General features: G+C 34.9%; 1 long non-coding RNA gene across 1 annotated transcript; it reads left to right on the forward strand.

Moving 5' to 3' along the window:
- The first annotated feature begins 47,333 nt into the window (after nucleotides 1–47,333).
- On the forward strand, nucleotides 47,334–48,103 carry LOC145069329 (uncharacterized). The gene is made up of 2 exons (XR_013689454.1): nucleotides 47,334–47,751; nucleotides 47,939–48,103. It is a non-coding gene; the product is annotated as an uncharacterized LOC145069329 (long non-coding RNA).
- The last annotated feature ends 12,845 nt before the right edge of the window (nucleotides 48,104–60,948 follow it).

The following is a 60,948-nucleotide window of genomic DNA, read 5'->3' on the forward strand; positions in this document are numbered from 1 at the left end:
AGACATTTGAGGCATCACACTTGGGGTGCTAGGCTCATAAGGTTCTCAAGGAATCCAAAGTACTACAAGGTATGTTTTCTGACTATCTTTTATGATTAAAAGTTCCCATGTATGCTAGATAGGTTAAGAACCTAGCTTGTAAAATCAATTTTGCATGTATCATAGATAAAACATAGATCCAAGGTTTCTAGGGTTGCATGTACACCATAGGACTGTTAGAATGCTCAAAACTCAAAAAATTATAGAAAACAAAAGTTTCAATTTGCAAAGTTGCGGAGGTTGAAAACTTGTTTTGCTATAATTAAGGGAGAGGAACTCATACTTCATTTCAAATCTAAAAGCTTAGATTGAGATTTTAATAAAATTTAGTCAAGGATATATATATATATATATATATATATATATATATATATATATATATATATATATATATATATATATATAGAATACCATATTGGAATGCTTCAACATTGGAAATTCTATGTATGGAAATATTATAACAAAAGAATGGTCAAGTATCATATCTTTATGTAAGACATTATGGATCGTATCCCATATGCTTCGGGTATAGGATTGATTGCATATGTTATAATATTCATGTGTTCTGAATTTTCCCAATGCCAAGGGTATTAAGAGGGAAATAGGACCAGAACCAAATATGACTAAAGTAGTTAAACAACTATCAAGGATAATCTAAGGTTCACTAAGGATTGATCGCTTGAAGCTGGAAGTATAGTAATGAATGGACCATATTGACATTATTATGAATAGACAGGATTCTATCAATAATTAGTTGTCATATGGAAAATATGGAAATGTTTCCATATTGGGAGTTGGATATTAGGAATCTATATGGAAGTTAGAAACTTTTATGCTAGAAGGATGTTCAAAGGAATGTACTTTGAATTGAGACTTCGCTTCCATGGAATTGTTTTGTAACAATCTCTAAAGGAATACATTGTAATATCGTTAGCAAATTCTCTGTGACCTGAGTACCATGACATTACAAAAGGTTATATTACATGGTAGTTTAAAATCTAACACATTCTAGCAGTGACAAGACTTTGGTATTCTTACATTTGCAATAAGGATTTGTAATTGTTGATCGAGGTCGTTATCTCGGTCAAAAATAAACCTCACACATACTAGATAGCAAGGGTAAGTAAGGGTCGAATCCACGAGGAGGTTGTGGTCAAACTTTGTGACAACCCGAAATTTCCATTCTGAACAAACCATATCAAGCCAATAGAAGTTAGAACAGTTTCAGCAAAATTCCAAACTTTGTGTATAAGTTTGAGTTTTTCACGATTTACACTTCAGGAGATATCAGGAGAGTGGATGCAATAGGGTTTAGTGCAACACTGTTATTCCAACACTCTTTTATAGGAGAAATCATTTCAGGAATAAAAATATTTTCTGCCAAAAATATCTCAGGACTATAAATAGAATTCTGAACCAAATTCATTCATTATTCGCATTTCCAACTAAAGAAAAGCCATTTTCTCTCTCACAGATCTTCGGGTTTTTATCCCAAATCGTGAGTACCTCTTTCTAGTAGTGTTAGAAAGCTTAATATGTGTTTATAACATGATTTAGAAGGCTAAATCACTAGATTTAGGAGTTTACTCCCCAAGGTGTTCTTGGGCGGTAAACTCCCGAAACAAAGCCTAGACCTTCCCTTGTGTTATGCTACTACCTTAGACTCATATGTATGTGTTTTAGGGACAAGATAACAACTAAGAAACACAAACACATGGGAGTTTACGGCCCAAGATGATCTTGGACCGTGAACTCCAATAAACTTGGATAAAAGGGTGCTTTTAAGGCACCTAAAGCATTGGACATTTACTAGGAATTGTTCCCACTTAAATCAAGGACCAAAACACATCAAAATCACCTTCCAAAGTGATTTTACGACCAAGACATGGTTCTTGGGCCGTAAACATCAAAGAAGGGCACCAAAGTGTGCCTAATGCCTTCATATGCTTTAGGTAAAAGTCTAGAACCTATCCTACATATGCAAGAGACTTGAAAGCAACAAAAACACCATTCCAAGGGAGTTTACGGCCGTAAACTCCAAAGGAAATGGCCTTGGGCCCGTAAACTCCTCTAGGGAGTGTTTCTAGGCCTTAAACCCTTCCAAGGATTTAACCATCAAGTTGGAATAATTCTAGGGATCATTTAGAACTTCAAAACACAAAATACCACCAAGGTTGGGAGTTTACGGCCTTAAAATCAAGAGCTTACAACCGTAAACTCCATGTGTGATGCTATATGGAGAGTAAGCTCATATATGGGGTCCTTTGGAACCCTAAACCCAAGTACCTTGTCCCACAATAGCTTAGATGCAATCCTTAAGGCTTAAAACACTTATATAAAGTGTTTATTATGTCTAGGATGTCTTAACATTATCAATCAGTAACTTAAGACTAATTGAGTGCATATATGTGTGATTATATGTTCATTAGGATCGTAGTGTGTGTACAAGTCCTCACTTGACACCTAACAATCCTACACCGTCCAGTTCATCCAAATCACCATCTACAGGTGACTTCATACCCCTAATCAATGTTTAAATGATTTTAAATGCTTTAATGGGGGGGGGGAATACAAGTAGAAAACAACTTGTTATTAAATCATCTATATGTATTTTATAACTGTGTTTTCATTCAGCAGATTTCACATACTACAAAATGTGATGCATGAAATGGTTTTCTAGCTTTAAAATACTTTGTTATCAAATGTATTACTTTTGAAATGTTTATCAAAATGACATCAAGTCACTTTTATATTTGTTCAAAACCCTTAGATGTCTTACAAAACCATTTTACATTCTTGAACTAAACTATGCATATACACTTATATTCTTATATATGTATTGATGTTATAGTTTACAGCTTTCATTTAGTTTCTCACACCCTTGAGTAGTAAGAGTGTATAAACCTACTTGAACAGCCAATTACCTTTCAGTGAATTATCATAGGGATAATTTGGAGATATCAAACATTATTCCTATTACGAGGAATCACACAAGAGTCAGTTCATTCATGAGTCTACACCAGTACATTACCTGATACATGAGTACATATACATATGCTTACCTGATACATGAATATGTTTACATATACTTACCTGATACATTGATGTGCACAAAAGTACCCACTAATTTTAATATTTATAACCTAACAAACTTAGACTATCTATGCACTTATAGGCAGTGTACCTAGTCAGATTACAGTATAGCTTAGGTAAGTCGGGTGTCGATCACAGGGAACGGTGGATTAATTTAATATATTTGATTATAGGTTACAGGTCACACGAAAATAATAAAGAAAATGGTTTAATAAATCTCAAACTAACAATTAACAACTCTCGATAAACTAACAGGAAAGCACATCTCTTCAGGTACTTTGGTTTAGATAAATTACACCTAAAAAACATAGACAATTGCATACACAAATTCATTTATTCATGTTCACCGATTCCTAAAATGATTAGATTCACATTCACTATAACTAATCCTTTAGCAAACAAGTCAATTCAAACAGTGATCAGTTGGTTAAACTAACATGCTTCCTAGTGTTCAGTTCGTATCAAGCAAGACTTGTAAATATAGTTAATCAAATTAATCATTTAATTAACTTCTTGTTAATGGTCATCAAACAAGGCTCACACATTAACTTACTTATTCTCAAGTTAATCCTAGTTGCTCATTCGTTATTCCTAGACTTATAATCTCGATGGTCATCAAAATCATAAGAGACAAACAATCAAGCAGATGTTCATCCTACTTAATTTACTTAACAATTAACAGAAAATAATTATCATTAATACGTAAGGATCTTCTAACAAGCTTGGCAAGATAAATTAAACATAAATAAACAATTCAATATAGCAATTAGTCTAATAATTAAAGCTTCATTCAATCATAAACACAAAGTAAAAGGTTTTTTACACCCAAATCAGAAACTAAATAAAGAAAAGTACCACAATGGAATGCTAAACATGGTCACGTTAACAACCCATATGATTACCGACATGTATCCGCTCTCCAATCCTTCCGATCTCCGCTCCCGTTAGCTTAACGGCCTTCCGGCCGCCTCCTAGACCCTCAAAACGGCAACTATGAAGTTTTTTTGTTGCACAAGTCGAAGTGGAATATCATAGATTCTGAAAATGTTGGAATGATATGAGGTATTTATAGTTGATGGAGATAGAATTATATGGAATATTAGAGTTGGATTGAAATAAGGAAACTAATGTGGCTTAGGGATTAAGCAAATAAAGATAAGGAAAGTGGTGCTTGGGGAATAAGTAACTTGGAGGGAATTTCCGTCCAGCTTTTATGCTTCATCTTCAAGGCCGATTTTGGATAAGATAAGTGTCGAATTAGCCAAAAGTCCCTCTCACATAAGTCGTAGGAAATTTCGTCTAGTTTTCAGAACATTTTGAATCTCGTCAATTGGACTTGTGAGTCATCAGATATACCCGAAACACTGAAGAGGGGTCAATCTGCCAGCAATATCCTTTTTGCATCTTTTCAGTTCCATTCTCTTTCTTTTGCATTCCATCTCCCATTTTAACTGTAATTAAATATTTTAAAGCATATTAAGTATATTTTAGTTCTAAATAATAATAATAAATGCTAAAATATTAAGATATGTTATACATAAATATATATATAAAAACACACATATCAAAATACCCCACACTTAGCATTTGCTTGCCTCCAAGCAAACTGACTTTTATTATTTCACCAATATCGCATAGAATAATCCATTTCAAACCCATCCATTATCCCAAGACCGCAATGCATGTATTTTTGTCTATAAATCCTAAGAAACTTCTCATTCCTAAATACTCACAATCCTTATGAACCTTCACCCCTTAGTTTATACGACACTCATTTTTGCAACCCTCCAAATCAATCCTCAGAAATCTTTCTTAACCTCAAGGTATTTTTGTAAAGCTACCCAAGCATACATAATCTAGAAATTACAACTTTAAAATACCACAATGGAGCTCTTGGAATTCTTCTATTCCTTTGAATATTTGATATTGATTTCTTTGAATTCACCACCTTTTGGATTTTTGGTATCTTCAACTTTTGAACTTTTGGAATTTTGATCTTTTGATCTTCACTTTAGTTGCTCCAAAATTCTTCAAACTTTTCTTGCAATTCTCTCTTTTTTTTCACATGTAACTCACTTTTTTTCACTCAAAACCTACATGCTTAAGCAGGGGCGCTTAACTTCAACCCTTATTGGTTAGAGTATTAGTCTATGTGAAATGACTAAATAAGCTTTCCTGGATAGATTTCAGGTTTAGGCTGCAAAAAATATTATGCCATATAAACTACAAGATTACCTTTCATATCTCATGGCTTTTCACTAGGAAATGGGAAGCCACAAATACACTATAATATGTGTAGGCTCAAGTAAACATTTGGCTTCTCATTGGATCATCCCATACAATATTCATAATTTTAAATTATCACTAGATTTTCTAAATTAAACTATTATTTCAAGTTTATAAATTTTTAACTATTTTCTAATTTTTCAATTTAAATTGCTTTTTCGACCCCCTACCCCACACTTATTTCATACAATGGCCTCATTGTATGCTAAAACTAATAAAAACAGTAAAAAGGGAGAAAAAGGAACAGACTCCCCTGGGGTAGTTGTGGCGAGATCGAATGAGGCTGCTAAAAGTTGCTCCATAAATGTGCTGAAAACTGGAACTGTTGCTCTGAGTATGCCGGTAAATAAAACCAAGAACGCCAACTTCTAAAATGTGGTGAAAAAGATTGCAAATAAATGCAATGTGTAATAACCATGACATGGAAAAATGTCAACACGATCATGTCGTCAAGTGATGTGTAATCTTTATTATGAATAATAACATGGCCACGTGTGGTAATTGGTGGCCACGTCGTGATATCAAGAATGGAACCCTCCTCTTGCGATGAAAATCTCCCCCACGACATAGGAAAGTGTCAACCATGTCGTGGTAGTCGGGATGATACTTCTACCTTGCGGCGAAATAAGACTCCATGGTGTGGGAACAACTCATCCATACCATAGGAATCAAAATACGGTAGAAACGCCACTCTTCTAAATAATATACTCTCACAATATCAACTCACACCCCACACTTATTAGAAACCGTGGGTCTTGACTATAAACTTCAAACGCTCACTCGGCTCTCTCTGGCAACAGTCGGACCTAGCAGCTGAACTTACTGCCAGCTTTCTAAGGGCGAAAATTCTGCAAAGATCTAAATCAATCAAAGAGCATCAACATGGAAAACAAAATTTTAAACAAACTAAAAATAAAAATAAAAATAAAAACTCACTAAAATAACTAAAAAAATAGCAAACCAAAATAACTAAAAAGGATATCACGATCACTCGTCTTCGTCGAAATCAAGCTACAATTGTTGATTAAATCCCTTGCATGCAAGAAGTGGTTTGTGAAAACAAAATCTTTCGGGACCTGTCAGACTATTTCCTTTGTTTTCTTTGCACCATTAACTAAAAGTAGAACAAGAAGTGACCAAACTAGTCAAGAACAGCAAGAGCTCGGTCTTCCACTTAACCACCACGACACGCCTTGCTATACTACGCCTCGTGGATTGAGTTGGACAAATCACCCAAAGTAGTAGACTAAACAAGTCAATAATTCCCTAATCGCTTGCAATCTCGAAACTCATGCAAAAAGTAAAACGAAACAATGTGTATGATCACGAATTCCTGCACATAGCAACAAAAACCTTCCCGACAAGTGAAATGATATCAACGAAAATAAAACTAAAAAAAATAAAATAAAAAACTAACTAAAAACAAATAACGAATAATCAAATAAACTAAATTAATTGAAAGTCGTTCCCCTGCAACGGCGCCAAAAACTTGATGTGCACAAAAGTACCCACTAATTTTAATATTTATAACCTAACAAACTTAGACTATCTATGCACTTATAGGCAGTGTACCTAGTCAGATTACAGTATAGCTTAGGTAAGTCGGGTGTCGATCACAGGGAACGGTGGATTAATTTAATATATTTGATTATAGGTTACAGGTCACACGAAAATAATAAAGAAAATGGTTTAATAAATCTCAAACTAACAATTAACAACTCTCGATAAACTAACAGGAAAGCACATCTCTTCAGGTACTTTGGTTTAGATAAATTACACCTAAAAAACATAGACAATTGCATACACAAATTCATTTATTCATGTTCACCGATTCCTAAAATGATTAGATTCACATTCACTATAACTAATCCTTTAGCAAACAAGTCAATTCAAACAGTGATCAGTTGGTTAAACTAACATGCTTCCTAGTGTTCAGTTCGTATCAAGCAAGACTTGTAAATATAGTTAATCAAATTAATCATTTAATTAACTTCTTGTTAATGGTCATCAAACAAGGCTCACACATTAACTTACTTATTCTCAAGTTAATCCTAGTTTCTCATTCGTTATTCCTAGACTTATAATCTCGATGGTCATCAAAATCATAAGAGTCAAGCAATCAAGCAGATGTTCATCCTACTTAATTTACTTAACAATTAACAGCAAATAATTATCATTAATACGTAAGGATCTTCTAACAAGCTTGGCAAGATAAATTAAACATAAACAAACAATTCAATATAGCAATTAGTCTAATAATTAAAGCTTCATTCAATCATAAACACAAAGTAAAAGGTTTTTTACACCCAAATCAGAAACTAAATACAGAAAAGTACCACAATGGAATGCTAAACATGGTCACGTTAACAACCCATATGATTACCGACATGTATCCGCTCTCCAATCCTTCCGATCTCCGCTCCCGTTAGCTTAACGGCCTTCCGGCCGCCTCCTAGACCCTCAAAACGGCAACTATGAAGTTTTTTTGTTGCACAAGTCGAAGTGGAATATCATAGATTCTGAAAATGTTGGAATGATATGAGGTATTTATAGTTGATGGAGATAGAATTATATGGAATATTAGAGTTGGATTGGAATAAGGAAACTAATGTGGCTTAGGGATTAAGCAAATAAAGATAAAGAAAGTGGTGCTTGGGGAATAAGTAACTTGGAGGGAATTTCCGTCCAGCTTTTATGCTTCATCTTCAAGGCCGATTTCGGATAAGATAAGTGTCGAATTAGCCAAAAGTCCCTCTCACATAAGTCGTAGGAATTTTCGTCTAGTTTTCAGAACATTTTGAATCTCGTCAATTGGACTAGTGAGTCATCATATATACCCGAAAAACTGAAGAGAGGTCAATCTGCCAGCAATATCCTTTTTGCATCTTTTCAGCTCCATTCTCTTTCTTTTGCATTCCATCTCCCATTTTAACTGTAATTAAATATTTCAAAGCATATTAAGTATATTTTAGTTCTAAATAATAATAAAGGCTAAAATATTAAGATATGTTATACATAAATATATATAAAAACACACATATCATACATGAACACACTTACATGAATACCATACAGGAACACTGTTACATAGGTGCATTATCCTGTATTCACTTACCTGGATACTTGTACTTAGAACTATGAGAAAGATTTATTCGTACCTTTTGTATAAATTTTCCTGCCTATCCCTGTTCGATGGGATGTATAGACAGGACTAACCATTCCGGAACCCAGCTGTTAGCAACACTGGGTGATGAACATCTACGGATGTCTAAGGTTATCACTTATCATAGATAGATTGATAACAGAACTAACCATTCCTCCATCCTGCTGTTGCAACAGAGGATAAGATGAAAATCTTCGGATGATCATTAGGTTAACGCTTCTATTAGGAGTCGGCCACGGAACTAACCATTCCTCCATCCTGCTGTTGCAACAGAGGATGAGACGAAAATCTTCGGATGATCATTAGGTTAACGCTTATATTAGGAGTCGGCTACGGAACTAACCATTCCTCCATCCTGCTGTTGCAACAGAGGATGAGATGAAAATCTTCGGATGATCATTAGGTTACCTCTTATATTAGGAGTCGGCTACGGGACCAACCCTCCCTCCACCTTGCTAGTGCTACAGAGGATGAGTGGACAATCTTCGAATGTTCATTAGGGTATACCTTTCGCTTCGGCGATGTCGTGTTAATCCTGGTCACCCAGGGATAACACTTACATGATTATATTTTTCCTATTTACTTTATTTTGTGATATATTCACATAAACGATGAGTTAGACTAAGCACTTTTAGTACTAGTCAATAGAAAGGAAAAGCTATCATTTTACTTACAGAACATTTAAGTCTTGGTAGAAGACTATCATATCATTTTCCTAGTTTACTTTATTTTGTGATACATTCACCTAAACAAAAGAGTTAGACTAAGTACTTTTAGTACTAGTCAATAGAAAGGAAAAACTATCATTTTACTTACAAAACATTTGGGTCTTGTTAGAAGACTACATTATCATAACAAAACATTCTGGTCTTGGTAGAAGACTACATTATCATAACAAAACATTTGGGTCTTGGTAGAAGACTACATTGTCATAACAAAACATTCGGGTCTTGGTAGAAGACTACATCTCAAACTAATAGAAAATAAGGGATTTTCTAGGGCTTTTCATACTTACAACAACATTTTCATTTAAAGGTTTACATGACTTTTAAAACAACTTTTAGTAAGCAAGACAATGACACTTAAATACTTATGAATTCACCAGCTTTAAAGCTGATACTCTCTTTCAAAATAACTTGTATTCTTAGGTCATCAGTAGACAGGTACGGTGGCTAGGTTTTGAGAAGACGGAGCAGACAAGTCTCATCTTTTATTTTGATTGTATATTTTTTGTGTCTTATTACAATGAAAGAACACACATGTATTAAGACTTTACTTATAATGCAATGGATGATGTTGTTTCTTTTTTACTATTATACATTGTTGTGATACTGTACATGACGTCCTCCACCCCTGAACTTTTCCGCCGTTCGTGGTTTTGGGGTGTGACACGATCATACTTTGGAAGTAGGTATTGAAGCTAGACTGTTATGAATAAATATGTAAATTGTCTAAAGGAGTTTAGATATAGCACAAGTTTGTTACAGTATTCATGAGTACTCCTGTAATAAGATTTGAGTATTGGACTAAACCCATGCTCATTTGAATCACTTCATGGATTTTATCACGAGTGATCATGAGATGATAATATCCTATATTCTTGAAACCAAGACATGTGAGTTGTAGTTTACAAGTCGATTGCACATTGGCATATGTAAACGCACCAGTAACTTGGTGTTATAAAACATATTGTTGTGTGTGATTTGATGAGTAAATAGAGAAAGCACATCAGTCAAAGTTTATTCTTTCCTTTTACCCTAAGAGGGGTAAAAGCGATATCTGTGGGCCCCTCGATGATTTAGTGATGACAACCCTAAGCGCTTGGCCAAGCCTGGACTGATTTGATTTGTTTAATTAGTCGGTCGACATAAATCAGAAATCGGGAAACAACACATGAACAGAGAGAATGATTATAATCTATGTCTCAGTTCATGCGATATCTATAATGGAGGAATATATGATCCCTTATCTTATGGATGTGTTACTAATAAGATCAGAGTTCGACAACGGTCTTTTGAGAGCTATGATTGCCAATTGGATTTTGAAGTCATACTTGTAATTATACTTATTAGACTTACCCAAGTGGGAGACTGTTGGATTAGGTGTCTAAGCCCGTAACTATAATTGGTATGTACTTGATCCGATACAGCATGGTCTATTTGGGTTGTAACACTCTGGAACAATTTGATAGGATGGATATTTGAGAGAAAGGTTATTTGTGATTTATTAATATATTATAAGTATAATATATTAATTGAGAAATCATATTATTTAATTATTATTGATCAAGAATTAATTAGGAATTTATTTAGTGATCAAAAGAGACTAATTAAATTTGCAAGGACTGATTAGGTAAATCAGTAATATTTATAGTTTGGGCTAACAATCCATGTTGATTAGAAATGAACTAAATCTTTATGAGGATCCATGAAGAGTTAGTCCAAAAGGCTAAAAAGTTATTAGATTAAAAGCCCAAGTGAATTAAGGTTTACAAGTTTAAACCTTAAGGATTCCAAACTATAAATATGATCCCTAGATTGCTAAAATCGACCCCTATGAGTCTAAGAGAACCATAACCGTTTTTATGGCTCCTTACGTCTCTCTCAAATTCCTCCTCTTGTTCTTGGTTTGTTATAAGACATTTGAGACATCACACTTGAGGTGCTAGGCTCTTGAAAGACCAATTCCTACAAGCTACAATTAAGAGATATTCTTTTAACTTACTTTTATGTTTCAATTACCAATATTGTATGCTAGTTGTAGGTTTCAAGCTTTGGAAATTTTTGTTGCATGTTTAACTAGAGAAAACTTAGATCCAAAGCTATTAGAGTTGTATGTGCAACATAGGAGTGTTATAGTACCCAAAACCCAAAAATAAGCCCCCGACTATCCATCTCAAACTCAGAAATCGGCCCAATTACCCGCTCTCTCTTACGGTTCTCTGGTCTTATGGAAACCACCTGGGCCTCTCGGATGGTATCTAAGACTGGACCCTATAGTCCTGTCTAAGTATATCATAATATAGCACACAGTACATATCACACAGAAAATGCATGAATCAAGCAAGCACATAAGACCCTCTGGTCACACATAATTACCACTCTAGGTAAAGTATAGTGAGAAGACTCACCTCGGATGATGAACAACCCCTAAAAACACTGCTGCTGGGCACCAGCCTCCATCTCTGAGCTAAACCCACAATTCACCCAATTAGGAACTAAGTCCAAACTCTCACTCATTAGGTATAAAGGTAGCCCACTAACTAGCCCATCAATAATCTAAACCTATTGGGCCCACCAAGGCCCAATAATAAATGGACTCTCCCGTGGCCCAAATTCTCAAATCTAAACGACAAGCCTACCCAAGGGCCCAAAGCACACACACACACACACACACACACACACACACACACACACACACATATATATATATATATATATGCATATTCCTCTGGTCCAAAACTCTATTGCAACCAGTCCAAACTCTAGGCCCAACACTCAAGGCCTAAAATGAGACTTAGCCCAAAAGTCCACAGTGAGGTTATGCGGGGCGTACCTCCCTTGGGACACTCCGTGTACTCACGAATTCAGACTGGTCATTGGGGACACTTGGTCAGTACGTGGGACGTACTGGAATTATGCTCAGCGTACGTCCAGGATTGTTATCTCCACACCCTTGGTCTTAATCCGTTAAGACCATAGATATACTCTTAGATCTGGTCTCCATAAAGGATCATACACAATAAAGCGCATGACTTTAAGACTTTTCATGGCAGATCAAGTCCCAAACACAAAAACGCTTACGCTTTACTCTGAAAAATGTTCATATCTTGTGCATGAGGTGGTTCCAACTGATGGGTTTTATGCATAAGAACAATCCTATGTGCTCATACAAACCCTAATGCTTGGATCTAGGTTTCTCTATTGTACATGCAATGAATCCAAGACTAATAAACTTAGATCTAACATATTATAAACTGAATTAGGGTTTAGAGAATTACCTTTTATTGTTATATAGCAATAACAATCAATTCCTTGCTTGGATTGGCTTCAAAAGCTTAGTGCCTCAAGTGCTGCACCTCTAATGGAGTCACAAACACCATATATAACTTGGATGAAGAGGAGAAGAAAGGAGGCTGCCCAAAAACGGCTAGAAACCCTAGAGAATCAGATGTCCACGTTTTTGGGGCCTAAGGGGTCCTTTATATACTTGTATGGGCTGCTAGGGTTTCAGTCAAAACCCTAATGGATAGCTTAAACTCTAAGCAGCCCATGGAACCTTCTGGATAAGTCCATGGACGAAAATATGATGGGCTCCCATCATAATTTCGTTCACCCCTTGTTCCTTTAGCATTCCTTAGCCCAATAACTCAATTATCCAATAATTACAGTCCAGCCCCCCAAATTTATTTAATCTCTTTTAGCCACAAAATTAATTCTTAATTAATTCTTGACTAATATTAATTAAACAATATGATTTCTCCTTTAATATATTATTCTCATAATATATTAATAAATCATATTTAAACCTTTCTCTCCTTAATTCATCCTACATATTGCTATGGTGAAGGCAACCCAAAAGGACCATGCTCATAATCGGGTCAAGTACATACCAAAATAGTTATGGACTTAGACACTAATCCAACAGTCTCCCACTTGGATAAGTCTAATAACTATTTTCCGTATGACTTCAGAAATTGATCAGCAATCGTAGCTTTCAAAAGCCGCTGTCAACTCTGATCTTATCAGATGGCGTGTCCTTTAGATAAGGGATTATATATTCCTTCATTCTTAAGATATCGTACAGATATAAGATATGAATTTTAATCATTCTCTCTATACTGTTTCCCGACTTCCGATCTATGACGACTGATAACAGACTACAATTGAACACATCAACTTAGTCTCCGCTTGGCCAAGCGCTTAGGTGTCATCACTAAATCATCGAGAGGTCCACAAATATCGCTTTTATCCCACTTTGGGTAAAAGGAATGGATAAACTTCAACTCAAATGTTTGCTTGCATTCACTGATCGAATCATAGACAACAATAAGTTTTATAACACCAAGTTACTGGTGCGTTTACTTATCATCAATGTGCAACCGACCAACAAATAACAACTCGCACGTCTCGGTTTTAAGAATATATAATATTATCGTCTCACTAATCACTCGTGATAAAACCATGAAGTGATCCAAGTGAGCGTGGGTTTAATCCAATACCTTAATCTTATCAAAGCACTTATGAACTCTGCGGAGACCTTGTGCTATGTCTAAACCTTTTAGACAATCTACAGACAGATCCACGATAGTCTTCCTTCATACTTACTTCCAATGTATGACTGACTGTGGATGTTTGAATAAACTAGTTATTCGGGAAGTCAAAACATGCAAACTAAAACATAACAATAATACTTAATCCTATATGGCCCCAAACTCGTGAGAGTAAATAAAACACTTCTATTTATCCACCATATTGATTACTCATTATTTATCATTTAATGTTTCGGATAATCAACTCATTACTTGAATTACAACAACAATTGTCCCATGCCCTAAGCATGCACACTTTGTTTCATATGGTCCATGCTTTGTGAAATAGATCAACTGAAAACTTTTCCAATGATGCTCATTTCACAATTCTTTAATCCTAACTGTTAGTGTAAGAACACAAGGTTGTTTCCACTACTAGAATATGCTAGATTCTAACATTTTATGCAACGATCCTTTTGCAAAATCATAGCACAAAAGTCACCAAAACTTGGCCAATGAAATTACAAAGTACTCTATCGGAAATTGTTACAAGACAATTCTATAGACGTGAAGTCTCACATTCAAAGTGCATTCCTTTGAACATACTTCTTGCATAAAAGTTTCTAATTTAGACATATATTCTCAATATCCAACTCCCAATATGGAAACATTTCCACATTTTCCATATAACAACTCATTCTTAATAGAATCTTATCTATTCATAATAATGTCAATATGGTCCATCCAATACCATACTTCCAACTACTCACAAGCGACCAATCCTCAACGACCTTTGGATCGTCCTTTGATAGTTGTTTAATTATTTTAGTCAAAACCAATTCTAGTCCTTTTTCCCTCTTAATGCACTAGACATTTGGAAAATTTTCGAATGGTAAAATATTATAGCATTTGCAATCGATCCTATACCCGAAGCGTATGGGACACGATGCATAATGTCTTACATAAAGATATGATACTTTACCAATCTTTTTCCATGATATTTTATGTGTCATGTTCTCACAATTCAAACTATGAAGAGGGATGCCATAATCATAATCGAAATTTGAGAACGCACAATGTATCCTTTGACTAAAAAATATCAAAATTTCTCAATCTAAGCTTTAGATTTTGAAACGAAGTATAATATTCTCTCCCTTAATTATAGCAAAACAATTTTTCAACCCATGCAACTTTGAAAATTGAATCTTTGTTTTTCTATAATTAATATTGCTAACTTGCAATACTCGCCATAATAATCATACAATCAGAACACTTATGCTCCCACTATCATGATGATTATTATCATATAAGCATAACACTTATGCTCCCACTAGCTTTGACATGTATTCAGAAAACAAATGAACTTCCAGAAAAACAATGCCTATTGAATTTCTGAAATTCATATTTTTAATACCAGATGCTTCGATAAGCCTTTATCTAAGCTTCTTAAACTTATACACCTTTGCCTTAGATAGCTCATATGTGTGTTTAAACAATTTAGAACTTATGTTACTAAGTTCCAAATGTTCAAACTAATTGCCAAATCTCACAATTCGAACTATGGAAAGGGATGTCGCAACCATAATCGAATTTAAGAATACAATTTTCACAATTGCTATCTTTTTAAGATCTCTCTTAGTGAAAGCATTTCCTCACAGTCATTTTCATGAAGGAGGGATTCTTATGACACTTAGATTTTATGGTGTATGAGTTCCTATCCATGTGAATTTGCCAAAACCAAAGCTTGCGACAAATCCAAACTCATATGGACTGAACTTTCTTAATCTTGATTTCTTGCCTTATGGTAACACGAGTGCCCACCATGTCTTCCAAGTAGTTTAGTAACTTGTCCTTACATATCAATGTACTTTCCATCATCTAAGGCTCTAGTATGCATTCAAATGAGAACTCATAGAACTCACATACACAATTAACTCAATTGGAATGGCACAGAAACAAAATAATGTCAGCACGATAGGTTGTAAACCTCTAGTCGTGTGCTAATGATGATCTATAAGGTTTATTCTTGATTTGTTCTTGAAACCTTTCAAGACCATTAACACTCCCACTGACTCCTTGACATATAAGATTCTCTTGTCAAGAAACATTTCTTGACAAAGCAAATACTCAAGAGTCAGTGTAGTTCTTATCAAGACAAAACACTTCACATAATTGGTCCTAGTTGGTCTTTGTCTTATCCAAGACAGCACAACTTACCAATTTCAAATGTGCAAGAATAAGAAAACTTTTCCAAATTCCACATTTGATGAGTGTTATAAACCTACTTAAGACTTTTCACTCAATGTCACAATCTTGACTCTAAGACTTGATATTGGAATGAAGTATGATTGACTTCTTGATTTAACCATTTCTACAATTCTCGATTCCTCTTCTTAGACATGCAATTGCACTAAGACTCACTTAGAGGATCAATTGAGACATGGTTCTTAATCATTAAGACTTATCATAAAACACAATAAAAGGTACTCTCCCTTCTTCTTAGAATAGAGAAACTTTTATCTTTCTGTCTACTTGATTCTTCTTTATTCGTTCTACTATTCATTGAAACGCTTTCAATCAACTCAGAATTACACTTAATCTTATAAGTATAATCATATTTACTAAACTTTAGTAAATCATGACGAATATCTTTGTCACTCTTGTGGTGGACTTGATCAACGCACAACCTAGTGTACTTGATCTCCTAGTCCTTCAATTGACACTTTGTCAAAGAATTAGTCTAAGTTTCCCAAATGTGAAAGTTTTTCATTCATCATACAATACACATTGCATGATTCCAAGTTTCTGTCCAATTGAAACTTTATTTGGTAAACTTTTGACATTTCCACAAATAACATAATTAAGAATCAAATCCATTGTTGCTAATAATAGAAACATTCAAACATCAATTTTTTCATACATGCCATCGCAAGGATAAATAAATAAGATAAAATCAAAATTCATTTTATTGCGGAAAAAATTTGTCCTTACAATGCAATTCAATTGAAAAACTATGTTATTACATATTTCTTAACAATCTATTCTAACTCCAAGTAGTAGCTCAAGAATCCATTCTTCAAGTAATGCGATCGAAATCCATTTCTTCATGATTAGATTCAGCTCACTTCTTCCCTCAAGCTTCCTTTCTTTTCTTCGATCCTACAAAACATCAAAATTTAATCTTATCACATCATGTATTAAGAATCTAGAATAGGAACTCAAAAGAGTTAGATAATGGATTTTACCTGAAGTAGAGCCATACGTCTTGACTCTCCCATCTCTTAGATCTCTCAGGTAGTTAGGGCAACTTCGTCTCCAATGCCCCTTCTCTTGGAAATAAAAGCAAATGGACTTCTTTGGCACAGCACATCAGACAATCACAGACTTAATTCTTTCTAGACTTCCAATGTTGCCAGTGTCCATTGAAGTTTGGGAGTTTGATTCACCAGACAAATTTGCTTGACCAGCACGCCAAATCATTGCTGATTCAGCAGCTATAAGCAAATAGGTGAGATTAATGAGGGTCACATCGTGATCCATCATATAGTACTCTCTAATGAACTCACTATATGATTCAGGAAGTGACTGAAGAACCCAGTCAGCAGCCAACTCGCTTAAAATCTCGACACCCAACATGCTTAACCTATCAATGTGTGACTTCATCTCTAAGACGTGTGCACACACAGGTTTCCTATCTTCGTGTCTACTTGCCAAAAGGGCTTGAGTGAGCTTGAACTTTTCAAGCCTTTGAACTTGTGGGTCAGGCAGAACAATTGGAGGAGGTGGAGGAAGTGAAGCATGACTCTCATTTCCTTGATCGTATCTCGGAATGTCATCTCTATTTGGAAAGCTTGTTCCAAAGGATTTGGGAAGACCATTGTAAGATTCAGACATCTACAAAACGGGAGAAAATTCAAGTTATGTTGATTAGAAATCTTGATGTAACACCCAAATGAAACATCAAGCTAGGATCCAACACAATACTCTACAACCTAGAAAAGGGATGTCGTAATCTAGTTGCAGAATATTTGAAGGTAGGTAAATGACGATTTACCAATTTCCACCATGAAAAACGAAAAGGAAGTTTAAGTTTTAAATGAATTGAAACTCCTAGATCTTTTGGGATTCATTGAACTTTTCAATGGCATGTTTAATCTCGATTATGCCCTACTATTTGTTACTGGGATGCCGAGGATCACAAACAAGGTGTGAATAACCATACGAATCACATGGTGAACCCAATGCTACTATCACCTAATCAATGTGCCGGTTAGCCACACACGCTCCATTGATCTATGATAAGCATCGAGCCATCCTTCGCCACCAGTGTCATCCCTAAATTAGTGTTCCGGTTAACCACACACGCTCCACTAACGTTTGACAAGGGTAAGAAGTGTAATTCCATGGGTTAGCATACAATTTCACATTTTGCCTAAAGTAACTATGATTTGGGAATTTGTATAAGCATTTAGTTACTTTTGTCACAACTGGAAATTTTGTGTCATGTAATCTATACACTCAAGCTAAAGTGAATCAAAAGCTTAAGAACATATGTAACACCTATGATTGTGACAACAAAAATTTCAATCAAACACACCATACAATCATCACAAATAGTCATCAAACAATTGGAGACCCTAGAAGTCCTTGTTTAAGTTTATTTTGGACTAGGACTCCCTTATGGGATCCAAATGGACCAATGAGCTTCCAATTAGACTATCATGGGCTTAGAACCCTAATTGGGCTCTAACTGGACCCACATTTATTTATTTCAACATTTTGGGTCATATTGGGCCTAGAATGAAATGAATTAAAAGCCTTGATACATGAATAACCTAAACTAGTCCAATAAAAATATAAAAATCCTACCACATTCCTTTAGACTTAAAACATACCCAAGATTAACTCTAATAGTGGGCTTAGGGGCAAAGGCCCAATTTTTTTCTTTCCCTCCCAAAAATCTCGGCCCAAGGCCCAAATCCAAGAGGATAAGAAGAGAGTTGACTTTAGTATGCCACCTCATTATTGTCCCTTGGATATCCATGCAATTTAGTCCATGTTTCCATGCAACATCACTTCAAAATCACTTCTATCCTCTCCTCTCTCTCACTCTCGGCCACAAGCACACACACACACACCACAAAAATCTCTCAAACTCTCTCTAGATCACTCAAGAACACTCCTTCCTCCCCTCTCCAAAAATCTCGAAAATTAGGGGCTTTCAAGAGGATCTTGCAAGATAATCATCATCTAAGGTAAGATTATGCTTGGATCTATGGTTTAGATTCTTTTTGTTATCAAAATCCTTTCCTAATCTATGCAAAAATCGTGATCTTGCATCCTAGAACCATCTCAAACTCGAGATCTACCAAGGAAAGGTGCTAAGGCCAAAAATCATCAAGTTTTCTTCCATCTTTTCTTCCAAAAACCGAAACCACACCCAAGGTGAGCTTCATACTCCCTATTTTCTGTTTTTATGAGTTTTGTGGGGGGGAGGAATACAAGTGAAAGTGTAGATCTATATGTGTTTTGTATGCCTTGTATGATTTCCATGCTTATCTGTATGCATTTGTGTGTTATAATGTTGGATCTAGCCATAAAACCCCTCAAAACCGAGATTTATCTTATGTTAAATGATTTTAGCTTCAAATATATTTCTACATACAAAGTGTTTCAAGAAAAATGGTTAAGTGGTTTAGTAACAATTTTCTTTGGGTTAAAAACACAAATTTTGGGCCTAAAATGTGAAAAATACAAAATTAAGGGTCCAAATTGGCATATCACGAATTCTGATGGATGAGGTGTGCCAAAACAGTTTCAATAAAACAATTTCTGGAAATATACTCATTTAGGGGATTAAAAACATAAATTCCAAGCTTATTGGGCTAAAAATGACATTTTTGGCCCAATGAGGCCCATTATGCGAGATTTTCTGTTTTGGAGGGCCAAAACTGTATTTTTCTGTAAAACAGTGAACCATAAGTGTTCCAAATCCTTTCCAAAGGTTTAAAATGCTTTTTAAATTTAAAAAGGACCAAAATTGCAAAAATTTTACAATTTGGGCCAAAATTGTCAAAGTTGCGAAAAAGAAGGGTTATAACCGAGAAAACTGAAATTTCAAGGACTTAAACTGTTTTCATTGAAAAATATGCAGAAAAATATTAATTTCAATAATTTTTGGTGTTAAAATGTCAAAAAAATCGATTCAAGGACCAAACCGGAAATTATTTAACTAAAGGGTTGAAAAAGTAAATTTTACAAACAATGAGGGGCTGAAACAGAAAACTTTCAAGGCTAATTCAATACATGCAATTTGATCAAACAATGGTACCGCGACTATCAACGAAATACAATACACTACATTACCAAAATCGTTGTAAAACGAATTGGTTCGGTCTCGAACCAATGAAAATCTGAAACTACTAACATGGCGACACTGCGATACATACAAATAATGTTTGGGAACTTAACTTACATACGAGTGTGCACAGACGTCTACGCACCATCTTCGGGCCCCAAAAATGTAAAATCTTGTTTGTTGGGCCTAGCTAGCCCAATGACCTGATCTTAAGGCCCGAAGACACATATTTTTCTACGAAGTGTTGGGTTTCACCGACTTGGCACAACGTAGAGGGACTTTCAATGGCTCGTATACCACTGGTCCCAAGAGTCCTTTGGTATTGCTAGTAAAGTCTGCATATTTTGCGAGGCGGGTCGGGGACCCCTCGTACACATATTATCCCCAACCGATTAATAGAGTCATCGAGGCCTTCGTGTCCTCTTACTCTTCGGATGTGGGACGACACATAGTCAGGGCGATTGGATAACGTGATTAGTACGGACGACGCCTACGGGATCGTTAGTATAGCTATAGACTAGTCGTTTGTGTAACGCGTGTTTGTAGCAAATAATCATGCTCAAAAATAATCCAACGTCGCCTGGGACTGACACTACACGCTATGCAATGTTTTCAATGTGACTTCATGGAACTCAAGGAATTAGGAAAACATCGGGTTTTCCTAGGGTTTTCAATACATACAGATTTGAAATGCATACAATTTTAAATGAACAATTTTTTTTACAAGCATAGAAACAAACAAGCATACCTATGGATCTTCACAAACATTTTCGAAAGTTTTTCATTTCAGAAAATATCGGATTTTCTGGTGGTTTTCAAACGATACGAACACTGTTTTTCTTCAAATACCGCTTATGAACTCACCAACATTTCATATGTTGACGTTTTTCAAAATACTTGTATTCTCAGGGAACCAGTGAATCAAAGGAAATCATATTCAGTGATGGCCTGCAGTTTAATTATGTACGAATCGAACAATTTATTTTTGGGAATGTAATGTTTAACCAATGTATGACATGTAAACGCTACTGGTTGTACTATATTAATGCATGGTGACGAATGTTGTTATGTTTCATATATATTCAATGTTATGGTATTCAATTGAGTCACGACAGCCCCCGGACGTTTCCGCCGTCTGGTTCGGGGGTGTGACAGGTTGGTATCAGAGCTTTGTTTATAGTGAACTAGCATGTCGAGCCACACATTGATATGCAACTATAAACCAAAAAGAGGGACTAACATAACTCTGAACAAAACAAGTAAATAAAACACACTTGCTTGCATTAGGGATAAGGACCTAACGCTGAATCAAACACAATAACACTGGTATCTCGGTTAATTCGGGACTGTTCTTAAGTGATACCAAGGAGTGAATGTAGCCTGATCAACTACATTCTCTCCAAGGTAAAACTAACACACGTCTTGATGAGATCGGGATAGCTAGGGAACCTAAAACTATACCCTTTATCACCAAAAAGAGAACGTTTGCTTAGTCTGTACAATAGTCATAGCATCCTAGGAATAATGTTAGCATATTTACGTACTCGTGCAGACAGCATGGCTGGTTTTCATCACCCTAGAGACCCCTACTTCCCTAATCAGGGAAACAACGGGTGGCTAGAGGAGGAGGAGGAGCCTGAGGAAGAGCCTGAAGAGGAACCTGAGGAGGACCCCGAAGAGGAATCTGACGGGGAACCGGAGGCAGAAGTCGAGGGCGAGCCTGCCGAACCCGAAGAAGACGAAGAACATTTCGGAGAGGAGCTCGATGACAGCGAAGGGGGTGATTCGGACGCAGAGTCTGAGGTCATCGACCCCCCTTACCCGATCAGGGTGCCTGCTTACCGTGTGGGCCCCACTGGACCTACCCCTCCTTGGGGCATTGATCTTTGGAGATGGAGCAGACATCAGGGACAGCGACCCCCGTTTGGCATGTCACGTGAGTTCTTCGACCTGAGGGACGGAGGACCGGCCGACCGAGCCCTACCGGTCATGGTGAGACGATTACGGGACACCGGCGACCTTGCTCAGGGCACTGCTGACCAAGTACGCCAGCTGTGGACTAGGGTCGAGCGTGCGGAATAGGAGACGCGTGACGTCCTCCGGGAGTTTCACATGAGGCAGGTAAGGTGGGAGTCTCGACTTCAGGACGCAGAACGCCTAGTGGCTCGTCTTCAGGGAGCATCCACGTCTTCAGCACCACCTCCTGACGCAGCTTATCGCGGTTAGGGATAGACTTATCATAGTAGGTCATTAGGAACTATGTTATGTACTCCGGCTCTATGTTTAAGTGACTACACTACTCATGGAGCCGTTATGCTGTCGGATTAGTGTCACATATGTATGCTCTTACGAGCAAATTTTCTTGTATTAAATTCGAATAATATTAATGAACTTTTGTGTGTTTTGCTATGATATTACCAGTTGATATGTGTTGAGACGTTATGATTGTATGCTCGATGGTAGTAATGCTTAGGTTCGTATCATACACCTAGTTAGTAGGATCACAACCTCACAAAAACCACGTACACTCAACATCTTTCCGTTTCATGACAGAAAGATGCCTCGCCCAGCTACTCGCGGAAATCCCGAACCAACCCCGCCCGAAGTTGACTCCACTGCTTTCCAGGCAGCCGTGTCTGCTGCGGTCACAGCAGCTATGGCACAACTTCACCGAGGGAACAACGGAGGAGGTAACGGGCAAGGATCCAGAAGTTCAAACAACGGGACGAACCAAGGACCCACTAAAACGTGCACCTACAAGGACTTTGCGAACGCCAAACCCCGAACTTTCAACGGCACTGGAGGAGTGATTACCCTAAAGCGATGGATCGAGAAGGTAGAGTCGGTATTCGAGATATGCGAGTGCCCCGAGCAGATGAAGGTGAAGTTCGCGGCCTGCACTTTTGTGGACCAAGCACTCACTTGGTGGAATGGACACGTAGAAGCTATGACGCTCCCTGTCGCCAACTCTATTCCCTGGGCAGAAATGAAAGAAATGTTAATGGCTGAGTACTGCCCCCGAGGCGAAATACAGAAGATGGAACAGGAACTATGGAATCTCACTGTGCAGAATGGGAACATCGATGCTTACATATCGAGATTTAGCGAACTATCTCTGTTGTGCCCGGGTATGATCACATCAGAAGGAAAGAAGATCGAACGATTCATCTGGGGACTGACACCTCCCATTCAGGGAAATGTGATAGCTGCAAACCCCGAAACGTTTGACAGTGTGAAGAGATTGGCAAAGAGGCTATATGATCATAACAACAAGAAGGGCGAGAAGCCAGTGGAGACTGAGAAGAAGAAGGAGGGGGATGGTAAGAAGGGATGGAACAACAAGAGAAAGGGGCGTCAGGGCCCCGAGACCTCTAAAAAGCAGCAGACAGTGGCAGTTAACGCTGTCACCGCACCGGTTCCAGCCACACCACATGCTCCAGCCTCAGCTACTTCAAATGCTTCAAGACCCTATTTCGGTAATTCTCCCAAGTGCAATAAGTGCGGGTTCCATCACCATGGAGAATGCAAGGAGTTCCATTGCACCAATTGCAACCGAAGGGGACACACTGCAAGGTTCTGCAGGACTTATCCTTCTCAGAATCAGAGTCAGGGAAACAATCAGAACAACAACAACAACAATCACCGCAATAACAACAACACCAATGCCGGCGGCAACAATGCAGGGCCTAGCCACACCTGCTTTGGGTGTGGAAGGACGGGACACTTCCGTCGAGATTTCCCTAACAACAACAACTCAGGAAACAGAGGAGCAGGAAGAATGCTGACTATGGGTCAGAGCGATGCAGTTCAGGACCCCGCAGTTGTGACCGGTACGTTCCTCCTAAACCACACTTATGCATGCATCTTATTTGATACCGGAGCGGAGCGAAGTTTCGTAAGTGAGAAGTTTAAACATTTACTAAAACAACAACCCCAGAAGCTAAATGAAACCTATACGGTGGAAATGGCCAATGGGAAAACCGAATCCACTAGGGAGATCTACATCGGATGTACCCTAACCCTTAACCAACACGTCTTACGAATAGACCTGATGCCAGTATCAATTAGGAGTTTCGATGTGATTATCGGCATGGATTGGTTAAGCCCCCACCATGCTAAGATTATGTGCCACGAGAAGGCCGTTCGCCTTCGTCTCCCAAATCACGAAACCCTAGTAATTTACGGAGACAAACCTAGCACGAATCTTCGTCTTATCTCGTGCATCAAAGCACAAAACATCTGCGAAAGAACAATTTAGCGTTCTTGGCTCACATAGTGGACAAGACCAAAGAAGAAACTAACATCCGAGATATTCCGGTAGCGTGTGAATTTCCGGACGTGTTTCCCGAAGATCTTCCAGGAGTACCCCCAGAGAGACAGGTTGAGTTCCGAATCGACCTCGTTCCAGGAGCAACTCCTCTCGCTAAGTCACCATATCGGTTGGACCCTGCTGAAATGCAGGAATTGTCCAGCCAACTCAGTGAGCTTCTGGACAAAGGATTTATCCGACCTAGCTACTCGCCATGGGGAGCTCCGGTGCTCTTCGTCAAAAAGAAGGATGGATCTTTCAGAATGTGCATCGATTACAGAGAGTTAAATAAGCTCACTGTTAAAAACCGCTACCCACTCCCGCGAATCGATGATCTATTCGACCAGCTCCAAGGAGCTAGTTATTTTTCTAAAATAGATTTACGGTCCGGATACCACCAACTCAAAGTCTGAGAAGAGGATATTCCTAAGACCGCTTTCCGAACCCGCTACAGACATTATGAATTCGTCGTAATGCCCTTCGGCCTAACAAATGCACCTGCCGCATTCATGGACCTAATGAATCGAATCTGCCGACCGTTCCTTGACAACTTCGTCATTGTGTTTATCGATGACATCCTCGTCTATTCTCGAAGCAAAGAGGAGCATGGCCAACATCTCCGACAAGTCCTAGAGACTCTACGATCGGAAAAGTTGTACGCCAAACTCTCCAAGTGCGACTTCTGGCTCCGGAGTGTGAATTTCCTAGGCCACGTAGTTAGCCAAGACGGAATTCATGTGGATCCCTCTAAGGTCAAAGCTGTGGAAGGATGGGCAACTCCGACTACGCCCACAGAAATTCGTCAGTTCTTAGGCCTAGCAGGCTACTATAGAAGATTCATCCAAAACTTCTCTAAGATCGCCAAGCCGCTTACCTTGCTTACGCAAAAGGGCATGCCATTCAAATGGACGGACCGACAAGAGATTGCGTTTCGAACCTTGAAGCAAGCTCTTTGTAGCGCTCCTGTACTATCTCTACCTGAAGGAACGGAAGATTTTGTAGTTTACTGTGACGCGTCAAATCAGGGCTTAGGTTGCGTTCTCATGCAACGTGGAAGAGTGATAGCATATGCGTCCCGCCAACTAAAGACGCACGAAGTAAATTACACGACCCATGACCTAGAACTGGGAGCCGTGGTCTTCGCTCTAAAAATTTGGAGGCACTACCTGTACGGTACAAAGTGCACCATCTTCACGGACCACAAGAGCCTCCAACACATCTTAAATCAGAAAGAGCTGAACATGAGACAACGAAGATGGGTGGAATTGCTAAACGACTATGAATGCGAGATCAAGTACCATCCAGGCAAGGCCAACGTGGTAGCTGATGCATTAAGTCGGAAGGAGTACTCTAATCGCCGTACGAAAACACACTCGATAACCATTCAATCTCATCTGGCCACTCAAATTGCATTAGCCCAGTCAGAGGCTATGAAAGTGGAAAATAGAACTAGCGAGGCATTACGCGGGATGGAGAAGAACCTAGAAGTCAAGGAGAATGGGGTATACCACTTCATGAACCGTATTTGGGTCCCAAAAATCGGAGGATTTAGAGAGACCGTTATGAAGGAAGCCCACAAGACACGATACTCCATTCATCCTGGGTCGGACAAGATGTATTTGGATATTAAGCAACACTATTGGTGGCCTAACATGAAGGCGGAAATCGCGACTTATGTTGGTAAGTGCCTTACGTGCGCCAAAGTAAAAGTGGAGTACCAGAAACCTTCCGGATTGTTACAGCAACCGGCAATCCCTGAGTGGAAATGGGAGGGGATTTCTATGGATTTCGTGACCAAGCTGCCCAAGACGTCAGACGGACTGGACACCATATGGGTAATAATCGACCGACTGACGAAATCTGCACACTTTCTGCCAATCAAAGAATCCTACAAGATGGAGAGACTAACACGGTTGTACCTACGGGAAATCGTAAGACTCCATGGAGTGCCAAAATCTATCATCTCGGATAGGGACAGTAGGTTCACATCGCGCTTTTGGCAATCACTCCACAATGCAATGGGAACTCACCTCGATATGAGCACCGCGTATCACCCACAAACGGACGGTCAAAGCGAACGAACCATTCAGACGCTTGAAGACATGCTTCGTGCATGTGTGATAGACTTTGGAAAGTCTTGGGATACCCACCTGCCGTTGATCGAGTTCTCATATAACAATAGTTACCATTCGAGCATCAAGGTGGCTCCTTTCGAAGCACTGTACGGGCGTAAATGTAGATCACCGTTATGTTGGGCTGAAGTAGGTGATACCCAGCTAGCAAGAACACATACGTCGGACAGAGCACTAACAGGACCGGAAATCATTCGCGAAACCACAGAAAAGATCGTTCAAATCAGAGCTCGATTACAAGCATCGCGTGACCGACAAAAGAGCTACGCCAATAAACGGCGAAAGCCCTTAGAATTCCAGGTCGGCGATCGAGTACTGTTAAAAGTCTCACCCTGGAAAGGGGTTATACGTTTCGGAAAACGGGGAAAGCTAAACCCACGGTACATTGGACCTTTCGAAATCGTCGCCCGAATAGGTCCGGTAGCATACAGACTACAACTACCCGCGGAGCTAAACGGTGTACACCCCGTGTTTCATGTCTCTAATCTGAAGAAGTGCCTATCAGATGAAACCCTTGTCATTCCTCTTGACGAAATCGAAATCAATGAGAATCTCTTGTTCGTCGAAGAACCAATCGAAATCATGGACAGGGAAGTGAAGCGTACTAAGCAAAGTCGCATCCCGATCGTGAAGGTACGGTGGAACGCAAAGCGTGGGCCAGAATTCACGTGGGAACGCGAGGACCAAATGAAGCAAAAGTACCCCCACCTATTCTAGCATTCTCAAATCTAGCTTTCAAACAGAATTTCGGGACGAAATTCCCTCTAACGGGGGGATGATGTCACAACTGGAAATTTTGTGTCATGTAATCTATACACTCAAGCTAAAGTGAATCAAAAGCTTAAGAACATATGTAACACCTATGATTGTGACAACAAAAATTTCAATCAAACACACCATACAATCATCACAAATAGTCATCAAACAATTGGAGACCCTAGAAGTCCTTGTTTAAGTTCATTTTGGACTAGGACTCCCTTATGGGATCCAAATGGACCAATGAGCTTCCAATTAGACTATCATGGGCTTAGAACCCTAATTGGGCTCTAACTGGACCCACATTTATTTATTTCAACATTTTGGGTCATATTGGGCCTAGAATGAAATGAATTAAAAGCCTTGATACATGAATAACCTAAACTAGTCCAATAAAAATATAAAAATCCTACCACATTCCTTTAGACTTAAAACATACCCAAGATTAACTCTAATAGTGGGCTTAGGGGCAAAGGCCCAATTTTTTTCTTTCCCTCCCAAAAATCTCGGCCCAAGGCCCAAATCCAAGAGGATAAGAAGAGAGTTGACTTTAGTATGCCACCTCATTATTGTCCCTTGGATATCCATGCAATTTAGTCCATGTTTCCATGCAACATCACTTCAAAATCACTTCTATCCTCTCCTCTCTCTCACTCTCGGCCACAAGCACACACACACACCACAAAAATCTCTCAAACTCTCTTTAGATCACTCAAGAACACTCCTTCCTCCCCTCTCCAAAAATCTCGAAAATTAGGGGCTTTCAAGAGGATCTTGCAAGATAATCATCATCTAAGGTAAGATTATGCTTGGATCTATGGTTTAGATTCTTTTTGTTATCAAAATCCTTTCCTAATCTATGCAAAAATCGTGATCTTGCATCCTAGAACCATCTCAAACTCGAGATCTACCAAGGAAAGGTGCTAAGGCCAAAAATCATCAAGTTTTCTTCCATCTTTTCTTCCAAAAACCGAAACCACACCCAAGGTGAGCTTCATACTCCCTATTTTCTGTTTTTATGAGTTTTGTGGGGGGGGGGGGGAATACAAGTGAAAGTGTAGATCTATATGTGTTTTGTATGCCTTGTATGATTTCCATGCTTATATGTATGCATTTGTGTGTTATAATGTTGGATCTAGCCATAAAACCCCTCAAAACCGAGATTTATCTTATGTTAAATGATTTTAGCTTCAAATATATTTCTACATACAAAGTGTTTCAAGAAAAATGGTTAAGTGGTTTAGTAACAATTTTCTTTGGGTTAAAAACACAAATTTTGGGCCTAAAATGTGAAAAATACAAAATTAAGGGTCCAAATTGGCATATCACGAATTCTGATGGATGATGTGTGCCAAAACAGTTTCAATAAAACAATTTCTGGAAATATACTCATTTAGGGGATTAAAAACATAAATTCCAAGCTTATTGGGCTAAAAATGACATTTTTGGCCCAATGAGGCCCATTATGCGAGATTTTCTATTTTGGAGGGCCAAAACTGTATTTTTCTGTAAAACAGTGAACCATAAGTGTTCCAAATCCTTTCCAAAGGTTTAAAATGCTTTTTAAATTTAAAAAGGACCAAAATTGCAAAAATTTTACAATTTGGGCCAAAATTGTCAAAGTTGCGAAAAAGAAGGGTTATAACCGAGAAAACTGAAATTTCAGGGACTTAAACTGTTTTCATTGAAAAATATGCAGAAAAATATTAATTTCAATAATTTTTGGTGTTAAAATGTCAAAAAAATCGATTCAAGGACCAAACCGGAAATTATTTAACTAAAGGGTTGAAAAAGTAAATTTTACAAACAATGAGGGGCTGAAACAGAAAACTTTCAAGGCTAATTCAATACATGCAATTTGATCAAACAATGGTACCGCGACTATCAACGAAATACAATACACTACATTACCAAAATCGTTGTAAAACGAATTGGTTCGGTCTCGAACCAATGAAAATCTGAAACTACTAACATGGCGACACTGCGATACATACAAATAATGTTTGGGAACTTAACTTACATACGAGTGTGCACAGACGTCTACGCACCATCTTCGGGCCCCAAAAGTGTAAAATCTTGTTTGTTGGGCCTAGCTAGCCCAATGACCTGATCTTAAGGCCCGAAGACACATATTTTTCTACGAAGTGTTGGGTTTCACCGACTTGGCACAACGTAGAGGGACTTTCAATGGCTCGTATACCACTGGTCCCAAGAGTCCTTTGGTATTGCTAGTAAAGTCTGCATATTTTGCGAGGCGGGTCGGGGACCCCTCGTACACATATTATCCCCAACCGATTAATAGAGTCATCGAGGCCTTCGTGTCCTCTTACTCTTCGGATGTGGGACGACACATAGTCAGGGCGATTGGATAACGTGATTAGTACGGACGACGCCTACGGGATCGTTAGTATAGCTATAGACTAGTCGTTTGTGTAACGCGTGTTTGTAGCAAATAATCATGCTCAAAAATAATCCAACGTCGCCTGGGACTGACACTACACGCTATGTAATGTTTTCAATGTGACTTCATGGAACTCAAGGAATTAGGAAAACATCGGGTTTTCCTAGGGTTTTCAATACATACAGATTTGAAATGCATACAATTTTAAATGAACAATTTTTTTTACAAGCATAGAAACAAACAAGCATACCTATGGATCTTCACAAACATTTTCGAAAGTTTTTCATTTCAGAAAATATCGGATTTTCTGGTGGTTTTCAAACGATACGAACACTGTTTTTCTTCAAATACCGCTTATGAACTCACCAACATTTCATATGTTGACGTTTTTCAAAATACTTGTATTCTCAGGGAACCAGTGAATCAAAGGAAATCATATTCAGTGATGGCCTGCAGTTTAATTATGTACGAATCGAACAATTTATTTTTGGGAATGTAATGTTTAACCAATGTATGACATGTAAACGCTACTGGTTGTACTATATTAATGCATGGTGACGAATGTTGTTATGTTTCATATATATTCAATGTTATGGTATTCAATTGAGTCACGACAGCCCCCGGACGTTTCCGCCGTCTGGTTCGGGGGTGTGACAACTTTGTACTCCATTATACTTATAATGGAAGGTTTCTGTCCTATCCTACTCGTTCGGCTAATACCCTCCACTAGTCAAGAGTGCGGTGGGTAAGAGTGGATACCCATTCAATCGCCATTTTATAGGCAATTTCCTTAAACAGCCCTTTTAGACCAGCTTCGTGAATGAGGCCTACTAAAGGTAAGACTGACTGTTTACTCATACATATATATATATATATATATATATATATATATATATATATATATATATATATAATATTAGACTTTTAATGTGATATATAGTATAGGGTGTATTTTACACTTTTAAAATACTAGGTGGTTTAACTTAGTCAATTATACTTTTAATTAAATGTAAACCAAAACTTTATAGATTTATTAAATCACTTTTAATTATACACTTTAATTAATTAATAAAACCATAAGGGTGTGATTTGAACTTTTTCAAATTTTAGGGTTTTAGAATTTAACATTTCAAAATTAAACTTTTAATCAAATTTTAAATTCCAAAACTTGAGGGCAAGTTTTGAAACATTTCAAAACATTAGGGTTTAGAATTTAAATGTTTCAAAATTAAACCTCTTAATCAAAATTTAAATTCCAAAACTTGAGAGCAAATTTTGAACCTTTTCAAAACATAAGGGATCAAATAACAAATAACATGAATTAAACAATTAATTTGGTGATTATCTATATTTGACCTAATCTCATTTTATTCTTAAGATAATTACCAAATAATTTAAATAATCCATATTTATCATATAAGGAACCAATATTTAAAAGATTTAAAATTATCTATTGTTTTGGCAACGATAATCACTAATTTAAGATAAAAATCGGATTTTAAATTCAAAAAACAAATTAGGCATTAAATCCAAGTCAAAACAGCAGTTAAATCCCGAAATACCCTCTGTCTGACGCTCGAACTCGCCAAGTATGGGCCAACTCGCCGAGTCTAGATACTGACTCGCCGAGTTGAGTCGGGTAGAGGCCAAAAACTCGATTTTTTAGCAAACAAAACAGTTAAGCATCATCGCATACAACTGAAACCAATCAAGGCTCTAATACCACTGATGGGTTTTATGCATAAGAACAATCCTATGTGCTCATACAAACCCTAATGCTTGGATCTAGGTTTCTCTATTGTATATGCAATGAATCCAAGACTAATAAACTTAGATCTAACATATTATAAACTGAATTAGGGTTTAGAGAATTACCTTTTATTATTATATAGCAATAACAATCAATTCCTTGCTTGGATTGGCTTCAAAAGCTTAGTGCCTCAAGTGTTGGACCTCTAATGGAGTCACAAACACCATATACAACTTGGATGAAGAGGAGAAGAAAGGAGGCTGCCCAAAAACGGCTAGAAACCCTAGAGAATCAGATTTCCACGTTTTTGGGGCCTAAGGGGTCCTTTATATACTTGTGTGGGCTGCCAGGGTTTCAGTCAAAACCCTAATGGACAACTTAAACTCTAAGCAGCCCATGGAACCTTCTGGATAAGTCCATGGACGAAAATATGATGGGCTCCCATCATAATTTCGTTCACCCCTTGTTCCTTTAGTATTCCTTAGCCCAATAACTCAATTATCCAATAATTACAGTCCAGCCCCCCTAATTTATTTAATCTCTTTTAGCCACAAAATTAATTCTTAATTAATTCTTGACTAATATTAATTAAACAATATGATTTCTCCTTTAATATATTATTCTCATAATATATTAATAAATCATATTTAAACCTTTCTCTCCTTAATTCATCCTACATATTGCTATGGTGAAGGCAACCCAAAAGGACCATGCTCATTATCGGGTCAAGTACATACCAAAATAGTTATGGACTTAGACACTAATCCAACACCAACGTCCAACGCCTCATTTTTATGAATCCTCTCCACTAGAAACACTTAAAGGCACATATATTAGGATATGGAGTTAAACAACCCATAAAGCTTCAAGCTTTGGGACAAAAAACCCTAAAATGGACCCAAAACAAAAACTAGCACAACAATAAGCAAGTTTCAAACTTGATACCTCTGGAAGATGCACCAACAAGAGAAGAACATAGATCCAAAAGCTAGATGCTCAAGCTATTCTCTTTCAAAGCTCCTTCTTCTTCAAAAGCCAAACATAACAAGTCATCACCCTACTAGATCCACATGAGAAAGCCACCAAGATTCAAACTTTATGCTTTCTGGAGCTAGATCAACCTGATTAGGGCTTGGATCCACAAGCTCCAAGCCAAGCAATGTTTCCTCAAGGAACTCCTTCTTCTACAATATGCACCAAAAACTCACTAAATCACCAAAATGCTCAAGAATCACTCAAATGGAGGCTTAGGGTCGATTTATAGGGTTTAGAGGGATGGAGGATGAAGATATTAGGGTTAGGTTATGAGATAAGGAGCTTAAATAGGGTCCAAGACCCTAAAATAGGGTTCAGGTCTGATCAGCGTACGCCCAACGTACATATGGTACACCCAGCATACTCCGAAGAACATTCGCGACCACCCCTGGTCAGTACGGCCAGTGTACTCCAAATTATGCCCATCGTACTTCCTTCTTCACTAGTACGCCCAACGTACACTTTGTGTATGCCCAGCGTACTCGACTAAGCCTGAAACCATAAAACTTCTGAAGGCCATAACTTCTTCGTTATAAATCCATTTCCGATGATCCTTATATCCACGAAAAGGTAACGAGAAGCCCTACATTTCTATCATCTTTATTCTTCCTAAAGCGCCCTCAAACTCAACTCCAAAATTCATGAAAAGCCTGAACTAACGCCTTTAGCAATACATTTGGGCTCAAAAGCACAAACCGAACTCTTTTATTACACAACCTACCTTACCCACATCCTAAAAGGGCCTAAACCTTTCTCTTTCAAAGCCTCAAAACCTTCTCATATTCGGATTAAGGCCCACTGGCCTTAAATCACAAAACTATCTAGAACATGATGTTACAGTTGAATCAACTAACTTGACTTTCTCCCATTTTGTAGATGTCAAAATCTAAAACTATGGTCTTCCCGAATCCTTTGGAAAAAGCTTTCCACATGAAGATAATGTTCCGCGATTGGATTGTGGAAATGGAAATCATGCTTCATTTCCTCCACCTCCTCCAATAGTTCTCCCTGACCCACGTGTTCAAAGACTTGAAAAGTTTAAGGTCACTCAAGCCCTATTGGCAAGAAAACATGAAAAAGGAAAGTCTATATGTGCTCATGTCTTAGATATGAAGGTGCATATTGACAAGTTGGGGATGTTGGGTGTCGATGTCCCAAGGAAGTTGGTTGTTGACTTGGTTCTTCAATCACTTCACGAATCATATAGTGAGCTCATTAAAGATTACTATATGATAGACCATGACGTGACCCTCATTGATCTTACCTATTTGCTTATTGCTGCTAAATCAACAATGATTTGTCACACTGGTAAAGCAAATTTGACTGGTAGATCAACCTCACAAACTTCCATGGACATTGAAAATGGAAACATTGAAAGTCCAGAAAACTCTTCTCTTCCCAATGGAAAGGGTTTGGCCATGGTCGAACCGTTTGACCAAATAGTAAAGAGAAAGGTTGAATATGAGATTATCCCATGTGTTGTTCCAAAAGAGTCCAATTGTTGTTACTGCCAAGAGAAGGGGCATTGGATGTGAAGCTGTTGTATCTACCTGAAGGATCGTAAAGATGGGAGAGTCAAGATGTATGAATCTGCTTTAGGTAAATCCACTATCTAACTCTATTAAGTTCCTATTTGCAAATTCTTAATTCATGATGTGATAAGATTACATTTTGATGTTTTGTAGGATCGAAGAAAAGAAAGGAAGCTTAAAGGAAAGGTATGATGAGTCTGATCATGAAGAGATGGATTTCGATCGCATGGTTCAATGATCAGAATTGTGAGATGCTATTTAAGAGTTATGATAGATTGCTTAGGAACATTCTAGTAACATAGTTTTCATTTGTAATTGTGTTTGTAAGGAGAAGTTTTTTTCGCGTTTTTATAAATAAAATAAATTTTGATTTTTGTCTTATATATATATATATATATATATGTGTGTGTGTGTGTGTGTATATATATATATATCCTTGCAATGACTTTTGGTGAAAATTGATGTTTGTATGTTTCTATTGTTAGAAATGATGAAAATGGATGTGATTCTTAGTTATGTTATTTATGGTAGTGTCGAAAATATACCAATTAGGGAATGATTCTCATCACCCAAGTTTCAGTTGGTCAGAAACTTGGAATCGTGCGACTTGTGCTGTGTGATGAATGAGAACCTTCGTAATTAGGAAATTGAGACTAATTCCTTGTTCACACAAGTATGTGAGTCAAGTGAAGGACTAGGGGATCTAGTATACATTGTTGTGCACTAGGTCAAGTCCGCCACAAAGAACGATAAGAATATTCTTCATGATTTGCTAAAGGTTTAGTAAATATGGTTATGCTTACTAGAATAAGTGTAATTCTGAATCATTGAAAAGGTCTCAATGTAAAGCAGAATGAAAAGGAAAAATCAATTAGGCATAAAGATAAAAGTTTCTCCAATCTAAAAACAAGGGAGAGTACTTAATTATCGTGTTTTATGATTAACCTAATGATTATGAAACCGTGTCACAATTGATCCTCTAAGGACACCTTAGTGCATTTATATGGCTAAGAAGAGGAATTGAAAATTGTTAAATCGATTAAGGAGAATCATACTTCGTTCCAAAATCAAGTCTTAGAGTCGTACTCCAAGATTGCGTATTGAGTGACATGTCGTAAGTAGATTTATACACATCATCAAATGTTGAGCAAAATTTTTTCTTACTCCTGCACGTTTGAAATTGGTAAGTTGTGATGTCTTGGATAAGACAAAGACCAACTAAGACCAATCGTGTGTTGTGAATTTGTCTTGATAGGAACCCGCACTAAATCTTGAATATTTGTTTGTCAAAGAATGTCTATTGACAAGAGAATCTTATATGTCAAGAGGTCAGTAGGAGTCTTAATGATCTTGAAAAGTTTCAAGAACAAATCAAGAATAAACCTAGTTGTTCATTACTAGCACACAACTTGAGGTTTATAACCTATCGTGTTAACATATTCTTGTTTCTATTCCATTCCAGTATAGTTGACTATACATGTGAGTTTTAAGAGTTGTCAATTGATTGCATAAAGCAAAGCACCTTGATTGGTGAAAGTTCATTGATCTGTATGGGTGAGCAACTTGAATACTTGGAAGACATGGTAGGCCCTTGTGCTGCCAGGTGGCAAGAAATAAAGATTGAACAAGTTCAGCCCATATGAGTTTGGATTTGTCACAAACCTTGTCTTATGATTATGGTTATGACAAATTCATGTGGATAGGAACATATACACCATAAAATCTAAGTGTGATAAGGTTTCTCTCCTTCATGAAAATGATTGTTAGGAAACGCTTTCCCTAGGAAGATTTTAAGGATATAGTGATTGTGAAAATTGCATTCTCAAATCCGGTCATGATTATGGCATCCCTCTTCATGGTTTGAATTGTGAGATTTAGCAATTAGTCGGAACATTTGGAACTTATTGATATAAGTTCTGAAATAGTTTAGACACACATATGAGCTTTCTAATAAAATGTGTATGAGCTTAGATAAAGTCTTATCGAAGCATCACGTATCAGAAATTTGAACTTTGGTAAGAAAGTCAATAAGTATTGATTTCTAGAAGTCCAGTTGTTTTCTGAATACATGTCAAAGCTAGTGAGAGCATAAGTGTTATGCAGGTAAAGATATAACTATCATGTTAGTAGGAGCATGATTATTATGTTGCAAGTTAGCAATATTAATTATAGAAAACAAAAGTTTCAATTTGCAAAGTTGGGGAATTTGAAAAGTCATTTTGCTATAAATAAAGGAGAGGAACTTATACTTCATTTCAAATCTAAAAGCTTAGATCGAGAAATTTTAATCAAATTTACTCAAAGGACATATATGAATGTTATGTTGAAAATATTCAACATAAGGGAATTCTATATATAGCAATATTGCAGCAGGAGACTGGTAAAGTATCATGTCTTTATGTAAGACGTTATGTATGGTATCCCATACGCGTCGGGTATACGATTGATTGCATATGCTATAACATTCGACCGTTCTGCCTATTCCAAATGCCTAGGGCATTAAGAGGGAAAAGGGAATCGGAACCGGATATGACTAAAGTAAGTTAACAACTGTCAATGACGATCTACGGTTCGCCAAAGATTGGTCACTTATGGGCAGTTGGAAGTATAGTATTATATGGACCATATTGACATTATTATGAATAGATATGATTCTATTTAGAATGTGTTGACATATGCCAAATATGGAAATGTTTCCATAATGGGAGTTACATATTAAAAATTTATGTAGATTAGAAACTTTTATGCAAGAAGGACGTTCAAAGGAATGTACTTTGAATGTGAGACTTCATATATGTGGAGTTGTCTTGAAACAACCTCCAATAAAGCACTTTGTAATTTCATTGGCAAAGTCTTTGTGACTTTGGTGCTATGTCATTATAAAAGGATCATTGCATAAAATGTTAGAATCTAACACATAGCAAGAATTTGGTATTCTTACACTTGTGATAAGGATTGAGAATTGTGAAATAAGCATCATTGGAAATGTGTTCAATTGATCTATTTCACAAAGTAAGGACCATAGGTAAACATAGTGTGCATGCTTGGAGCATAGGATGACTATTGTTTCAATTCAAGTATTAATTTGATTACTCGAAACATTATACAATGAATTATGTGTAATCAATATGGTGATTAAATAAAAGGTTTTTATTTATACTTACAAGTTTTGAGGCCATATTGGATTCGATTATTCGTGTGTTTCACTTCGCATGTTTTGACTTCTAGAATAACTAGGTTATTCAAACATCTACAATCAATCATACTTTGGAAGTAGGTAATGAGGTAAGAGTGTCATGAATCCAACTATAGATTTTCTAAAGCATTTAGACATAGCAAAAGTTTGTTGCAGTGTTCATGAGTGCTCCTGAAATAAGATTTGAGTATTGAATTAAACCCACGCTCACATGAATCACTTCATGGATTTTATCACGAGTGATTGTGAGATGATAATTTCTTATATTCTTGAAATGGATACATATAGTTGTAGTTTACAAGTCGGTTTTACATTGATGATATGTAAACGCACCAGTAACTTGGTGTTATAGAACGTATCGTTGTGTGTGATTTGATGAGTAAATAGAGCAAGCATATGATTCAAAGTATATCCGTTCCTTTTACCCAATGTGGGATAAAAGCGATATATGTGGGCCCCTTGATGATTTAGTGATGACACCCTAAGCGCTTGGCCAAGCCTGGACTAAGTTGACGTGTACAACTGAAGTCTATTGTCAGTCGTCTTAAATTGGAAATCGGAAAACAACTATTGGGCAGAGATTGATAATAATCCATGTGTCATGTCCATACGATATCTATTGTTAGTCATCTTAAATTGGAAATTAGGAAACAACTATTGGACAGAGATTGATAATAATCCATGTCTCATGTTTATATGATATCTTGTAGAATGGAGGAATATTTGATCACTTATCTAAGGACACATCACTGACTAGGTTAGAGTTCGACAACGGCTTTTGGTAGCTAAAATTTTCTAGTCAATTTTTGAATTTATACTTGCAAATATAGTTATTAGACCTATCCAAGTAGGAGACTGTTGGATTAGGTGTCTAAGCCCATAACTATAATTGGTATGTACTTGAATTGATAGTAGCAATGTCCTTTTGGGTTGCCTTCAAACCTCGCAATTGAATAGGATAACTGTTGGAGAGAGAAGAATGATTTATTAATTTATTACTTGGTTAATAAATTAATTTGAAATCAAGATAAATAATTTATTAATGTATTATGGATATAATATATTAATTAGAGATCATCTTGTTTAATTAATATTTAATCAGAAATTAATTTGGAATTAATTTTAGGATTAAAGGATCTAACTGAAACTGTAGGGACTAAAGGTGACAATGTTCAAAAGTTGAGCATTAGGAATTCTAGAACCTCCATTAGAGGTGGGGAACGAAATCAGAGTGTCCTAGGGTTTCCTTGGGCTCTAAGGGTGCCTTGGAATCCTTAGGGAGAAAGTTAAGGGATTAGGGTTATCTAAGATACACGTACCTTATCCTAAACCTTCCTTATCACCTATATAGAAACCACTATAGGGTTGGATTTCGTCCCATGTACTCCAAGAAAGGCTTAGAGCTGAATATTCACTTTCTTTCTCTCTCTCCATAGTAATCCTTTGTTGCTAGGTGTAACGTCCGGGTTTCAGGGCTAAGCATTTTAGATGATGTAATAGTCTAAGTCAACTATTTTAACTCTTTTTGAACTAATAAAGATGAAATATTTGAATACTATGAGAATTATGTGTATTTGTGTGCTTATAACTTAATTATAAAGGTATAATTAATAAAGAATAAAAATAAACGTCAAAATTAAAGTGTCAGATAAGCCTGATATCTTTAGATAAAGTTTTAGTGGTCGAAACAAGGATTTCAGGGAAATAAATAACGCCGAAATCCGAGTTATAACGAAGAAGTTATGACTCGTTGAAGTTTCGCGACGGAACCGGCACGAAACCGGGAAGCATAAATAGTGAATTTACGGTAGAGCGATTTTTAGCATTCGCGATCTAAATGAAAGTCGTAGAATACGTTAAACCGAGAGCGTCCATAAAAAAAGAACGCCCAAATCTGACTTCGTATGAGGAAGTTATGATTTTTCGAAGTTTCGGCTTAGTGGTGTACAGCCCGAAGTTCGAATATTAGATCGAGTGGTTTTTAGTCGAGACAACCTAAACAAGAATCGAAGATCTCGTTAATAGTAGCGTAACGATAAAAAGACAGACGAAAATAGACGTTGAATGAAGAAATTATGAGATTTTAACGGACCAATCCTGTCCCGGTCTGTTAATAATATAACTTTTAAAATAAACTCAAAATTAGCCGACGGAGTCTAAATGAAAGTTGTAGAGTATGTTCCCGCCTACGTGTGGATATAAAGAACGTCAAAAATGGAGCTCGTATGAGGAAGATACGAATTTTTCAAGTTAGAACTCGGGTTTGCGAAACTGTGATGACGTGGCAACATTTGGACCATCCATCGCTAATCAGGCCTCGATTCGGATCACGCCACATAGCCTCACAATTACGCCCCGCGTATGCGGCCGAGTACGCCTAGTGTACTTCGGTTCTTATCCATCCGATGTGCGAGCCAGCTGGTGTGAAGCTGGCAACCTTATCTGAAGGAACGCCCAGCATAGGGCTCGGTACGCCCAACGTACGTCCAAACTTCGCCCCTATAAATACCATGTGAAGTTGCTCGGACTTCTCACACATTTTCACAACTCTTTCTCTCTCTCTCTCTCTCTACTTTCTCTCACTACCCCTCTAACCCCCCTAAAGCCTAGGTGAACCCTTGGCACCCGAAGGAAGCCCCGAGGCTCCCGGAGTCCTGAGAAAAAGGGTCTTTCGGTTTAGAAACGATGCTCTGAGAAAAGTCCGGTTTTCTATAAAACCCGTTGTAAGTGAGCTACGCCTACGCTATTTTTAATATAGCTTCTAATTAATTATAGTAAGGTTATTAGGAACTTATAATAAGTACTTGGGATATTATTATGGGTTATATAAGTATTGTTTAACGCTTATATAATAGTAATAATAGCTATCCTATTAATTAGTCTCAGTGAATGATAGACTAAACCCTAGTGGTAATGATATTAGGTTTTGACGAAGGAAATTGTTTCAAGAGTAACGAAGCGATGTCTAAGTTCGGAATCACCACCTTGACAGGTGAGTGCATAGCATCTTACACATAGATAGGAATTATTATATATAAATTACATGCTAAGTGTGCATATTATCTGAATACTTGCTGTCTATGCTGAATGAATGATTTTATACATGTTTTAAATGATTTAAATTGTATATGTATTTTATATCTACAAAAATGTTGGGGTAAAACATGGGTAGATGTACTAAGATGGTGTGTGATAAAATGATGAGAGGCCTCGATGTTGTTGTTGTTGTTTTTGTCATCTAGCGGAGTAGGGATGACGACCACAACCTCTTCTAGACAGTCCAGTGGAACGCTAGCAGACTCACAATCTGTAGGTGTTTGTGAACAATGTGTTCACCGGTGTACTCCATACCCCACATGGTTTCCTTAAGGACATTTATTTATGAGGAATCCCCTTAGCATCAGTGTCCATCCCGATGTTGATCCTTAGTCTAGGTCCCTTATGATAGGTGTTTTAGGGACATAATTTGAGGATAACGAGAACGGGTAATCGGGTTATTGTTGGTTGATGAAATTAGTAAACTTATTTATTATGGGTTGAAAACCCTATGTGCTTACCAGACTCCCAAGCCTGACCCACTCAGTTTCATGTATTACAGGTAGTGGCGCTCGAGCATAGATGTGATGTTTTGGATGAGGGATTACAGATATAGGCCTGTAGATATGAAATAATGTAGTAAGGCTTATACTGTATTGTTTATGCTTTTGATCTATATCGAACATGACATCCTGAGGCTTTTTAATGAAATACATTTCTATGGAAATGCTTTGATAAATGGGGATGTCACACTAGGTTTGTTTGTGAGCCATTAGAGGCGCGAAACCTTTGGCGCTTGCTAACAAAGTTCAAGATCTTCAAGGATTTGATTGTTATTACAATATAACAATAAAGTTATGTATCCTAACCCTAATTATATGTTAATTTCGAAAATTACATGTGCCTCCTAGGGTTTCTAGTTTTTGTGTTCAATGCTTGTATGTCTAATAGTGAAAACATAGATCCTCAAATTAGGGTTGCATGCATACATAGGATTGTTTGCTATGTATAAAACCCAACAGCCACCTCCTCATGAATGATCATGTGGATCTCCTCGTCACTGGTATCACTGCTCCCGGGGTTGTTGCGGATAATCACCATAACGTCTCTGAAACGTAAACACAAAATCATCAGAGACTAGCTCAATACACACACACACACACACTCGGTTACCCACCCCTACACGCTCCTTAGTATCCTAAGATTCTTACTTGGGTCGCATATGGATCTGGTGGTTTCAATAGTAGGAGCCCAATACTACCTTCCACACCAACCTGTAGTCGTCCCAAGTCCTCCTCCTAGGATCCTACTTCACATTACTCTATCCTTCACTGATATCAACTACTCTATCGGTGGATTCCTTAATGCTCATCTAGGAATTTCTCCTAAATTACTCAAAACTCTATGTAAAAGATTCTTACTATGTTTCTTCCTACTTAGTACACACACAGAGTAATAGCAGATAAGATCAATCAATAGCATACCCTAGGCTAAGGCATCACGACTCAGGCAACTCTAGCCCTAATTTCTGAAGTACCTAACCTATCTCTAGCATGAAGCTCTAATATCTCATAAGTATCTCATAATATGAACAAGTAATGGTATTTGGGGAAATGACCGTTCGGGCTCTGGCTGATTGTACACACTGCTCCGTCTCGTTTTCTCGTTAAAACTCTTACTCGTTTTAGAAAAATCATTTATTTTTAAATTTTTTGCTCAAATCCTCAGTTTGAGTCCGGACATACCCAAGAATACATCTGAATCCCTCAAACCAAGGCTCTGATACCAACTTGTAACGCTGTAAATTTCCGAACAAAATTTTCGTTTTTTAATCACATAAAACTCATAATCATATTTTCTCAAAAACCACAATATATCAAATATCAAAAACATTGATCAACAAAACAACTGATAATATCCCAAAATCCTCAACATAGTCTCGAACAAGTGTGTACAATCAAGTCGGTGCCTTCCCGCGATCCTGAGAAGTACATGAAACACATATCACACAACATTGTAAGCACGAAGCTTAGTGAGTTCCCCAAAGTACCACACACTATAATTAGCCTCTCATGGCTATATCTCGATAAGGACCCTCCGGTCATGTGTCTCGGTGAAGACCTCCAGTCTCACAACTCGGGTTGGACCCTCTGGTCCTAACCAATAAAGCACATGATAATATACAACATAAATCGTAGAGACAAATGCATGATATCACATACTCAATATAAGCACATAAGACCCTCCGGTCGCACAGTATTACCACTCAGGTAAGTATAGTGAGAAGACTCACCTCGTAAGTAAAGCAAGTATGTATCGTACTCGAACCATCGGTCTACCCTCCACCTAACATACATCGTAATTAACTCTAATTAATAAACGACCCCCAAAGATGTTATGCTAAACCCACTACTAATTCTCAAAAGGATAAAAGACTGTTTTACCCTTCCATGGCCTCTAAAGTCCACAGTTTAACCAAACCCTAAAAGTAAACAAAAGCCCACAACAAACGCATACATTAGGCGTACTACTTTACCATGCATGCATCGGGAAACTTCGTCGCTACGTTGCGCGTATCTGGGAGTACGCTTAGCATACCTCCCAGACTCACTTTTCCTACTCTCTTGGTCTTAATACGTTAAGACCATTGTTATAATCTTAGATATGGACTCTCTAAAGGCTAATACTCAATAAAGTTTGTGACTTTAAGCCTTTGCATGGCTGAGAAAGTATAAACCCCATAAACTCTCACTCCTTACTCACAAAAGTTCTCATATATCATGCATGGGGAGATCTTGACGTCCAAGATCCTATTTTTATGATTCCACTCAACTAGAGACACTTAAAGGGACAAGTATTAGGCCCTGGAGTTCAACAAACTCATAAAGCTTCAAGCTTTGGGACATAAACCCTAAAATGAACCACAATATGCACAATTCAAAACAATAAGAAAGCTTTGAGCTTGATAGCTCCAAATGATGCAGCAACTACAGGGAAACTCAGATCCAAAGCTTGGACTCCAACTCTATTCTCTTCAAAGCTCCTTCTTCACTTAAAGAATCCCACAAAGAACACTCAAAAGCTTCAAATGGCCACTCAAACTAAGAAAATGAAAATTAGGGTTTTGTGGGGAGTTGATGATTCTAAATGGTGGCCAGAAATGAGGCCATCATGTTCCTTAAATAGGGATACACCCCACATTTAGGGTTTTCACTATGAGCCTAATACGCCCAGCATACTAGGTGGCTTTCATTGCCAAAACACACACATGAGTACGCTGAGCGTACACATGCGTACGCCCCGCGTACTCAGGTACCACCTTTTCTCAAATAAAGGGCCAAACTAGACAACTACAATAAATTAAGGGCTATTGAGATATACCTGGTCTCCAGATGTTACATTTATTTTTATATCCATTGACTTATAGTCCCCCAAAATCGAGATATCCAAGTTGAAATTTTTTAGTTTTTCGGTTTTTTTCATTATGTCAAAACAGGCATATCTTATTCGTTTAAAGTCAGATTGACATAATGTTTTTCCAACTTGTTGTTTACAGTTTGTATATGATTTTAGACTATAACATCGTTATTTTTGGTTTAATATCCTATGCATTATAGTCCCCCAAACTAGGGATATCAAAGCTGAAAATTTTCAACTTTTCAGTTCTTTGTTTTTATACTTTGTATTCTATAAAAATGTTAAAACATGAATATCTCATTTGTTTAAAGTCGGATTAACATATAATTTTTTCCATAGTTTAGTTTAGAGTTTATACATAATTTTAGACTATAATTTTGTCAATTTTGAGTTTATATTCAATGACTTACAGTTCTCTAAAGTCGAGATATCAAAGCTGAACATTTTTAGTTTTCTAGCTTTTTTGTATTCTTTGAAAAATTTTAAACATGCATATCTAATTCATTTGAAGTCGGATTGACATGCAGTTTTTCTCAAATTGTAGTTTAGAGTTTGTACATGAGTTCAGATTATAATTTTGTCATTTTTGGTTTAATATTCAATGAATTACAGTCCCTCGAAGTCGGGATATCAAAGTTGAAAATTTTCAACTTTTAAACTATTTGTTTTTCTACTTTGTATTCTGTGAAAATGTTAAAACATACATATCTCGTTCATTTAAAGTCAGATTGACATACGGGTTTTTCCATTGTGTAGTATAGAGTTTTTACATGATTTTAGACTATAATTTTGTCAATTTGGGTTCATATTCAACGACTTACAGTCCCCCGAAGTCGAAACATAAATATCAAAATTTTTAAAGTTCAACCCATCAAGTATGTATCACCTTAAATTTCAAACCAAAATTTTCATTTTTAAATTACCCAGAATATTATTCATAAACCAAGTCATCAGAAAAACATAAGTGTCAAATACAAATCATCATCACAAAATATCAGCGTTCCACACAAATACCCGGTAACAAATCTCCCAACGAGTGTGTACAATCAGACATTCGCCTTCCCACGATCCTCAGAAGTACCCAAAACACATATAATCAACAATTGTAAGAACGGAGCTTAGTGAGTTCCCCAATATATCGCATACATCACAACATAAATAAACAACTATGAGTTATCAGCAACCCTGGGGACTATCAACAGTCCCAATGGCCAAACAACACGCCTTGTGGGTTATCAGCAACCCTAAAGACCATCTGTAGTCTCAGTCACACATAAATAACATAAGACAGTAATCACATTTAGACCCGGTTGGTCATCACAAATACAACTATTCTACCATACAGGTAATAATAAGTGAGGAGACTCACCTGATACTTACAACAGATATATCTCACACCCAAACTGCCGGAACTAGACTCCTCCTAATAACACAACAATTAACCCTAATAAATAATTAAGGTCCGTAACGCAACTCACAAGTCTAAATCCCACAACTAATCCCCTTGGGGGGAAAATACCATTTTTCCCCTTTCATGGTCCAAAACCCTAAATCTTAACTAAAAGTCAAAAGTTAGTAAAAGTCAACTACCCAACATGTATGTTGGGCATACACTCCTCCTACACGCGGCGTACTCGAAGAACCAGGCGTGTCGACGTTAGGCCGGGCTACGCTGGGCGTAGCCATAAGTACGTTGGGCGTACATCGTCTGATCCCAAAAACCACTCCAAAATGTCTTAATTGTTAAGACATGCCATCCAAACATAGATCTGACCTCCATAAAGCTTCATAATCCTTAAAGTCCATAAATTTAAGCCTTTGCATGGCTAAAAAGAGCTTAAACCTTAAAATCCTAACTTAATCCATATTCAACACCACCAAACTCCTGCTTGGCTGAAAAGGGACCATCAAGCAACCATTTTTATGAATCTAAGCACTCTAATACATCTAAAAGGACATCCAAAATACTCTGGAGTAACCCATACTCACAAAGGTCCAAGCTTTTGGACAAAAAGCTCATAAAAACTCATCTATGGAGATCTAAAAAGAAGCACATCAAGATATAAACTTTATACCTTCAAAAGATGCACAAAGTGAGGTAGTTTCTAGAACCACAGGCTTCCAAGCAACACTACCTTCTTCAATGGTCTTCTTCTTCTTCAATGAGAGAGCACCAAAATCACTAACAATCTTCGAAATCTTCTCACACAAGGCTTAGGTTTGACATTAGGGTTTTGAAGGAGTGGTGGCTGATTATGGGAGGTCCAAGGGTGAGTTAATGTCTTTAAATAGGGGGTGAAACCCAAAAATTTAGGGTTTAGAGACTGAGCTAGTTCGCCCCGCGTACCACATGTACGCCCAACGTACTGGCATGGCTTCCGCGTTCCATGTCTCTCATAGGTACGTTGCGCGTACCTCACATGTACGCCTAGCGTACGAGTTGAAGTGCAAGTGTTTTAACAACAAGGGACCAATAATGCAAACTTTAAGTGCTAAAATGGAAATACCTGAAAATCGGATGTTACAAAGTAGCAAGTAATTACAAAAAAATTCCGGTTTTTTCGAGTTTTCCGTTTCTAAACCCACTTTACCTGGTTCCACTTTACCCACTTTGATGTTTCCGGGTTTTTCAGTTTTAGACCCATTTTACCCGGTATCGTACCCGGAACCAAACCAGAACTGGTTCCTATATATCAGTCCGATTTCCGGTCCTACAAAATCTCATTAATCGGTTCCAGGTTTTTCAAGTCCGGTCCACCCGGGCCGGGTTTGGACCACTTTCATCCATATGTTGAACCATTTTCTTAAGAGTGAATTTGGTAGTATTTTGTGAAAATGTTGAGTAAAATAAAAAAAAAAAAATGGTTTTTATACCCTCCCAACCGTACCGGCCTTTGGCCCATGATATTTTGGCAGCTCATGACATTTTTTCATAGTCAAGGCTAGGTTTTTGCAGTCACACAAAGCAAAATGACGTTGTTTTGCCACAAAAAGAAAATCTCAGTAAGTCAGATTTTTACAGATAGTTGACTGTAAAAATAATGATTATTTAGATCGTTTTTCATTGTTATAGCTATTTTATAATAATTTATAAAAATAATATATACTATTACTATCATTTACAAAAATAAAATAAATAACGATCATATTTACTAGGCCGCCCTTGCGCATGTGACTATCTCCAACTTGTTATCCATTCCAAGTCAATCAAATATAAACCCCACCAATTACCAAATACCACTATTTCCAATTCTTCATATCTTCCTTTTGTCTTAAAAATATGGTTGGGAGAAAAACGAGACAAAAGGATGGGCCCATAAAACTTAACCAATGCAAACCCACCTCACTTATGACAAAAAAACACAAGGTCTTTTGTTAGTTTTGTACATGTTCACACCTCATTGAATCCCATGACCAACATGACTGCACTTTCGAACAAAATCTAAAGTGTTTATAAATAATGGGTATGGATTCCAAGGTCACATCACATTCTTGTGAACATAAAGAACTGAATTTCAAACTTATTTATGACAGCTGTGTTAACTTTACAAGTTTACTAGCTAATTTGGAAGATACAAGTGTGTGTTGTTATGACCAATACATCTATCAATGGACAATGGTCCCACTTTAGTCTCAAAGCAATCCTAGTCAAGATTTGAAATCTCTCTCTCTCTCTCTCTCTCTCTCTCTCTCTCTCTCTCTCTCTCTCTCCCAAATATTATATATATAGACACACATAACAACCCTTTTAGCTACAATAAGATTGTTCATTTCTCAAAATCTTGAAGTAGAAAATGGAGGGTAAAGGGAAGAGTGGAGAGAAGAAAGAGAAAAACATGATTCCACCAAGAAGGGGTCAAATTAAAGAGAAGATTTTTGAAGAATTGGGAGAGAAGATTCTCAACATGACATTTGGTGGGGGAGGAGATGCAAAAAAGAATCAAGTCTTTCCATCTTCAAAAGATTATATTTTTGACCCTCCAACAAAGAGATGAAGGTAAGTAATTAACATTATATATATGTTTGTTATTTTGATTATGTAACAAGAAACGAAACTTCATTGAAAGTTGAGATGATACGCATAAACATGGAATGAGAAGATGAATGATTATTTTCCTGTTTTATCTTTTTTATTTCATAAGGATTTTCAACTTATATATTCATGCTTATTTGTATTTTTGTAGCATGGATCGATGGTGGAATCATTGAACAAGCTCTTGCAAATAATGGCTTTGGAGAGAGATGGATGTAATCTAATTGATGTATGTGTTGCATTGAGAAGTTTAAGATAAGATAGAAGTTCATATGTATTGATTATAATGTTAAAATAATTAATTTAATTTTGTTAATGGTTTGGATGTTTTTTTTCCATTTTAGAAAATACCATTTGCATTTGATACTTTCGGTTTCCTTGCGCCAGAAGCTGTGGAGCTACTCAATAGAGTCAAACGGGTCATGCATTGTAATGTTATGACTCCAAGATCTATAAATGTTGTTTTTAAAAGAATTAGTTTTGTCATCCAAAAAAAAATTATGTCACAACTTGTTGCTCGTTTACCCATTACGTCTATGTAATTTTCAAGTAAAATAGTACATGTTGAAAAATTTATATTACAAGGTTATAGTCCGATCACAAGGTCCTTTCATCATGATAAAATTATATAAAATGATTTTCAAAAGCTCCGTTTGCACTTTACATCATTTTCTTTATTTATAGACATGGGGATTGGGGAAGTTGAATGTGGGGACCTTGAGGGCAAATGTGTCATTAGGTTCAAATAACCAAATTCTTTATCATTGTTGGAATGGTGACCATTGACATCCTAAAAATATAATTATTCTCATCGATGACTAGATTGGTCAGAATCAAGAGTGAACCTCTTTATAAGTTCTTTCTTTTTAACTGGATAATCTAATTAGAGCTGGAAAAATTAATTAAATCCGAACCCAACTCAAAATTAGTAGGTTAGATTGAGATTTTGAACCCATTTTGGATAAATGGATCAATATGTCTAACCTATTTAATTAAATAAGTTGGGTTGGGTAAATGTTGTCAATCCGTTTTCGACTCACCAATCCATTTAATTTTAATATATATTTACTTTAATAATTATTTAAATATACTACGTATTAATTTAAGTATTAATTTATAAATTACAATTTTGTATTATTATTAATGTTTTAAAAATGTAATCCTAAAACTTTATTTTATTTTATTTGTTTATTTTTTTTTTGCATCGACAACACTATTCATTCTTCAAATTAATTTCAAAATTACACATCTTTAATGTTATTTGAACAATTTCTTTGTTTCTATGAATCGGGATTATGTTTTTATTATACTTTCAACTTTAGTTAATTTATCTATTTTTTTAGAGTAAATTACACGAATGGTTCCTATGGTTTAGGGTAATTTGCGCTTTTGGTCCCTAACTTATTTTTTTAACTCGGAAGGTCCCTACTATTTGTTTTTGTTATGCGTTTGGTCCTTGTCTTACCTAAAACGACTATTTTTCCCTTGATTTTTTTAATTTATTTAAATAAACATACCTGCAACCCCACCCCCTCACCTTACCTTACATACCTCACCATTTTCTCTATTTAAATAATAGTATTTTTAGGTAAGACAGTGACCAAGCATGTAACAAAAATAAATAGTAGGGACCAAGCGCGTAACAAAAACAAACAGTAGGGACATTTCAAGTTAAAAAAATAAGTTAGGGACCAAACGCATAAATTACCCTAAACCATAGGGACCATTCGTGTAGTTTACTTTTTTATTTTATTTTAAATAAGTTAACCCATGTTCAACTCATTTATTTAACAGGTTGGATTGAGACTTACATAAACGGGCTTACCTGGTGACAACCTATTTATCTGAAATGTTGGGTTGGATTGAAAATATCTACCTATTTAAGTAAAAAGGTTGGGTTGGGTTGAAATCTTCAACCCAATTAATAAATGAGTTGAACCCGAACCCAACCCAAGCCGACCCATTGCCAGCTCTAAATTTAATTTATTCATAAATATACACATATTTTCATTTATATCCACGACAGAACTTGAACATTCGACCTTAAAAAGGAAAAGCAACACCTAATACTGATAGAATAAAATCTCTTTGGTCTTTTTTACCACTAATTGATGTCAATATTCTTTCAAATACGTATGGATTCATATAAATACATATTTTCACATATAATTATAAATATATACTTATAACCATAAGGGTCTGGATCCGGTATGAATCTTAAAAAACGGTATTAATAGTACAATTCTCAACTACCCATTTTGTTAAGGGCAAGAACGACAAACGTTGTCTTTGTATGTGATGCAATCACGTGCAACGCATGTCCGTTAAACGTAATATGATATCGAGAATATAATCACGTGCGACGAATGTTCATGAAACGTTATTTAAGTGAGCCTTTTATTATTTTTTTTCATTTTTTAGATAAAACTAAACTTGAATTTTAGCTTTTTATGTTTTTTTTAATTATTTTTTTAAATTTTTTTGATTAATATTGATTTTTTAAATGTTTTTAATACATCTTTTAAGTTTTTTTTTTGTATTTTTTTTTAACTTTTGATTTTTTATTGAACTTTAGGTTGATTCAAGTTTTTGAAGTTTAACGATCATAAAGGTTTTGAATCATAAGAAGTTAAGCATCATAATATTTTTGGATCATAGCATTTTAATCTTATCATTTTGGATCATATCATTTTTTAATCATATGACTTTGGATCAAAATATATTTAACAAAATGAAATTTTTGCCAATAACAAATTTTGGATTATCATATTTTTTAAATCATTTAATTTTGAATCATAAAAGCCACGATTACAGACCACAACATATTTGGATCATAGTAATTTTATATTATAGCAAATTAAGGATCACAAACATGTTAAATTATAACTTTTTTGAATAATAAATATTTTACATCATCATATTTTTCATAATATCATTTTCAATATTATTTTTAGCAACGTATAATCTTTTCACGTAAAACTTGACAAATTTTCATGGATGGTCCTTAAGTGTTTCCATTTGTCCATAAAATAGTCTCTATGAAACGTTGTTTGCATTAATGGTCCCTACAGAGTAAATCTTGCACACAAATGGTTATTACCGTGGATATCCGCTAGATGGATCCATTAAATTGATTTTTTTATGGAAGGACCATTTTTGCCATTTTATAAAACTTAGATAAGGACTATTTGTGAAATTTTACATAAGGGTGGTTTACGAAATTTTAAATAAATCTATTAAATCTTGTATTAATTACCATAAATCAAATAAAAGAGTAAAACAATAAAACATAGCAATATAATATTTATATAAATAAAAAATTTTAACTTATAAATTTTAATCATCATGCAAATATATTTTATTAATATATAAATAATTTTTGTTATCTAGACCTTACATGTAGCATTCAAACTAAAATACTTCATTAAATATTGTCGTTTTCTATTTGTTATCTAAAAAAATTGAAATATAAAAACAACATTCTATTACTTTTTAATTTTTACATGATGTAACTTTTAAGATTTATCTTTATTTATTTTATACAAATATATTTATTTTTATAAAAAAATATGATGTGTTATTATAAAAAAATGTTATTAAATATGTTATTATAGAAATAATAGCATGTTGCTTTTTTATTTAAAAAAGATATGTAAACAGTTTTGAGATATAGATAAAAATATATTTCGATTGTGATTTCATAATATAAGTACGGTAAATTTTATATTGGTTCGATATACAATTTTGGTATTTAATTTTAAAAAAATATCAAGTTTTGAATATATTCCTTAATAAGACATATACTTTTCAACGCAAAATTAAAAAACATCCGTTAGTTAATAATTAGCTACGCTGTTGCAAATGCTAAGATCGTTAACCATATGAATAATACGACATTAATTATGTGTAATTTTTTATTGATATAAATATTACATTTTCTATGTTTTTTTGTCTTTTTATTTTATTTATGGTAGTTAATACAAGATTTAATAGATGTATTTAAAACTGCACAAATCATCATTGTGTAAAATTTCACAAATGGTCATTTAAAAAGTTTCACAAAATGACAGAAATTGACCTTATCCAGAATTATTTCTACTTAACGGCTTAATCTAACAGATATCCATGGTTAGGATCATTTGTATGCAAAGTATGCTACGTGTGGACCATCCATGCAAAAAAAAGGTTTTATTGGGATTATTTTATGGACAAACGATAACCTGAAGGATCAATTGTGAAATTTTGTCTGAAAACTTGGATTCCTTTATACGTAGGTACCCTTAACAACAACAACAACAACAACAATATATATATATATATATATAATCGTGAGTAATTATCAATACTAATTTTAGAAAACAAATAGTTTTGTTTTCAGATAACGTATCTGTTTGTAACGAATTTTAATACTTGCTCTTATGAACCATCTAGCATCATGAATATGATTATTATTTAAAATTGTATCTTGATTAGTAGGTTTATAAGAATCTTTAAGATTTTGCTCAGAGTTATTTATAGATTCTTGGATTTGCTGTATTTTTAAAAGAATATTTCTATTAGCAATACAATTCATCAAGATTTTGTTAGACATAATTAAATGATTTAAGCATGAATTTGATTAATTTGATTATTAAAAACGAGCACTATTTTAACAAAAATTTCAAATCTTGTAGAATTAATAGTTAGAATAACTCGAAATGAAATTATCATAGAGAAATAAAAACAATACAACGATAAAATATTTTAGATAGTACCTTCTTGAATTAACTTGAATTACAATCAGTACATACTTCTGGAGAAAGAATTATTTGAAAATCTAAAGACTTTGAACATCTACTAGTAGAAAGAGAGACTCTTGGAGATTTTTTAGACATAGGATGAACATTTTTTAGAGAATGAATTTTTTCTTGTGTCTTCAACTAAAGGATAGTCTCTATTTATAATCATCTTGGAGTCTTCAAAGTCTTGAAATCATCTAGTGATATTTTTGCCGTAAGAACCCATGGCCAATCAATAGAAATAATTACTTGTAAGTGGTTGTTCTTGAAAGTGGTTGTCATTCATCTTTTGAAACAATTGTCGTTTGTAATCAATGACCATCTTCTTTTGATAAAGCAAGCCATTATAGAGCATCTTCTAAAGTTTTTTGTCTTCACATCATCATTAATTATAGATTTGATAATAATTTTGATAATAATTGTTTATACATAAATACATGAATACATACATAGTATATATGCATTTGTATTTGAAAAATGAAATTTTGATAATAGAAGAAACGAAATATCCTACATTTAAGGTATTACATCAAATTTATGGATAATGATTTCTTATTCTTCATAAGGATCATCAAAAGGGTCTTGAGCGTCTTCAAATAAATCATTATTTATAGATTTTGGAGAATCGTCAGAAACTGATGGAGTTTGGCGAATTTCTTGAAGTAATTTTTGAAGTTCTTCAGGGGAAGAGGTAGCAGCATCTTTAATTCTTGCAATTAGATCCACATCACTTTTGGGTCTTTAATTCTTGCAATTAGATCCACATCACTTTTGGGAAGACTGTTGATAAAAGTGGCTTCAACTTCTGGTTTTTAAATATATATTTCTTGATAATGTTTAATTACTTCTTGTTCACTGGCTTGAGAAATCTTCATTTTATCCCACCATTTTGAGCGAAATTGGCAATTAAGCCAGGGAGGAGAGGAATCCTTTGCTTCTTGATAATGAAAAGTCCAAGACATTATCCATGGAACTTTAAATATCATGGTGAATTGTAACATGTATTCAAATTCTGGAATTTGTTGAATAAACAAATCTTTAAATTTGAAATATCCAGCGTAAATTTCTTTTGGTAAACAATTTGGAAGAATTCTCATATATTTGTACCAATTGATAAACCATCTTGGATATTCATAATTGAAGTTCAAATCAAAGAAGATAAACCATGAGTGTGAATAATTCCGAATAAAGAATATCTTAGTCCAGGCGTCTTGATAATCATAGTAAGAAAATCTGGGATAAGCAGGATAACTTATAAGAGGTTTTTCAGAGTGAAGGTTTGGAACCCAACTTTCTAGAGAAATGATTTTGATAATATGAGTTTTGCTAAAATCAATGTTTCCCTCTTTTGAATTAGAACGATGAACAAAATTGACTGAACCAGATTCTTGCAGAATAGCTTGATAATATTCTCGGGTTTTATATGAATCAACATAAAAGGTTTTCCCTTATCCAAAAAGATGATTTGTGAGAATATGAAAACCTTCGTGTAACTTATGGATTTGAAAATCTTCAAGAATTTGAACTCTTAGGAAATTTGGATTAAGAACATAAGGAGTTTTTGTAGAAGGGCTAGGAGTAACAGATTTTTGAGTTTGAGGAGTGATAGGTCTTGCCAAAGGGCTTATTGTGTCGATTGAAGTAACTTTTGGAGTAACAAGTTTTGACTGAAGGATATTAGAATAAAGTTGTGAATTCTTAGAAGTAGGAGTTAAAGGAGAAAAACGATTTTGATTTTGAAATGGAACTAGCTTTTGAGAGACTGGAACAAGATTTTGAGAGACTGGCTTCTTGTCATCATGTTTGGAAGAGGACGACGAACTCATTTTCCGTGCAAAAATTCTTGAGAAAGAAAGTCAGGAAGCGAATTATTTTCTCCCTTTATAAATTCTATTTCGAAATCAAAGTTACCTAAGAGGGCTTGCCAACGAGCAAAAATTTGCTTGAAAATAATATTTTTTTATATCTTTTTCTAAAATAGTTTTTGCAGATTGACAATCTATTCTTAATAAAAAAACTTTTCATAAATAAATCATCTTCAAATTTCTTAATACATAAAACAATGCTTAAAATTTCCTTTTTGACAGTTGAATAATTTTTTTGTGTATCATTCCATGCACCAGAGTAATATCGAACCAATTGCTCTTCAGTTGAGTTAACAAAATTTTGTTTTAAAATTCCTCCGAATCCAATATCACTAGCATCGGTTTCAACTATGATTTTGGCATCGGGATGAGGTAAAACATGGCAAAGTAGGGACCTTTTGTTTTATATATTTAATTATATCTGTATGTTCTTGAGTCCATCGTTCAGGATTGTCTTTTAATTGATTATAAAGTGGCTTACATATGATCCCTAAATCTTTGAAAAAATCATGGATATAATTTAAGCATCCTAAAAATATTTGAAGTTGCTTTTTATCTTTAATTTCATCAGAAAATTTAGTAGAAAATTGCAAGCTTCTTGTAATAGGTCTAATAGTGTTTTTGACAATATCATGTCCTAAAAAACGATTTTCATTTTTAAATAAATGCATTTTTGCTGCAGAGACAGCTAAACCATTTTGATAAATTAAATCATGAAATTGATTTAAATGTTTAAAATGTTGATCAATTGATTTTGAAAAAATTAGGACCTCGTCAATATAAGCAATAGCAAAATTACTTATAGGAGTTATGATATCATTCATAATATTTTGGAATTCAGAAGGAGCATTTTTTAATCCAAAAGACATTACATTCCATTCAAAATGCCCAAAGGGAACATTAAAACCAGTTTTTTATTTATCTTCCTCATGAAGTTCTATTTGCCAAAATCCTGATTTCATATCAAACTTTGAAAATATTTTTGAATCATAAAGTTTTTTTAGCAAATTTCGTTTATTAGGAATAGGATAACGAATCCATTCTAAAATTTTGTTTAAAGGTTTATAATTGATAACTAATCTTAGTGATCCTCTTTCTAATTCTGCGGCATTCATGACATAAAATGTTGAACAAGACCACGGTGATTTAGAAGGTCTTATGAGTTTTTTATTTATTAAATCCTGAATTTCATTTTTACAATGACTTTCTAATTCATTATTCATGTGAATAGCTTTAGATTTTTAAGGAATATCTTTTTCATTAAAACTTTTATATATGGTAGTTTTACAATATGTTGTTTTCTATTCCAAAAGGCATTCGGAATATTAGAACAAACATTTTTTTTCAAATTTTAATTTTAAACCTGTTATTTTATTTTGAATATTATTATCATTTAATTGATTAGTTATTCGAACATTATTTATTTCGTTAATAAGATATTTGGCTTGTTGCGTTTTATAATTAAGGACATTAATCGTTGAATATAGAGGAGATTCACAAAATTTAAATATAATTTCCTTTCCAAAAACATTGGTTCTTATACCATCATCATGAACCATAAAAGGATATAGTTTTGTAATGAAAGGTGTTCCTAGAATTAAAGGAGAAGAGAGATCTTTTACTAAAATTATGTGAGTTTTATAACAGTAATCTTGGTCATTACAAATATGAACATCGGAAACTTTATAATTTACAATTAATTTTGTACCTCCGGCACTAGTAAGTCTAGATGTAGTTTTTTCATAAAATTGTGTAGGAAAAATTCATTCTTGAATACAATTCATATCAGCACCACTATCAATTAAAGCAGTTAGGTTGATTTTAAAATTATCCTTGACTAAAGTAATTTGAGTGTTCTATTTTTGAGAAATTGATTATTTATAAGTTTACCAATAGTTACATTTTTAATTTTATTTTCTTCTTTGTTATTAATTTCTATATTTTTGTTTTTAAAAGTAGAAGGTTTTTCCTTTTCTAAAATTAAAATTTTATTTTTTATTTCTTGTTTTACTATTTTTAATTCTTCTTGAAGTTCTTGCATAGAAATTGGTTTTGCTTCAGTAAATCTTTCGTATATATTTTTTAAATTAAAATTTTCATTATTAGCAGGAGTTATGTTATTAGTTTTATTAAGCATCTGTTTTATTAGCAATTCTTGCATATTTTTATCTTTTATAGAATCAAGAGAGTTTAAAAGATCTTTATCATCTTGTGAAAGAGCATTAATGGAACTACTAGTAATTACATTGATTAAATTATTACCGTGACATTTACCAATACACTCGCAAATATCAGAATCTTCTGAACTTGAAGTAGTATTTTCGAGAATATTTAAATCATTTGTTTGAAAATCAGAAATACTTTCATCGGAATCTGAATCAGTATTTAAAATAATTTTTCTTATTTGTTCTTTCAAATCTTCAGAGACATTTAACTCATTTATTTTTGTCTTAGCATAACAATTATTAGCTGTATGACCATTACGCCCATATTTATGACAAATAATAATATCTTTTGATTTTCTTTTAGATTTTTTTATAATTTAGTCTATAAGGTTTTTTAGATTTCGAAGCGTAATCTTTGCCCTTTTTATAATTTTCTGGAAGATTATATTTCTTTTTCCTGAAATATTTTGAAGATCTTTTCTTAAATACTTTAGATTTTGATGTAAACGGACCATTCAAGGGCTGATAACCATATTGTTGGCAAAAAAATTCCCAATTCATTTTTACTGTTAATTCTATCTTTTTTGAGTTTTTCTTTAAACCTAAGATCAGCACAAACTGCTAATCTCTCTTTATTAATATAGTTTATTAAATCTCCATAAGTTAAATTTTGATAAGGGATGGTATTATTAAAATTTTCTCTTAATTTTTGTCTAACTCTTTCTGCAAAGAGTTTTGGAAGGCCAGCAATAAAACGTTCTTTCCAATAAGACTCTTTACAATCAGGTCTTGAAAAAACTTTAACAAGATAATTATCTTTATACCATCTAAAATCAGTAAGTTTTCTGCAATGTAAATTCATTAAAATTTCTGAAGTTTTTTCTTGAAAAGTAGTAGGATCTCCTATAAAGTTTTTGATAATAGCAAAAATTAAAGTGTTAACCATATCATCTTCAAACGTTTGTATTTGTTGATTATTTTCGTGTTTTATAATAGTTTTCTTAGCAGATAAAATATAATCTTTTTCTTCTTGTGAAATATAGAAATCTCACCAGCCTTTAAGACTGCCAGTAAAACCAGAAGTAATAATATTAACAATTTGGAGTTGAGTATTATTATGAGCTTTATAAGCATTAACAGCCATAGTCATTTCTTGTACAATATTCATAATTTGATGTTCAGAATGGCCATCAATATTCCATTCATAAACAGAATTACCATCATATTGAGAACGATCAAATTGAAAAGTTCGTTCTTCAAGTTGAACATCTGGAAGAGAGGGTCTATTCCAATAATTTCTTATGGCTGGTTTTGGATTTTTTTTCCGAAAGTGCTTTGCTTTGATTGATGAATTTTATTAAGATTTGAAAAGTTATTAGTGAGTTGATTAATATCATCATTTGTATCAAATTGTTGAGCAAGAGTTTCAAAATTTGTTTCACTATTAATATCACTATTTTCAGATTCTTCATTCGTAAGAGTATTAATATTATTAGTGTTTGAGATATGAAGTTTTGAAAGTCTTTTTTCTAATTTGTTAATTAAATATGTATTTCCTAGATTAAAATTACCATCGATTTGGCAAGGAACAAAACTTAAATTACTAGTGTTTGCCATATCTTGCTTGTTAACGTTTTTATCTTTGAAAATTTTCTCTTCAATTTTAACTAAATGCTCGGTAATACTAGATAAGGTTTCATTTACATAATTATTTTGGTAAATAATTTTTTGAAGACCCTTTTCAGTAGTTAATTGATTTGGGGCTTGAACTAAAGGAGTTGCAATAAACATATCGTTAATAATAATTTCTCCTTTTGGTGGAAAATTAACAATAATTTATTTATTAGAAATAATATCTTTATATTTTTTTCTATAAAATGGGAGTGATAGAATCATTTTTAAATGGGTAATTTATTTTATATTTAGGGGCATAAATTAATTCAAACCATTTAAAAAAAGGAGAATGAATTTTATTTGATAAAACATAATCTTCCCAAAGGCCTAAATGGAGAAATCTTAAGCAGTATGAAAAATTTTCTTCGTGCCAAGCTCTTTTTTTATTGTTATAATCTTTATAATACTCAATATCTTTTAAATAATCAAAATCAACTTGATATTCTAAATTCGAAAAATTCATTTTAACAGGTTGTTTTTGTTAGGATTGAAGAAATATGCTTTATCGATTCTAAATTATGACTTCTTGATTTTTCGTATTTTTTTTCCTATCTTTAGCCTAGAAATTTTTTCTATTTGTTTATTATATTTATTAGTATACGGAGGTATTTTGTATAAATTATAATTTTCATGAGTTCTAGTTTCTTCTAAATGTTGAATGGTTTTGCATATATTAGAATTTATCTTCCAATGCCTTTTTAACATATTAGCCCAAAGCTTATTATTTTGTGAACAATTAATTTGTATTTTAGAACTCAGAATTGTTGTTTAAAATTTTGAAGTTCATCAATAAAATCTGATTTAGTAGGACTAAGAAGACTATTTTCACTAGTTTGGGAATAGAATTAGTATAGTCAACAGTTTTTGGTTTTAAAGATCTCGACTTTAAAAACGAAGATTTTGAAGAGCCTGTTTCTGGGATAAAAGAAGTTGATAATCTGGATGATGAAATATTTAAGAAAGAAAATTTTATATCTACAAAACCATCATTATATTCAATAATATTTGAGATTTGTTTTGAAGAGTCTAATGGTTTTGGATCAATAACATTTTGTAAGTTCCAATTACATGATTGAGTTATATCAGACAATTTTAATCTTTTTGGTGTGTGAACTTTGGTATGGTTAGTATTTGCTTCAAAAATAATTGTTTCATTTCTAGGACTTGATAAACGTGTTTTTGGTTCAAGTGTAGTTGTCATAGTTTTGTAACAAACACGATAAATTATTGCTAAAGGCTTTGTATCATCTTTAAATTCTAAATTTTTTGTTTCTATAGTTAAAACCAAAGTATCTAAAATATTTTTATCAAATAATCCTACTGAGAAATTTGGATAACAATTGAAATAAATAGGTCTGTTAGCAATATTTGTTTCAGCCATAGCTAAAATAGAATTTTGAAAATCTTTATGTCTCTTGTCTCTTAAAATAAGGAGAACAGGGGCATCTATTCCAATTCTAAATAGAGGCTTGATAGCAATTTGGACTAAACCGACATGTAAAAATTTATATTTCGTTCTATGCTCTAGAATAGATCGTGATGATAACAAATGTAAATTTTGTTGGTTTTGACCAATAGACAAAGTTTGTTCTGTCATTTTAATAGAATAATCTTGAAAATAATCAAAAGTTCATATTCTATATATTGTATTAATATTAGTTTTAGGTATTGTCCAATTATTCAAACTTTGTTCTATGTTATTAACGATTTCTTCAATAGAATTTATTTGATTATCATCATTATCTTGTTCATTGTTGATATTTTTACCAGGAATATATTTTTTGGATAGTATGCCTGAAAATTTACTCATATTTAATTAATTTTGCTTTAAAATTCTATAAGAAAACTTACTTGTTTTAATAATGGTGAGCAGATGGAAATCGTCCCGACGATGATTGTGGTCCGGCACTGCGACTTACGTCCTTATCTGCGCTTTACGCTAATCCAACCAATCACTAGTCTTGTCTCTGAATCATGCTTATTAAAACTTATAAATTTATTATAGGATACTAAACCAAAATTAAATAAATTTGAAATAAATATATCATGCATAACCACCCCAAAAACTTTTCTTGGCTCTGATACCATTAATCGCGAGTAATTATCAATAGTAATTTTAGAAAACAAATACTTTTGTTTTTAGATAACGTATCTGTTTGTAACGAATTTTAATACTTGCTCTTATGAACCGTCTAGCATCATGAATATGATTATTGTTTAAAATTGTACCTTGATTAGTAGGTTTATAAGAATCTTTAAGATTTTGCTCAGAGTTATTTATAGATTCTTGGATTTGCTGTATTTTTAAAAGAATATTTCTATTAGGAATACAATTCATCAAGATTTTGTTAGACATAATAAAATGATTTAAGCATGAATTTGATTAATTTGATTATTAAAAACGAGCACTATTATATATATATATATATATATATATATATATATATATATATATATATATATATATATATATATATTTCTGTTTGTTTTTACAAACTCACTAAAATAGTAAAATAAACAACTTATTCATTTGATTTTTGAATTTGAAGCAAAGAAACTTTGAGTTATAGTTTATAAAAACTAATATTTTCTTAAAATCAAAATATGAACACTTAAAAAATTTATTTTTAAATTTTTTTTTCTTATAAACTTACTTGTATAGTGAGTAGAAACATCCTT

The sequence above is a fragment of the Lactuca serriola genome, chromosome 8, assembly GCF_051521515.1.
Source record: "Lactuca serriola cultivar US96UC23 chromosome 8, Lser_US96UC23_V15, whole genome shotgun sequence".
Classification (NCBI taxonomy): domain Eukaryota; kingdom Viridiplantae; phylum Streptophyta; class Magnoliopsida; order Asterales; family Asteraceae; genus Lactuca; species Lactuca serriola.